Source organism: Pinus tabuliformis, chromosome 3_1, assembly GCF_031772625.1.
Source record: "Pinus tabuliformis cultivar Carrire ecotype Pingquan chromosome 3_1, CPIR1, whole genome shotgun sequence".
NCBI classification, from domain to species: Eukaryota; Viridiplantae; Streptophyta; class Pinopsida; order Pinales; family Pinaceae; genus Pinus; species Pinus tabuliformis.
In genome coordinates this window covers 78464915-78537003 of record NC_142301.1, presented here as the reverse complement: position 1 = coordinate 78537003, position 72089 = coordinate 78464915, and positions in this window count along the sequence as shown.

The following is a 72089-nucleotide window of genomic DNA, read 5'->3' as shown; positions in this document are numbered from 1 at the left end:
AATGAAATAATCAAGTGTCGTGTAGTCACTACAACTTTGGAGTTTTGATATTTTTAATGAGTCCCATAGAAGTAAGTTTGTGTGCCCCGTGCATTCTGACCATTGGAGCGTGTGTCGTAATCAAAGATATTTCATCCCAATCCTCAGGCTGGTTTGTAGCAGACTGCATTGGCAGAACAGGCTTAGTAGACTATGATGTAGTAGCAAGTTGCTCGATTGTGGTGCTGCGTTTGAAACTATTCTCAAGCTTCACTAGCTTATCCCACTTAGCAGTAGGTAACCAAGGCACGTTTTTGTACTTTGGGATCACTAATACTAATTGTGATCTTATTTGATACCTGGAGGTGGGCAGGTTTTGTATGATCTTTCTTATCCCAGCTAGGTTAGTATAGTCTCGGCAAAGATAGTTGATGACTATAGAAGGACCAACTGCTTCTTCTGCTAGTATGTTCAAGCAGCCCAAGTCATGTTTTGTTGATTTTAGCTGATCCAATAAATTTTTCCAGGATATTATCCAATTTTCTTTATTCCAGAATGAAGGAACTCCGAATATCCCTAGATAATTCCACTTGTTTTTGAAGTCATTTATTTCATTGATGACCTTATCAAATTCATCTCGCATAACCTGAATAGTGATCCGTTTTTCTCTTAACATGCGCAAGGAATAGATGTAATCATCCCTGCTAGATAATGTCAGCTGATCTAAGGTAGTGTCTTCCAAGGTGTTGACCATATAAATGATGGAATCAAGGTCTTTCTGTCTTTTATCTAGAGCTTCACTTGTATATTTATCCTCCAATCTAGCGCTTTGTATTAGATATTTTTCGTAATCCCCTAGAATCTTCACATATGCTTCAACCATAGTGATGTTCTGCCAAATTTCTCTCGAGATCTCTTCTTTGGCTCATATTAGTACAATTTCTCCTGTTAGAGCGACATAAAGGGCTTCCTCGTAAGATTTGATCTCATTATTTTTGTCTTGGAGAGTAGACTAAATCTGTTTGATTTCAATATTCTTTGACCTCATTGCAACTTCGGCCCTATGGTCCATTTGTGCCTTTTATTCTACGAGTGTTCACAGCTCCTAATCTAATTGAGTGACCTTGACTTGCAATATCTTTGGATCCATAGACTTGGCAATTGGGGCCGAAGCAAGGGATTCATTTACTCCAACTTTATACTCTGTTAAGAGCTTTATATGTCACTCCTCTTTTTTCCGATATTCTGTCCTGAGCATCTCCAATTGTTTGAAAGCTTCATGTCACTATCCTTCCTTAACTTGCAAATCAAACTCCATGTCATGGAGGTGAGTTTCAACCTCTTCTTTTCTCTTAAAATCGTGTATTAAGACTGTTATCACTCAGGTTGTTCCCAAAAGTTGTAAGAAAGGGAATACGGCCGAGGTAACCACAGACCAATCTTTCAGACACAGATTCTAGCCAATCTGCATCCAGAGAGGGCTCTCTCTTTATGATTTAACTTTGTTTTGAAAGGTATTAGGCTAGTTATGAAATTCAGGGGTTTTGTTTGATTTTTGGATGGTGAGATTCAATAGAGCAGAGGTGTAAGTCTGAGTATTTCAGTCCATTGGGCTAATGGAGTCAACGAGGATGGATTTCTGGATTTGGTTTCTTAACAAAGGATGGTTTCACAGAGCAAGGTAGTCAAACAGGGAGCAAACAAAGATTTATATCGGATGGAATGGACTCAAATTGGGTGAAGGGCAGTTAAGAATCCTTCAACATATTCAAGGAAGGAAAGTGGATGATTACTACTAAGAAGCAGTTAAGAATTTCTTAGCAAATAATCAATATGAGAGAATTAGGAAACAGGAGCAATTAAGAGTTACACTGCTTATTCTAATTCTGAAGAAAACACATAGAATGATAATGAATGAAACACAGAGTGCAGTTAAGCATATTCTGAATTAATCTTTATCATTATCATTTAGATTGTGAAACACAGGTGATATATTGAAACTAGAAAGATTACAAAACAGAAGATAAAGGGGACTTATTGGTCCGCTGGTTGATTCAAGAATTCTGTGACAAGTCCTCTGCTTCAATTCTACATCCAGTAAGTCTGACAACAGTTCATTCCAACAGCATCTTTATTCCAAAATTTCAGTATTACAACAAAGTCTAAGAATGGCTCACCAACCCCAAATACTTCGAATGGGGGGGTATTTATACAAAATATCTTACAAAATATCTCAAAGAGATAATATCTAGTGATGACTCATCGTTTTTTACAAAATATAGAGACAAATAGTCTCGATAACAGGGAAAACATAACTGATGTTGTGCTGGCTGCTCCGTTTTTGTCAGATGTGCTGGCGGTAGGCTCTGTGAGTCGGTCTACAGCTGTGTTCCACTGATAGTCTGTGTTGTCTGCTCTCTCTCGGTCGGATATTTCAACTCTGATCTGATACGCTTTTATCCGTCTGACCCTCATTCATCTTTGTTTACCACATTATGGTAAATGGTACAAAACTTTCATTTTACCAAAGATACCAAAGATACCAAAGATAAGTTTATAAAATTTCTAGCATATCCTCCCACCATTTCTGTTCTGGTAACTTATGTCTTTGCAGCTTTCTTAAAGTTTCGTCAGTCTCTGTGTACCTAAAGAAATTAGGCTGGACGGTGAATAGATGTTTCACTTCATGCTCAATATAAAATAAATTTTCTAAGTTGTCGTAGAGGGCTTGGCCGGATGGAAGTGCTTTCACACCTGAAGCACTTGTTGATGAAGTAATTTGATCAGCAGCATATTTATTCAATTTGTGTGCATAATCTACATGTTTCATCAGCCGATAATTACTTGTTAACGGACTGGGCAGACCCTTTTCCTGCAAAACTGTGAACTTCTCTGTGAAAGAATTAACCTCCACCTGCATGTCCTGGCATCTCCTTTCCAAGTTTTGCATTAGAGTTCTCTTGGTTAGAACTCTCTTGATTTCCAAAATGGTGCCTGTCCTGTCTGTGATTTCCAGTGCTTCTAGTTCTTCGCTGGTCTTGGTGTTCAAAAAATGTATTAGCCGGTTAGCTTGTTCAGGCATCTGTCCCAATAAAGCTCTTGTCTTTTGAATCTCTACTTGGGCCGCTCCTATTAAGTCAATCTGCTCATGAATGACCTGGATAGATTTCCACACATTACTAAGGGATTGATTGATGTTGGCCCACAAAATTCCTTTGATTTCTGCCAGAGGTTTATCCAGAGAGAGATCCTTTTCTAATGCTTTCACTTTGTTCTCTAATGTTCTAATTTCCCTTATTTTCTCTGCCACACTCATCTTGGATTTGTCATAACTTTTTTCTACCTTTGCCAATTGTTCCTTGACCTGTTTCAATTCTGACACTTGGAGTTTCAATTCTTCCATGGCTCTTATCAATTGCTCTGTGGTCATATCAGTACTGCTGCCTGGTGCTGTCGCTGTTGTACCTGTGATTATCTCTACTGTAGTTGCTGGGACATTGGGAGCCAATGCTGCTCCAAGTGTGGAGGGGGCTGCAGTTGAGACTGTAGGGGTGACCTCAGGAGGCTGGGAGGTTGACTCTCCCTGCTTTTCTTTTATTGTTTTCTCCAATGCCTGCTCTGTATCAATTAATCTTTCATTGAGATTCATGAGCAAGTCCATCATGTCTTCTTCTGACTTCTGTTGTACAATTTCTGTTGTCTGTGGATGCATGGAAGGAGGCAGTTTCAGCTGTTTTCTTAAGGCAGCAATTTCCTCTTCTTTCTTCTTCATTAATGCCTTTATGCCTTTAGCATCTTTGGGATCATGTCCTAGTTCAATGATAATATCCTCCAAAGATTTTATCTTGTTGTCCTTGGCTAGAGAAGAGGCTTTCTCCAAATCTAGTTGAGCAGAGGTATTGTCCAAGGAGTTTTGTAATTTATGAGCTAACATTGCTTTATCAGCTAGTGTGGAGTAGACCATCTCTCCAGTCTATTTATGAAGCTCAATCTGGTCCATGGGATGAATATCCTTGGCTATGACCTCCAGATTTGTCCTGATGTAATCAACTGCTGATTGTGGTTGTTGCACCTTGGGCTTAAAATAACTCATGATCATTTTTCCCTCTTTAATGTCATAGGCTGACATTAGTCTTTGCTGGTTTGCGGGGGCCATCTTAAGATACTGGTTGTAAATTTGAAGCCTTAGTGGGTCATTCCTTGCCTTTATCTCTGTGAATGTCCTTTTGATGTCTGAGGCCTGTTTGCTTTGTGGCTTAGTGGATGAGACTTCCACACTGTGCTGCCTTTCTAGCTCCTGCCTATGTGAGCTAGTTGATGTTTCTATCACCGGGGAAGTCTACTGGCTGACTACCCTTTCACCTCTTAGACTGTCTATGGTTTCCTCAATAATTTCATCTTCTGATAGAGGATTCAGTCTTTGCCTTTTTGCCCCAGGTTGCTCTGCAGGTCCGCTGATAGGTGTGGCGTCTTCCCTGTCCCTCTTCTTGCTTTTTTCCTCATTTAGAGGAGTCTGTAATGCAGGAATATCTGCTGCTTTAGTTTTGGCTGGAGGAATTTTCCCTTGACTCTATTCTTTTGACGTTGCTGGCTAGACAAAAATGGTCTAAATCTGCCTTTATGAGCTGTCTGAAGTATTCTAATGCAAATAATCTCATGGGCACATACTTGGGCAGCTTGAAAGGGCAAAGCTCACAGCCATATATTCTGATTTCTGTATGATTTTGGTAGAGGTACCAGTCACCTATCCTGTACTGTTTGGAAAGCTGTAAAATTTTCCTCATGTCAGCAGATATCCTAGGAGGAGGAGCTCCTATCAACAGGGTGGAGGCTGGATGTACAAATAAGTCTATGAACTCATTATAAGTATAAGGGGATTCACAGGTATTATGGAAGACTGAGCTCCAAAAGATTACAGACCTCCGATTTCCCTTTGAATCCAATTTCCTGATGTGAAATGGAAAGTTGTCTGGATGATGATATAGCAGAAGGTGGTATATGAAAGAGGTGTACTTGAAGACTCCTTCTCTATCCAGATTTATGAATTGCTCATTGATTTTGTTGGCAATGAAAGTGGCATAGTCATATTTGACAGCAGGGGGTTGTCCTGGAGTGAACATTGACAACAGAACTAATGTGATCTCATCAACAAATTCACTGGTCTTAAATCCCAAGATGAAGGATATCATATCAATTATGAGTCTTCCTGTTTCAGTGAACCAGGTATGCAAATAGGGAGGTGGGCCTTGGGGCTGGCAATCTGGTTTCATGAATAATTGAGCAATACAGGTTATCTCTGAATTGGGCAATTGAGAAGCTTGCTCAAGCAAAAATCCCATGGAAAGGGGAGCAAGTGGCTGAGTGGGATGGAACTGTAACATCTCATTTATAGACTCAGCAGTTATGTGAAAAAGGACAGTTTGGGAAGGAGATATAACTGCTTTACTGACAGGGTCATAGTTAGCACAACATTGGTGAATAATGTCTGGGAAAACATGGACAGAGGGAAGGAAATACATGGGAAGGTTAGACTCCCATATTCCAAAAATATCAGATTTGTTTGAATGACTGTCCCTGACTTGGCAGAAGGCTTGGAGATGGTTCATGTCACCAGATAACTCTTTTATCTGAAAATCTTTGTCAGCCAAGGGCAAGTAATTCAGGTCCTTATGGGGTGTGTTGAGGGCTGCGATGCTTAGGGCTACGGGAGCTTCCATGTTTGGTTCTTGTGTTTTCAAACTGGGGTTTGGGCTTCTGTGGAGAAAATGGGCAAAAGAGCAGTTCTGGGTGTATTTGTATGAGAGCAACAGGCTGATTTTACTTGAATTTGGCTCTTTTGGGTAAAATTCACAGAGGAAAAAATGAAATTATCGGTTCGGGAAGTGAATTGGAGTAAATACCTGTTTTTAGAGGCGAACAGTGCAATTTCAGGTTGAAATGACTGACAGTAGAGCATGTTGCTGTGGTTTCTCTGGCCGGGTGGCAGACTGTACGCTTGAGCAATCAACTGGACGTATTTTGCATGAAAACAGTTCGCAGAGAAAATGGGTGAAAATGACATTTTATCGTGGTTTTAACGAAATTTTGGCTTTGGCGGGGCTTTTGGCATTTATTGCATGGATGACGTCAGCTTGATGGGACGTCCTGTCACTTAGCAGAGGGTGGTAAGCGGTTTCCCCCGCACCGCTCTTGGGGTCGAGTGGTTTTGGGCAGGGAGGTAGCGATCACAGTGGGAGCGCGACGCGTGGCAAGGGTACGAGAGTAATACCACCAATTCCCCGTGAGTTAAAGGTCAAATGGAAGGGGGGGCGCGATATGAGCGTGGAACGTTGGATGAGCGGGCCCAAATCTGACAACTGATGGGCATTGGAGATGGCGGAGGGTTAAGGAGCAGGCCGGAGTTTAATAAACATTAAATTAATTGCCTCGGGCACGATTTCATTGGTCGGGGTTATGCTTATTAGTTATCCGGGGTTTAACTAATCATGTGGTTTTGGCGCACCACGGAAAGGCTATTAATATATTCCGAATGAATGTATTAATCCCCAGTTTTAACTTTAATAATGGTTTATATACCATCGGGACGGGAAATATATAATACTTGGGGTTATGATGTTTTTATATATTACGGGAAAAGGGAGAAATGCTTTATAAGGGAGCTAAATAATAAAAAATAGAAATTAATATGAAAAACGAATTGGAGAATAAGCGCTAAGTTAAAGCAATTGGAATATATTCCAACTTAGGCTAAAGACAAAAAAAAAAAAGAAAAAAAAAAGGGTTTTTTCAGTGACATGGTGCATCTTTTTCAAGTAAAAATAGAGTTTCACTTGGAAGAAGTTTATGAAATGAAATGAATGGTCTATGAGTGATATTAAGAACAGATTCTTAACAATTTGGGGAAATTAGCAAATGATTTAGGGGAAAATAAGAAGGGGAGTTAATCATGTGATCCTGATCTTGAGCTGTTTTCAGTATAATGCCTGCTTTACACTTGTGATGTCATTTCTGCAACACCCTCTACCTACCCTGCCTATATTACCTAGCATTCTTTCACCTTTCTTTGGCTACACTTGAACTGGAAATCCCTCATCATCTTCTTTTTCTTTTCATGGGAATCCTACCTAATTCAACACTTGTAACATCCAAGGACTCAGATTTAACTGTTGAGCTCCTTTGCTTCTCTACCTATCTATTTATCTGCCAAGATTGAACAGTTTGGATAGATTTTATTCTCTATCTCTAAAACAAGTAAATTCAGACATGAACTAGCCAAGATTGAGCTGTTTGGCCATTCATCAATGGTGGCATAAGTCAACAAGCTGCACACCATCAGATTATTGCAAAAATAGAATAGTAGTGGCATTTTGGACTTGCACACTTTCTTGGTCTATTTGATTTGGGGTTCATTTCTTTCACTTTTTGACCATTTTATTCTTTTTGCCCTTTGATTTTTCTTTTAGGGCATACCCTCTTTACATTTTTATTTTTTTCTTATTTTTTGACAATATGGAAAACCTTTGCAACCAGAAAAAGGTGTGAACATATTAGAGAACTCATCAATGTCAATCATGAAATATGACACCTATTGATATAGGAGCATAACAAAGACATGAGGATCATGGTCGGCGATATTGAGGATCATTTGTAATGTTTTGATCTCCTTGTCCCTTTCATCCAATAATTTCTTTATAGGAGTTGTATCTTGTGGATGTCCTAATTGACGCACAATGATCTCTTCTAATTATCTTATTTAATTGGTCTTAGAACGCAGGGCTACTCGACCTATATGCAATTTCTTAGAGACCTTTTCAAGCATGGCCTACATTTTCTTGTTTCCTGCTCAGGAATCAAAAAATCTTCGTGCCACAATTTCACCCACTTGTCGATGTAAATTTATCATCTCGATATCTCATACCTTACCGAGGTTTATAGTTAGGGTAGAAGTCCTGGCTCCAACTGTTTGTTGGTTCTCCCCTATCTCAGGATGAACCACTGTAAGATTCAAGACATTTGCCTCGAAGTAGGTAGTTGAGACAAAACGGGGCCCGCTACCTAGCAGGACCTCTTTAAGTGTTGCGGTGTTTGTGGATGGAGATTTTTCAGGGAATTCAGTCAATTCTTCTCCAGAAACCATCATTTGGCTCTGCTCTGTGAACGAGTGTTGGATGTCCAAGGCTTGTGCCTCTGAGTCTTTTGGCTCAACAACTCTCAAACTTTGTTTAATTTCTGCATCCAACTGCTCGATCCGTTGGTCAAAGACATCTGCATCCATGTCACTTTTCTTGGGCTTTACCCTCCGAATCATATCAAGCTGATTCATTCCCTCCGGTTTCCATTTTATGGAAGAAGAGGCAAAAAATGACGTGGCAGATTCAATTTCTTCAGCACCTATTTGAATTTGAGGCTAACTTGAATCAATTTTCACAATTGCCCTTGTCATACATGTAGACGATGCTAATTGCAAATTCTCTTTAAGTCAGTACTAGAAAGTTCGTCAACTTCTCCAACTCGAGCTTGCTTTCGTGAACATATTTTGATAACCAACCCTACTTCTTATGTCATAAAATGACACCCAAGGGATCATAGCGCTAGAAATCATCCTGCACGAATCCAAAAGAAGCGATTTATTTTTCCAAAGTATCAATAGCACTTTTATTCTTAGCAATTAGAGGAGAGATATCATAAGGATAACTAAATAGTGCTCCTTTCTTTTTAGAAACAAAAATAACATTCATTTACTGCAAGTTTCTTCCTTAAAACCTCATATGAAAACAATAAAGGAGTTACATACTTAGGTAGCCGTAAAGTGGCTTGTCGAAGCCATACAAATGTATTACTGTATAATCAGGAAATAAGAACCAACTCCCATTACTTTCCTATTTAGTTAGTGTAATGAATTTGGTATGCTCCTTAGAAATTATACCTACATTCATTTCTGTTATTTTAGCCCTCATGAGGTAAGCAAAACAATCGATATACTGAGAATAAGACAAAGGAATGCGTTGAGGGTAGATGGCATTAGTCCAGCAGAATACCTCCTTCTCTTTACCATCGAAGTCAGTTGTGGTAAGGAGGAGTTTAAGACTCATAAAATATGCAAGGTAATTGTAAAGAACCAAGTGTATTAGGTAAGAACAATGGCGAGAGAAACTAGATGGAAGGGCAGTAGAAAAATCTTTTTTTAGTGCACGGGCCAAATACTTCAGAAAATCTATATTCTGTTGGTTTGGTTGAAGGGTGATAAGGTGAATTTCTAAGAACACTCTCTCGTCCACATGGGACTCCTTGGCAAGTCTAAAAATGATGGAAAAGAGGGAAGTGAGGGTTTGAAAGAAAGGTTTAAGTGACCAAGTGGATATGGGAAATGATCATTTTAGCTCAGGATTCGAGGTCTCAAAGAGGGTCTTCAGGAATTCAAGCTTATCCTCTTCAGCCCAAGTGATAAATTCCTTGTCTAATCCTTTCTCTGTTAAATCAACACCTTGGGTTGGGATACCTAGCATCTTGGTGAGTATATGCTCATCTAATTTGAGGAACATTGGCCTAATATTTTTAAAATAAATCACTTGCTTCTCTGACTCGAAGTGCTCAACCAACAAGAGAACCAAGTCAGGGTCGAAATGGACAAGAGGGAGGGCTACATGAAAAATCATGGTCCTGAGCAAGAACAAGTCATCAATCATTACGGCTGTTGAAGAAGAAGATTTCTTTTCAACATAAGGATATCGGTCAAGCACACCTTATTGTCCTCAATGCCAATTAGTTCATTTACTAAGGCTTCCTTGCTTGTTGGATTAGCCATCGATACACAGTAAGCTAAATTGTAGGTGCAAAATAAATAAACAACAGAGTAGACTTATTGGCCAATAATGGCAAGTTTGTCGGCTAGATAATTTCCCTGCAACTTCAAAACAACAAAGGTTGTGCTCTGCAGAAGAGCATGCAGGAAGGTAAGCTAATAGGGAGAATGACAAAAGATGGCTTCCAGGAGGTTTAAAAGGGAAATTATTAGTTAATTAATGTAATGTACAAGTGCTTGATTTTCATTGGTCGAGCCACCAACCACAAGAGGTGGGGCTCGCTCATCGGATGAGAGTTGATGTCTAAACATCATGAAAGTTAGAATGCAACAACCATTGATCTGGAATCGATCGATGATTATCACATTGTCAGTTCTCTGAGAGAGCGTTAATGAGTGAGAATTTTGAAATGTGATGGGTTTGAATAACCGTCAGATCATGTAGGATCGAACGACTAAAAATGATCGGGTAGTATGACCATGTTTAAGATGTGTGCTACTCCTATTGTGAGCATGCTCATGAGCTATAGGATCTAATCCTCTTCGATGATTGGTAGGGAAAATAAAATAGTATTAAGCACATTGGGGGTCTTTGGGAGGACAAAAAATTGTCTTATTCAGGATGCGATGGGCAATTGTTGGTCATTGATATTCATTCGGTTGAGATCCGTTCCACACACCTAATAGCTCTTTATGAAGGGCCTTTTATCTCTCTATTTAAATCCGAGAAAAGGAAATACTTAGGAAAAAAAATAAAAGAGGGGGGTTGGGAATTTATCCCAACATAATCATTTTTATTCTCTTCTCAGAATCCCTCCTTTTGACCTGCCATAACCTAGAAATTGAGCCACATGCCCTCTTCTTCATCATATTTTTGGCTATACCCCAGGAGGACTCCACCACTTTATCACTTGTGATTGCCACTTTTTAGCAGCCTATTTTTGCAGTTTTAGCCTTGGTTTCTTTCTTCCATCGTTATCATCTTCTTGGCCTACCATCCAGTTTCAGTTGGTGTTTTACCCTTTCTTGGAGGAATGATTACGATGAGTGGTCCTATTAGCCAACATCTTGTCCTCATTACATCATGAGCAGTTCCAACACTAGTAGAACCAGTTGCTACCCTCTATACCACTCATTCCTCCAAGAGGAGTTTTCTTTAAGCTCTTTTCAGACTCCTTAATTTACAAAAGATTGTCGAGTGAACTTGTCTACTTCATGCTCGTTAAAGTACTTGAAGTGTCGTCTACCCAGTATAAGTTTAACCCTTTTCTGGACTGGGATAGACTAGTTATGAAAAAGGAATACCCTATTTTACTCTGGCTAGGAGGTTCCACCTTGTAAACTTTTATCTCGATTTAGGGCTTGGGGGACAACTTTATGAAAGAGAAACTTATAAAAAGAGAAGGGAGGGAACATTTATTTCCATTATTCATCAAATGGAAACATCCTTTATCTCACCCTTGAACCTGAAACATTTATGTTTCATTGTCTTACATTTGGGTTTTAGCTTGCCTAGGAGTTGTACCATCCATATGAGTCATATGGAGCGTGCTTCAATGCCTCCTGCATCGTTGCATGATATCACATGGTACTCATTAGTCATGCTGCCAAGTCACCCTTGTGTCATGCTATTATGTGTTCAAGGGAAGTCTTAGTATGTGTCGACCATCTACAGTAGCCTATTGACCTTTTTGAGTTGGCCATCCCTATCTTAGTTGTACTTCATCACTTCATTACTTCATCCATTCATCACATCATCCTAGTTGGTTTCATGTCGATTGATGGGGGATACATTAAGGCCCTCCTTCGACAGATCTTCTGCAGTCAACTTCAACTCGTTATCCAGGAGATTGATCTAGGAACTGGTAGTACCTTGGAGCTTGCAGACCTTAATGGCAGGCTTCCTCGCAATCAACAATGGGTTTACATCATTGGCTCCTGATTGATCGAGTTCACTAGTGTTTGACATCAGCTCATCTATTCACACTTAGTGGACTGTACTTGGTAACTTCGGCTTCATTTTCCTCATTGGTGGATTCCCTTGTGTCTGTTATTGGTTTACCTCATTGGCTGGTAATCAGGTGGTTTCTACCATGTTTAACTTCAACTCATATATTCGCATGATGTAGATTTGTACCATCGGGGTTATGTCGAAGACCCTAGGTTAGGGACATCTCAATATTATATGGCATCCTTCCCAGGCTACGTGGGAGTTATGTATCATTTATATACTCTGAGGACTATCTTCAGACACTTCTTTGTCTCTCATGTGTCCATATTCCTATCGATGTATACTGTGACATAGATCCACATCGTATTTGTTGGTGGCTATGCTTTATCTATTGAGCTACATGGGTCCATGGTGTATGTCTTTGTGGCCATGTTCTAGAATTCCATATCATGGATCCACTGTGTATTTTATGGCATCCATGTTCAACATATTCTTATGATCGAACATGGGTATGCTCACCTCGGGGATGTTATCAACATAATTGAGACGTCAGCACTTGAGTTCCTACGATCCAACTTCGTAGTCTTGGTTCCTTCCTCCCATTTTGAGCATTGAGTATTATTGTAATGCATTTCAGCCATCATTTTCTCTTCTGACCTCATGCATTAGGGTCCATATTTTATAACCCTTTTTTCCATTCCATTATAGTGAGAGAAACCCAACATCAATTTACCTTAGTTGTTTGGCTAAAATGCATCCCTTTTCACCTTTTATTTTACTTATGTAGGATTTATCCCATGTTAAAAGCGTGAAATTACATAATTGAGAAATTTCTCATAATTATTTTCCAAAATATTATAATTATGAGATAATATTTATTTCATAATTGGGATAATTGAGAAAAAAATCGTAATTGTGAAAAATGTTTCTATAGTTTTCCATTCCCAAGGAGATCAACTTGACCCATTTGTGTATGAGTTGGCTAGGGGTCCATTATTGTAGAATTTTCCTAACTTCTCAATCCCTTAGGTGTCTAGATACATTCTCGTAGAGGATAGAATGAGCCTATATAATCTCACCAAGAGGAAAGGGAGCAAAGAGGAAGTATCCAAACTATAAAGCGAGAGCTCTACTGTATTGGGAGAGGAAACCATACTACAAGCTTGAGGAGAGGACCTCCTTTGTTATAAGGTATAAATTTTATGTACTTTCATTTATATGGTTAATACAAATCTATGTTTTTTCCCCTTATATCAATTTTGCACTAATTTATATGTCTGATTTCTAGATGTTTTGAGCTGATGATATTTTGCGGAAGATCACTTGTTGTCTCTGTTTGGTTGTGTTTGTTTATATGATTTGGATTGGGAGTGGATGAAAGATATCACTTGATTGGAGCACAAAGATTTTTCATCAGGCCTAAAACCCTTCACCAACCTACAAGGAGGCAAGATACTTCCTCATACTTTCTAGCATCATAAATTGCATCGAAACTGCATGCATGGTCATCTGGATTAGGGATCATTATTAGATTGTATTAGCCACTCTATTTTGTTGTCTGGTGATCTCAATCAGGCATGAGATCGCGGAGAAATAGATCCTTACACAATTGAATGCAACAAAATGACATTATAAGGAAGCATAACTTGGCATTAATTAGAAAGTTATTTTCGATGCCATACCATAAGAAAAATAGGAAGCATAATTGGGAGAAAAACTAGAAGTACAAATGGATGAAAAATGGAAGCAAGAATGGAAGAAATAGTTTATTACATTGTTCCTGGTGCAATTCCTAGTACTAATAATGATGCCTAGGTGAAGATTTCAGTTTGCACTGGATTTCTTGACACCGATTGAAGCCAATTCCCCGCTCAAAAACACTAGACTATGATGTTTTTTCCGGTGCTAATGGCCTAATTTTTTTTGTGTGATGATCTTGAATGACTTTTATCTTAACCCTTCACAACAAAACACTTAGGCTAAGACATAAAAATACCTTTCAAATCCCCATTTAAGAAATATGCCTTAATATGGACGAGATGGTTTGTCGTTCTGTGGTGGAAGTGAAAGTTTCCTCATAGTCAACGCCTTCTTTTTGTGAAAATCCTTTTTCCAAGAGCCTTGCTTTGTGCTTATCAGGTGAGTCATCTACATTTTACTTGTTTTTGAAGACCCACTTGCAACCAATTTTTTTGGTTGCATAAGGAAGGTCCATGCTCCTCCAAGGGTGTGGTGACATCAATTTTCAATATCCCAACTATGCTTATAACATCATCCATATTTGATTGTGTATGGAACATCTTCATGTGGAGGAGTTGGTTTCATAGAGGGAGATTCTAAACGTTGACCTAGAATTGGGGTCCGCTGTTGGTGGGAAATATTTCTGAGAGCTAAGGTTGAAAGCCCCAATAGAGCGGAATATGAAAACAATAACGAACACTCATGCAAGACAATCAAACATTCGAAATGGAAAAATTTGGATAAGAGATGTACTCGAGGTTCCTACGTTTGAAGTAGATCTCGTAGGGTCCAAACCCTCTGCTTTCTCCGAGATGTGCAAACCTATAAGTCAATTACATAAGCATAGATAGATAAAATAATTCAACCTACATGAATATAGATATGTTATATCATCATAAATGACACCATAAGTTAACATTGATAACATTACAACATATTTCAGGAACAAGACATGAGCCTCTTTATTAGTGAAAAGAACCAAGTACAGGAAAGCTACAACCTGATACAAGCCAAAGGTATTGATGAAACCTTCCTCTAGATCCATGAAACCTAAGCCAACATAGAATTCCCCTCTAAAAGGTGCAATGAGATGCTAAATAAGGGAATTGAACATATCTGCAACGAAACAAGGGTTTCTTATAGACTAGGAGTGTAGGAGGCATAGTAAAATGGAAACTTGATTTGGGGGAATTTGGTTATAGTACCAATATCTCTCATATGATATCCACTAGGCCTACCCAAGTGTTCACATAAAAATGATAGCAAGGTTAAGACCCTAGGTTTGAGCACAAGGGGCCAACAAGGCTCCATTATAGTCTAGCACAACGCTAACATTTTCACCTTACCTGGGAAGGGTAAGGATTCTCACCCGAGGCGTGCTGCAACTGAAGTTAGATGAGGATTGGAATCATATATCAAGGTAATCACATAAATCAAAAGGGAACAACAGAATGTAGCTTAACATGCAAAATAGCCAGATCGCAACAATTTATTCATGCTACAACAGAAGACTACCTAAGTATATGCATATATAAAATTTTTGAATAGCCAACCTAATACACAATGAACATAGTGTAACTCTAGAACAATACTCTCCATTACCATAACATAAAAATTGTACATACAGTTTGTGGCTTGTTCCTCAACAATAGAATTTATACAACCAGAATACAAACTCATGCAAATATAAGCATGGAGCTGCTCTCAGAGCTCCACAACACAAGAGGAGTGCAAAACACTACAAGCATTATGTGACTCACCAACCCTTCCTCCACTCTCCCTTCTTCTTTTTATCTTCTTCTGTTAACCCGAGCTTCCAGTTCCTTTTCCCTTTTCTCGGTTGTCCTCATCCTCGATTTCTTCTTCTCTTTCCTCACTTGGCTATCAGTGCTTCTTCCCGCCACTCCTATGTGACTTCCAGTCTTCCTTTAGTATCTTGTCTTCCCTCGGCTGTCAAATTCGCAACCTTCCAACGACCACTTCTGCCATTTTTCATTAGCCCATTTCTCCAAAAAATAGAAAAAATGAAGGCTCGAACAGGCCCTCGCCACATTTCATTGACTCATCCCCAAGTCAATCTTCCCTTGGTGTCGATGGTGTTGTTGATGCTTCTACTGCTTCTTTTGGTGCTTCTTCCAATACTGTTGTTCATGCTTCCCTTGGTGTTGTTTCTTCTTCTTAGTCGTCTTATTTATAAAAAGGCCCCAACTCTGGCAAAAATGCAATATTAACTTGGCGGAATTAATCGTAGTTGTCCAATGCTTCTTGCCAGGGTCCTGTGATTGCAGCAACTTTCTTGAGGAACTCGGTCGTGGTGTTGGATGTTGGTTGAGCTGGCAGTGTCATTAGTAAGGAAGCCCATTGTTCTTCCATATCCTCACTGAGTTCTGGAAGGGTATCCACATGAATTTGGACCGGGGGCTGAAGATCGCGAAGTATTTGCTTTGTCTTGGCCGACTCATCTTCAATTTGTTAGACGCGACTTTCTAGAGTGGCGACTTCTGTGTGGAACTTCTTCCTCTTCTCCTTGTCCTTAGTCATGTTAATAGCTGTGAGGAGCTAATTTATTCATTTTCAGAGTGGATAGACGCACTAATTTTTCTTTACCAGGCTATCGGACCAGTCATGAACCTCTTGCAGTAGGGTGTACCCATCATTCAAGGCCTTGAATATGGAGTCCTTTAGAGTAGTTGCAACAACAACCTTTTGCTCAATCTCACTGGCATACATTGTGGAAGGGTCTAGCAGTGCACTTGTCGTAGCCTCAAGGTTTTGCTTGAGCTCTCAACTGGTCAAGATTAGACCATTGCACGCAGTCTGGATATGGCCGCAGCATTCGATCAGGGTGCAGGTGGAGAAATCTTCTGGTGCGTTGGTTATTACATCAGAAATGGCAGGCCATAATGCCTGGAATCGTGAGGTGATCTAGTTGACTTTCTCCTAGAGTTGTTTCTTGTCTTGGCGTAGATGGTCCCACTCAGATGTGAGTGAATCAATATGTTTCTCATGCTTCTCATGATCAACAGTGAGGTCATTGTGTAGTTGTGCGTCCCTCTATGTGGCTTGCTGAATAAAACTCAGAAACTGGGTCGAGGAACAACTTTGAAGATCATTCTATTGCATGCTGGATGGATAGGGGAATCAGCTCTGCAAGGGCTTCCCACTAGCGACGAACTTGTCTGAGTGCCTGTGAGGTGAGGTAGCTTGTTGTGATGGATTTTCAAATTAGGGGGTTGACGGGATGGAAATGGGATTTGATGTAATGGGTGGATTTAAACGAAATGGGAATGTGAAGGGCTTGACAGTGGTAATAAGCGATTGTGGGGTGATGGGTCATGCATTTAGTAGAGGGCCCGACTCTATTAACAATGACATCATGGAGGAGGTTACAACTCCTCCGACGAGAGGCTACTATGATATGATTCAACCTCCTAGGTAACCTTAAGGAAATGGAATCGACAGAAACACAAAACACAAACCTCCCTCAGGTGCTTCAGGACCCCCAAGAGCTAATCCACCATTCTAGGTGCCCAACCTTGAGTTAACCTAGAATTTCAATGAATTAGACCCAAAGAGCCCATGACAAGTCATGAGTGCGACGTAAACCTATAGTCACTCCCATAGTGCCTGCAAGGGAGAGACTGCAGTCTCTATCAACCAGTTCTATGCCAGAGACTGAGAGATTTAAGCCACTTTTTTAGGGCTAACCTCCAAACCAATGCCTAGAACTTGATGAGACTCTCAAAGACATTAAATGACACCAAGTAAAATCCTCTAACACAAAACTTGATCAAGGTATTAACCTAACCAAGCCTAACCATGACAGACATTTTGTCAAACACTTAGTAAATATGCAACCTATAGGTGTAAATAATAGATCTGAGCATAGGGGTCTCATACTTATATGAGATTCACTATGAATCATTTTCTCCTTATTACATTAGCTTCCATTTCATCCATTAATTAATAGATACATTTATCATTCAATAATAAGTAATAACATGATGAGAGCCATACATAACTTTTGTCATTAAATATATACATAATTAGCATAGTAGGGACAGAAATACCACTAAAATCACACCCATATAAAACACATATAATCCATCATAATTCTCATAGAGATAAAAAGAGAAATAACCTTTCATTATTGATGCAAAATCCAAACCCGAGATGGGACTTCCACATTCCACCAGACCATAGAATGGCTGAGCCAAATATTTCTTCAACCATTCACCCTTATGCCATGTTCTTAGCATTAATGTGGGATCTGATAGAACACATCAATCAAAACTCATCTAGGGCTTCCAGAGGCCATACACATCAACTCATCAAACAATGATTCCACCTCATGGTCAGACATCACAAAACCATCATCAGATTGGTCTTTATCCAAGCCTTCCAGGGCTCCAGAGCATTTGTTCCAACCTGACTCCCAGGACTAGTAACTCAACCCACAGTTGTCGTCGGGCTCTAGAGTGTTTTTCTAGCCAAGGCTTCAGGACTAGTAACTCAACCCATAACTTTTATTGGGCTCTAGAGAATTTTTCCAACCAAGGCTCTAGAACTAGTAAATCAACCCACCAAGGGCTCCAGAGCGTTTTTCCAACCAAGGCTCCAAAACTAGTAAATCAACCCACTAAGGGCTTTAGAGCATTTGTCCAACCAAGACTCCAGGACAAGTAACTCAACCCAAGTTGTTCCAAGTGTTGGCTTGAGGGGGCCTGACCCAGGTTCAGTGTTAGTTAGCCAAAAAAATCCCTACAATACTGGCCCTTTCAACATCAGCCCGCGGAGTGCAGACTAAACTCTCACCCGAAGCAGTATGGGGGGATGCTGCATCCAAGTTTCTGCACCCTTCAGATGGTTGTGATGTCGGTTTATTCCAACTATACCTACCTTCGTGTAGGTTTCTTATCCCTCTACTCTATCCTTTAGTACCTTTGTGAAATGTTACAATCGGCTTCCGCACAGCCCTAACCAGGGGCCGAAGTCCTTTCGCGCTGCTAGGGCAGCGAACTGCGATATCTCCCAAACTGGGCTAAGTATCTTACTTATCTTATTAGCAGATCTTAGTTAGCTTTTTCTAAATAGATGTTCTTACTTGCATTCACTTAACCAACACATTTACATATATTCGCGCATCATATAAGCATTAGAAGTGAAATTCATACCCAATATAATAGATGCATAAACAGGAAATAAAGACACAAAAATTTTAGAATACTTCTCTTTATTGATAATTCCAGGTGATTATAGACTTGACTCGCCCTGCGCACTCGGCTGTAGGGGTCCACGCACTCAGCTGCGAACTTCTAGGCCTCTGCACACTTAGCTGCAGAGCCTCTACCTACACTATGACCCAAACTTAGACTTCTACTTCAGAGTTATCTCTCATACATGTTCGATCATTGATTCTATTCTAATTGCCTTTAACTACTTAGAGCTTAGCTCTATTTATACAATCCATGGTCCACGGACCATGGGTAGATCTTCTACAGCTGACATTACATTTTCAAAATAAGGGCGGACAACCCTATGACTCTTTAACAACTACGCACTCGGCAACCACAAAATGCGGAGTCTTTACACTTGGATTACAAAATTGGACCAAAATATGGACTATAAGCCCCAAAACTACCCGTGGGGGATCCCGTGCCCAACAGGCCCCCAACACAAACATTGTGACTCACCCTCGAGTCACTCTGCAGGTGTGTAGATCTTAGCGCGAAGACCTCCCAGCTCTGTTTGGATCACCGCAACTTTGGCAGCGCACTGAGCGGTCACCTACTGGACTTCTTCCATGCGTTGTTCAGTAACTACTGCTGCTATGAATATTCTGTTGAGTTGCCTATAGTTTTGTGAGCTTTCCTTCAATGGAGGTTGTGATTGCGTAAGCCTCGTCTATCCATGGTTGTAGGCATGCTTTTAGGACCGCTTCTTTATGCCAAGCAACATCCACCTGTTCCTTGAGCACCTTTTCCTCCTACATCCGTGCAAGCCTCTCTGTAAGGTAAACCATCTGCGTGGTCCCTTTTACCTCATCATACCTCCATTGGAGCTCGCGCACCTCTATCTCTAGGCGCTCTACATTCAGGTCCTCCTACAAGGTGGTTAGGACCTCGAATGACTGTTCGAAAAGATGCATGCAGTCTGCCACTGCACTATCAACCGCCGCTATTGCTATTGTAATAGTGGTGGTATGTTGTTCCCTGATCTCCGACGGAGTTGAAGGTTGAGTCTTCAACTGCAGTTCTACAATCTGCAAGTTCAACTCGAACTGAACCCCGGCCATCTCTGTTCGAGCGTCGTGCACCCCTGTAACCAACTTGTGGACACGTGCCTCCACCGGTTCTTCTGCCTGAATGTCCAACTCCAGGACCATCCGACAGGCTTCCACTACCACCTGCATAATCTGCTTATTCTGCTCCACTGCCTCATTGTGCTGCAGGTCCAACTGCTTGATTTTGATGCGCTTCTTGCTCATCACTTGTAGAGCGTGACTTTCCCTGGCCCAAAGTTCCGTGGTGACTCCATCCTACAAGAGGTAGAGCATCTCCCAAGGGAGCACGGCCATATTTAATCCTACCCCTTTGAGACTCTTGACTGCAGGCCTGTCGGCCTCATTCTCTATATTGAGTGCTCCATATAGTAGCACTATCGTGTTGGTCACCCTTGTGCACAACATCTCCTCGGCAGCTGAAGTGTCGATCGCGAGGCTGGTGGACACTGTGCCAGCCTGTGGAGTGTGAACCTACAACTCTTGTAGTTCTTTTCGAAGAGCCCCGAATACGAGCTATTGTTGTTCTTCAAATTGTTGGAGGGCCTCCGCAGTGACATCCCTCGCCGTTTCTCTGATGTCATGCAAATCCCCATCAGTGAGGGTGATTGGGTCGAAGGACATTTTGGATGCCTTGGTTTTCTTTCATGGCACTACCTTCTCTAGCGGCCGCAGATGCTTGATTTGGGTGGACATCGCTTGCGGGTCCGCACCACCTTGTTCTTTCTCTGTCTCTGGTTCAGTCCCGGGCGAAGGTGACTTCTGTCCTTTGCGCTCTTCTTCTCCTATTTTCTACTATTTTTCGGCTAATTTCGTAGTCATTCGTTGCCTGGGCCTTAGCCTCTTCTTCCTCTTTCCTGTGCTTTTCCGCCAGCTATGCCATTTGAAGCTTTTTCTCTTCCTTCTTGCGCTACGCGGTGAACTTGTCTGTTTCCACCGCGGAGCTAGCTGGAGCCCGCCACTCTGACAGCCAAGACTCAAGGACTGCGAAAATTACATCATCAGTTGCTAGGTATGGTAGGTTATGCCATGTCTTTGTAGGGTCCTTCCATGCCCTGATAAAAGCATGGTGGAAATCCGCTTTGAACTCTGCAAAGATCTGTAGACTGACATATACTGTGGGCGACAACCACAGCTTGCGATTGATCCCCATCTGGATATTCATCTCCATTAATACCCAAAAAGGCTTGCTTTCTTTTATTCGCTACGCATCCTTGGTCACCCACATCAAAGCATACTTCGCTGCCTCTGGAAGGTCCGACGCGACCAAAGTGAATTGGCTATCTTCGGGCAGCTCCCATGCCACCAGTACTATCGAAAACAGGAGCCACGCATAGTGAAACGTTTTGCCCTGCTCCTGTGCCTTGCGACAGTTCACAAGGAACTCACCGCATAGATAGTTCACCCAGTTGAACTAGACTCCTTTCGCACATTGGGCCGCTAGTGCAACCATGGGCACCTCATCCACACAACACTTCTCTCTCACTGCAACCTAGCTTTCTCTACACCTCTGAGCCATGTCCGCGGCTCCAATTGAATTGTTCCATCAGTCGCGTAAATCCTCTGGCGCATTAGCTTCTCAGTCGCTAAATACGGGATCTTCTCATGGTCTGTGAGGTCCCAATCTTCAAAATTCAATGTAGGAACCTACCCCAAGTGTGGTCCCTCAAAAAAAATATCGTCTGGGAGCAGCGGAGTTTGCAAAGAGCTCTTGCTCTCATCTATGTCCTTCGGCACCCTGGATTTACCCTTGCACAGAGGAACATATTCAGGTAACCGGGTAATAGGGTCTGCACCCTGGGTTTCAACTTCCATCTCTACGTCCTCCTCATCCACCAGGATTTCTTCAAATTCTTCCTCTTCAGTCTCCAGATTAATGGCCTTCCCCTTTTCCTACAAGGTGAGTTTAGTCTTCTATGGGTTTCTGGGCGAGATGCACACCGGGATCATAGCCTACTTATCCTTCTTAGGTCTCAGTGTTCTGGGTGATTTAGGGACCTCAACTATTATTCCGGCGCCCTCTGGGGCTTCTACTACCACAATTTCCTGCGTGGCTTCCTCAGCTGTCACTACTCCTGTGTCCATGGCTTTTCCGGGTGTTAACATAGCACTATTCCATAATTCTTGTAGTTTCTCTGGTAGTTGCTCAAATAATGAATTCACTTTCAGAGTCTCGAATAGGTCTCGGTTCATGTATACTTGAGGGTGCACAACCACTTGTGATTTATAGGGCCTTTTGAATTCAAATTTGACTATTCCCCCCACATTCGGTCCATTAATGCTAGAATCACGGTAGATTTTCAAGAATCTAACCCATAAATATCGCCTTAAATGCCTTCCACCCGCTCCATTTGGCCTCAAACCGACCATCAAATAGTGAATAGTGACTTTAACAGTCACTTTCTAACGGACTTGTGCGCTAGCGAAGTTGTCTTCACGTTGTTGCGGACCCTGTGACACTTCACTGCTTCGTGCAGTCCTAAAATCGAGCAGCTCTCCAACCCTGGTAGTGTAGTTTATAGTCCCGCGCCTCCTTTCAGCTACCTGGAGTGCTAAGACTATGCTTCTGTCAACTAGTTAGATGGTTGGGCCACCTAAATATGGCTTCAAACGACTGCCATTCACTTTTCTTCGGAAGGGATCTCCATTTAACTTAACCAGCTGGATTGTGCCACCGTCGGTAATCTCCTTAATAACATATGGCCCCAGCCAATGCATTCTAAGTTTCCCTAGAAATTTATCAAACATACTGTCATACAACAACACCAAGTTATTCACCTTAAAGGTGTGTAGCTTAATATGTCAATTATGCCATGCCTTTTCATGCTGCTTTTGAACCTGCTGGTTAAATCCAGCCAAAAATCTCTCTTCTTCCAGCTCATCCAACTGCGCGAGCCTCTCTTCCACGGCTCCACAATCCATCATACCTATGATCGTTGCTATGCACAGACTAGGCACGATGTATTCCATAGGCATCACAGCTTCAACCCCATATACCAGCCTAAAGGGTGTCTATCCCATTAACTTCTTGCACATTTCCTAATAAGCCCACAATACTGTAGGTATGCATAGGTCCCAATCACTTCGTTGAGCATTGCAAACCTTGGTCAGCATGGTTTCGAGCACTTTGTTGAATGCCTCCACTATCCCATTAGCCTATGGGTGATAAGGTGTGCTCTTCTAGTGATACACCTGAAATTCCTCCGTTAGTGCGCTGATTGTCTCATTCAGGAAGTGCGTACCACGATCACTCATCAAGATCTTTGGATAGCCAAATCGTGTCAGTACATGCTCAAATAGAAACTTCGTGACAGTTGCGCCCATGCAATCCTTCACCGGATGCACTTCTTCTCAACGAGTCAAATACTCCTTCACAGTGATAATGTACCTCGCACCTATCTTCCCTTGAGGCTGAATAGGTCCTACAAAATCTATTACCCACTTTTCGAAAGGTTGTGACGTCATTTATGGATTCAAAGGCATTTCATCCCTCCGTGATGGCTTTCCTGTTCTTTGATGTATGTCACATGCCTTGCAATATGATTTTGAACACTGATGAAGGGTTGGCCACCACAACCTTGTGCGTAGAATCTTCTGCGCGGTTGCTCTCCCTGCATAATGTCCTCCCGTGGCACTCCCATGAACGTCCATGAGGATGCTCCTCCGTTCAAACTCAGGTACATATCTTCACAGTATCTTATGATTCCCCATCTTTTATAGATGCCCAGCAATGACAGAGAATTCTGCAGCATGCACCACTATTTCCTTCTTTTGCTAGACAGAGTATCCTTCCGGCGCAGTTCTAGTTGTGAGAAAGTGTATTATATCCTCGAAATTTCCATCTGTGATGTGCACAGCAAAGAGATATGCATCAGGTAATATTTCCTCCAAACTAGTAGGTTCCTCCCCTGTCTCGATGCACGACAGGTGATCTAGTCCCACGTTTAATCATCCAGGCTTCACAACAACTTCAAAATCATACTCCTGGAACAGTAAGAGCCACCTGCAAATTCCTCCCCCCAACACAGGCTTATTGACCAGGTACTTTAGCGTAGAGTGATCTATATACATCTTAAAGTGGCCTCCTAGAATGTAGTGTCGATACTTCTGGAGCGCATATACCATAGCTAGCCCCTAGTGCTCAGTGGTGGAATAGTTTTTCTCCACTTTGGCAAATTGCGCGTGCGGATCATTCTGCCCATCATACTTGTCTATCAGTCACATCTTAGGCTTCCCAAATCATGCTCGCATCATTCTCCTACATTCACACCAATCATCAAAGCTTCCTTTGTGCGTACCCCACCATCTTGCGAGCGTAGCGCACAGTACCAAGTCCAAGGCCTAGAAGCATTGCTTTTCTGACACCTCCCTTCCAAATGCATCCAAGAAGGTATCTATATCAGTTAGACCATCATAAGTAGGTAGATTTCTTACTTCTATCGACATGCAGTGCAATAACCAGGTCATCATATTGCAATTCAACGTAGTTACTTTGTGTAACCGATTCTTCCAACGTTCTATTTCTTCATCGGAATCTGTCGTGCAGGAACTCTTGCACTCCCATGTAATTCACCCATCCGCGATGGGGTTCACCCAGTCTTGGTCTCACGCTGTTATCTTATAGATGCAGTCCAGATCATCATCACTTTCATAGTCACAGACTGGTTCCATATAGCGTGATCCCTCAATAGGATCTTGGGGTATTATTACACGTAGTGACTTCTTCTCAAAGATCATCTTTCGCTTCTTCAGATTAATTACCCCATTCATATCAGTAGCCCAGTCAATTCCTAGGAGTGCAGGGTAGGGATTGTTGTCATCAACAATCTCTATTACTTCAAAATCTGCTAGCATGCTCACTCCCTCAATATCCACGGTCACTCCCTGCAGTCGCCCCATGGGTATGATTTTCTGCAGATTCGCCATCCTTAGCTGAATCGAAGACCATTGCAGCACAGGTCACCTCATTCGCTCCCAAGTTTGCTTTGGTAGTACATTCACATCTGATCCCAAATCCATAATGACTTGATCCATTTCGTATTCTCTGATCTGTGTGGTGAGTCTCATTTCACGCCCCATCCTTGTTTTATGTTTTCCAATCTTTTGGACTACACGCAGTTCTCCTAGCACGGTCACAACACATCTATTGATAAGTTCTTGTAACCCTTTCACAGCCTTACTGTCGTGCAGTAACTTCATACAGGTTTCCAGGAAAGTAGTGAGCATAGAGGGGTCCATCTCTGGCTCTGGTTTATCTTTGCTTCCTGAAGTGGAGGCCTCGGTGAAGCTCTTCTTAGCTTCTATGCAAGTTTCTCGAGCACACTCCAAATCAAACTCAGCTTCTTTCATCGGGGCTTGGTGAACCCAGGTACTGTCTTTACATTTGAATATTACTTGCGCAGCTCAGACCTCATCATCTGTAGGTTCTGAGTCGGGGGAGGTGATATCGCCCCTTTGTCACGTATCCTAGCTATTAGCGTAGGACAATCTTCTATTTCATGATCAAAGAGTGTGCAATACTTGCATGATGGACACGTTGGATTAATGCAATCACGGACATAGTGTCCTGGTCCTCTGCAATTGTAGCAAGTCAACTGTCCTCAACCTCTACCGGGTCCTCCTCCACCTCGGCCTCGTCCACGCCCCTGAAATCATGTCTGCACCATCCCTGCATTCTGGTCAAGGGGCCGCGTTTTGGCCTGAACACTATAGGTGGGCGTTCTATCCATCATCAATTCATATCTCCTACAAGTACACTCATCATGTCCCACCGGCCTACAAAAGTTGCATAACAACTATTGCAGAGTTTGCGTATACTTCTGTAACAAGTGGCAGTTATCTGTGGCATGTTTTCTGACTATTTGATAGATAGCGCACCACAAAGCAAGCACCGCTCTAGGCTGTGCTTGAGCTTCTGGCCTTAAAGGCATCGGTTCTCCTCCTACAAGGTAATTTGTAAAGACCGGGTAGTGGTCTTTGTCATGACCCTGACTCTTGCATTTCACGCACCATACCTCTTTGAGTACCTTTGGTCGAATCGTCCTGTCCTATTTCAGACTTTGCATCTCAAGGCATAGATTCTTTAGTTGTGCATGGATCTGTTGGACTCCTAGATTAGGATCTTGCATCAGAGTCTCATGTAGTCTCATGGAAATCTCCAGGGCCTTTGCCTAAGTTGTTATCTTTTGCTACGACATCGCACTCGTTAAGTGTGGTAGTAGTGAAGCCACAAACCACTCGCAATGTTGTCCATCTGTCAAATTCATATTGGCTTCGCAGATCATACATTTCAACCTCTGATCTAGTTCCCAAGGCATCTCGCCTGGTAGCATCGTGATCTCTTTGAATCCCACAATCGACTGCGCTTTAGATTTAGGCCTGCTAAATTCCCTATTCAATGCTGCATGGATGTCCACTACCCTAGCATTCGGGTTATCACTGGAGTACTTAATATACCAGGTTAGCGCGCAATCTTGTAGAGCACTAAACAGTGTCGCTTTCTTTATATGGTCATCTGTAACACCTTGAGCTTCCCATACAGCCCTCACAATGAACCAGAATTGGTCTAGGTCCTCATTTCCCAAGCCTTTGAAGAAAGGAAACTTCACTATATTTGCCATACTGAATCACGGTGGAGGTGGAGGTGGTACGAGTGAAGTTGGAGGTGATGGCGGTGAAGCCGGTGGTGGTGTGGGTGGAGGTGGTATTCGCAGAAATCCTTGTTTTATCAACTGAATAGCACTTCGCGAAGAGACCTTCACGATCCCTTCTTCATCTCTTCGTGGAGGTGAAATCAAGGGGCTATACTCTAGACCCTTATTTCCTTCATTTCTGTAACTTTTTCCACTTTGCGTAGTCCCAAACATCAAGGTAACTGCATAACCCAGTTTTCACACAACATCATTTTAATCCAAGTATTCATATATTTTACGTACTTACCTCATGATCCTTTGAAAAAGCGTTGCTCTGTCTCGCTATAGTTGGTTGAGGTGTCAACTGTGAACTCAGTAACAAATCCTCCTATAATGCGATCAAGTCAATGTTCGATGGCGTGCGCAATCTTATCCTCCAATGCTTCCAACCTTCGCACTAGCTTTGGGGTCCACACAATAGGACTGTTAAGTTTCCACCTTCCTTGGCTATCTGCTAGCTTCGCGATCCACTGGTATAGCTCAGTAGGAAAAGAGGCAAAAAATATTTCGTGGATCTCCGTATACAGGTATTGGTCCAACCACTGTTCTTTTGATAGTCGCGGGTTTTTGTTCTCCTACGTTGCGAACTCGTGAATCCTTCTGTCCAACCAGCTTTCGATTTCTTTCTTAGTTGGATTCCAGTGATACAACATCACACATCCCTCATGTAGATTCTGGTCCCGAAAACGGAACCATTTGTTGGCTTGAGGGGGCTTGACCTAGGTTTAGCGTTAGTTAGCCAAATAAATCCCTACACTACTAGCCCTTTCGGCATCAGCCCGAAGAGCCGGAATGAAGTCTCCCCCGAAGCAGTATGGGGGGATGCTGGAACCAAGTTTCCACACCCTTGAGATGGTTGTGATGTCAGTTTATTCCAACTATACCTGCCTTCATGCAGGTTGCTTATCCCTCCACTCTATCCTTTAGTACCTTCGCGAAATGTTACAATCGGCTTCCGCACAGCCCTAACCAGGGGCCGAAGTCCTTTCGCGCTGCTAGGGTAGCGAACTACGATATCTCCCAAACTGGGCTAAGTATCTTACTTATCTTATTAACATATCTTAGTTATCTTTGCGTAAACAGATGTTCTTACTTGTGTTCACTTAACCAACACATTTACATATATTCGTGCATCATATAAGCATTAGAAGTGAAATTCATACCCAATATAATAGATGCATAAACAGGAAATAAAGACGCAGAAATTATAGAATACTTCTCTTTATTGATAATTCCAGGTGATTACAGAATCGACTCACCCTGCACACTCAACTACAGGGGTTCGCGCACTCAGTTGCGGACTTCTAGGCCTCTACGCACTCAGCTGCAGAGCCTTTACCTACACTATGACCCAAACTTAGACTTCTACTTCAGAGTTATCTCTCATACATTTTCGATCATTAGTTCCATTCTAATTGCCTTTAACTACTTAGATCTTAGCTCTATTTATAAAATTCGTGGTCCACGGACCATGGGTAGATCTTCTACAACTGACATTACATTTTCAAAATAAGGGCGGACAACCCGATGACTCTTTAACAACTACGCACTCTACGACCACAAAATGCGGAGTCTTTACACTTGGATTACAAAATTAGACCAAAATATGGGCTTTAAGCCCCAAAACTACCCTTGGGGGATCCCGCACCCAACACCAAGGCTCTAGAGCATTTTTCCAACCAAGGTTACGGGACTAGTAACTCAACCCAAGTCGTTACAGGGCTCCAGAGAGTTTGTCCAACCAAGGCTTCCAAGAACTAATAGCTCAACCCAAGCTAAGGAAACATGAGAACCAACTAGAAAACAAAGAAAATAAACCCACAACACCATGGCTATCCAGAAAATGGCAAGGCTAGGAAAATCCACTACCAATCCAGGCAATCCTTTATGCCAGTGATAGATCATGACCAAGAAACCACATGCATCCCAAAACTAGTGAATAAATCATACATGCAACTCGATACTCACAAGAAAATCTAATGTAGCTTTTGATCCCAATGCCCTCTTGCTCTTTCCTTCTCTTCCTTTTCCTACTTGCTCCAAGAATCCAAGTATGCCACACCCTCTAAGAGTGCTCCAAGAAAAATCTATGTATCCAAGAGTATAAGAGAGAGAGAGACAATAGTGAGAGAGAGCTCCAACTCTGAACTAACCAAGTCTTGCCCACTGATACTCAGAAGCCTTTTTGTTAATGAGGCCTTTATTTTCTTCATTTTCTGTTATTTTCCTTCAATTTCCTCCTCACATGCAACCCGTGACCTTTCACCTTCCTTTTCTCCTAATTTCCATTATTTTCATAAATAAATGTGTCAAAACACTTTTTTTTCCTCTTTAATGCCTTAGCCATTGCCTTTGCCAATTCCTTAGCCATAAACAACCATATGAACACCCACTAGGATGTCCTTCCCACCATTCAACTTGAAATACATGTCCCATCATCCATGGTATTTATATATTTTTAAATGGAATTTTCACTAGGACTGTTACATCAAGTGCCTGTAGTCAATGCATAATCTGAGAGTTACATATTTCTTCTTCACAAACAATATCGGTGCACCCCAAGGTGATACACTCAGCCTAATGTACCCCTTGTCCAACATTTCCTTCAGCTGTAACTTTAACTTAACCAACTCAGGTGTGCTCATCCTGTAAGGTGCTTTCGATGTTGGAGTTTCCCCTGGCGCTAACTCAATAGAAAATTCTATCTCCCTGTGATGTGGAAACTCTAAAATATCCTCAGGAAATACATCTTGAAACTACTACAAAAATGGGTACCTTCTCAACACATCTGCATGCTCAACCTCCTTACCCTTATCACTAGAAATGTGCACTGCAAATAACATACACCCTTTCCTATGACTATGATTTGTTTGCATAGCTGTCACCATCCTAACTGATGTGGCCTTCTTCTTTCCCTACAAGACTCTTGGTTCCCCATTGTCATCAACACACTCAATTTATTTTTCATAACATTCTACCTTGGTTCTATGAAAATACAACCAATACATGCCCAACAACATATTGCATGATCCCAATGGTAATACATTCAGATGTACAGCGATAGGCATACCATTTAAATCAAACGCACAAGCTCTTACCCAATGACGAACTTGCTTCTTTGTACCTATAGCAAACTACACTAACCAAGACTTTGCATGCAATTCCTTAATCAAACCACACTTATCTGCCAATTCAAGACTAACATAGCTATAATTAGATCCAGGGTCAATCAAAATATAAATAAGTTGATCACAAATATTACTGTCCATCTCTATGAGAGATGCCTAATGTTATGCATGTCTGTTGTCCACGGCTGCATAAATACAAGGAATTCTCTACCCTACATCCCCAAGATTTTGTGCCTCCTGTGCACTATATATCTTAGGCCTACCATCCTGATGTTGCGGACAATCTCTCCTATGGTGCTCCTTTCCACATGTCCAACACTCCAACCGACCAGTGCCCTCACCTCTAAGCTGCTGCTACGACCCATGTCCTTGTCTAGCTACATTGATCTTCTTTTTCAATGCCATATTTTCTTTCTCATCTACATTCTGAGGCCCTTTTCTCTTAGGCTTCCATTTACCTTTACCTTTGTCTTTCTCTTTCCATCATTGCTGAGATTCATTCTTACGCTTTGAATATTCATATAAATGCTTCAATTTCCCAGTGACTTCCTCAAGTGACTGAGGCTCATCATACTCAATCTAATCTCTAAATTCTAATGGAAAACCACTAAAAAATCTTTGAACTTTAGCCTTCTTATCTGTAAGATACAGTACATACCTCAATAACTCCATAAACTTGGTTGTGTACTCTTCATCTATCACTGACCCCATCTTTATCTCATAGAATTATTTGGCCTTACTGACATAGTGCCTCTATGACAAGTACTTCTCCTGAAAAGCCTCTTGAACTCCAAAGAAATCAAGTCATCCTTCATGATGTCTCTGACCCGCTAAACATCTTCCCACCAAATGTTTGTTTTACTTTTCAAGCTGAAGATAACGATTTTGGCCTTCATGTTATCTGTGTACTCATGCAACTCAATGAATTTGTTCATCCCAAGTATCCAAACCTGTTCATCTTTCGACTTCTTCACATCTCCATCAAAATTAGGTGGCTTTTCTTTCTTAATCTCATCTGGAAATTATCCCTTATCATTCCTCCTATAAGGGTGATAACAATGACGATCACGATGTTCGTCAGAACCAGAACTAGAATAGTACATGTACTCATCGCCCTTCCTATCCCGAGTATCCAACAACCTGCCATCTCTCATCGTATCAGATCTATCTGACACGTGTCTACTAGGAGACCTACTTCCATATGCTACATTAGTTATGTCCTCCTGTCCATGGCTGATTCAAAGTGGCCCTTGTCGCTGCAATTCTGACAAACTCTGAAGAAGTATAGCATTAACCTCTACTTGCTTCTCTTATGCCTATATGATCCTATCATTATCCGCCTTACAACTCCTTATTTCTTCCTTTAAGCTTCTCATTGTAACTTTCAAATCAAAAGAGTTCCCAACAACATACCACTCTTCGGATTCTTAGGGAGAGTCTTTGTAGTCAACCATCTTGCTAGCCATTTGATATTTCTTTCCTATAATGCATAATATGTCAGATAAACCAATTCACAATAAATCAACATACCTTAGTACAATTTGGAGAGGATACCTTGTCCACAAGATCAACAAATCAACATGATAAATGTATAACATAAACATAACATGATACAGACATATGCAAATAAATGCATCAACACATAAATATCTTTCTAGTTAGGGTCCAGTTATAATGCAAGGCCATATCAACCATGCATGTTATGACCTCATGCATGACAACAACCTTTACTCCATTGTACACATTGCCACATGTAGCCATCAACATGTGTAAGCAATGCCTAATCAACTACACATACGCATAAGTGCATGTAGTCGAGCATAAGTGATCAATTCTTGTAACCAAACCTACAAGACTGATACCTGTAATCAAACATACAAGAATTCAAACTAACATACAAATATGTAATCAAGAGAAATATAACAACATATAACAATATGTAACTAGTCATATACTCATTACGATGCATTCCACGAAATCAATCGTGAAGTTCCTCATGAAAACCTTACTACAACCATGATCAACATTATGTAATGCAACAAGCACATGGAATGCAAGTGTAAGAGACACACATGCAATTGACATGCATGCATGACCAACACATAGCCCATCTAGTCCAAGGGGTGAACCATGCTCTGATACCACTCTGTAATATGCTCCTACCACATCTACCCAATTAACCAACCAACCGAGGTAAACATGTGATGAGGGGCTACTATGATTGGATTCAACCTCCTATGTGACCTTAAGGAAGTGGAATCGACGGAAACATAACACACAAACATTCAAAATCAACTTAAAGACCCTCAGGAACCAATCCAACACTTTAGACAACTTTCCCTTAGATCCTACTGAAGTTTTGACCATCTTTAGCCTCATTCGCTTTCATGCTATAGGCATGACAGTGTTCAAAAACCCAGAGTCGCTCTCACAGGCTTGCCTGCTAGTGTCCAAAGACTCATTTTGTCAGTGGTGTGCCATCATCCCCAGGATTTGAGCCACTTTTTTAGGCCCAGAGCCTAGGTCATTGCCCAAAATGGAATGATAACTTAAGACTAGTAAAAGAATAGGGAAACAATGATGCAAAACAAATAAATTAAACAAGACCTTAACCAGACCCCACTAGCCATGATAGGCATTTCGTCAAACATATCATCAGCATGTAACATATAGGTGTAAACAACAGAATTAAGTGTAGGGATCTCATACTTATCTGAGAATCACTATGAATCATTGTTCCCTCATGTCATTTGCTGCATTATCATCTATTAGGTCATAGATACATTAGCCATTCATTTACAAGTAAAAACATGTTGAGATCCATACATACTTGTTGTCATAAAACATACATATAACCAACATAATAGGGACACAAATATCAATGAAATCATAGCCATAAAATCCACATATACATCAGTACATTTACACATGAAAACCAAAGGAATGAATTTCTCATTAGTGAATGCATAAAACAACCAGAGATGGGACTACCACGTTCCACCCAACCATATATTGTCTGAGCCAAGTCTCTCTTCAACCAATCACCCCCATGCCATATTCCAAGCATGAATGTGGGACTCACAGAACACACCAAAAACACCAACAAGCACGGATGCCACCGGAGTTCTCCACCTACACCATGAGGAATTTGAGTGCATCCTAGTCTCTAAAGATTTACCGTAATCCATAGTCTGATCCAGGGATCACTAGGCACTATATCAAGACACACTCTCTAGGCTTTACTATACATCCCATCCCGGGACTATTATGCCTAATGGAGAGAAATCTACCTCTTGGCTTTATGGTATATCCTGCCATTCACCGGCAAGGATTCCTAGGCCCACTGAGGCACACAATCTTGGCTTTACTTGATTTGGATCTTTGGGGGAGGCCCCCAAAATCTAAAAATTTTAAATGGATCTTAGGGGAGAGGCCCCCAATATCGGAAAAACTAAAATGCCAGAAGAAAATAAGAGAATACACAATAACAAAACCACAAAGTAACTTTTTTTATGAAAACAAATAATAATTGTAAAGGCTACATTGTGGCGGACAATATGTCCTTTTACAAAATGTGAATTGTTACTTATAGCCTTTTTTGGTCACAATACCACATGTAAATTTCCTAGGTGGGTAAATACCATGGGTGAATGAATACCACGGGTGGATGCCACTTACAATACCATGGTTAAATTCCTTGACTAGATAAATACCATGGGAGGATGAATACCAAGGGTCAATGCCACTTAAATACCATGGGAAAATACCATGGGTGGATGCCACTTACAATATCACAGATAAATTCCATCGGTGGATAAATACCATGGGGGGATGAACACCATGGGTGGATGCCACTTACAATACCATGGGTAAATTACATGGGTGGATGAATACCATGGGTGGATGCCATTTTTCATTTGAATCATTCCTCCATCCTTAAGAATCGATGGTCATCATTGCATGAAGTTCGCTCCTGAGAAGCCTTTGTTGAATATGAAGAACCACTAAAGAGAAGGGTTTTGTGTGGTTAAGCCATAACCGTAATGAACGAATATCCAAGGGTAGAGATACCCTGTAATTCTTGTGACCAAATTTGATACTGACTGTCTGCAGCCTAGCAAATGGAATTCGATAAAGTGTGGGTTTGTGGATGACCCATAACCATGACAAACGAAGGTCTGAGGATAGATATACCCTGTAATGCTTGTGACCAACAGTGATACTAACAGTGTGTGGCCTAGCAAATGGACTTCGATGAAGTGTGGCTTTGTGGATGACCCAAACCATGAAAAATGAAGATCTGAGGATAGAGATGCCCTATAATGCTTGTGACCAACTGTGATACTAATAGTGTGCGGCCTAGCAATTGGACTTCGATGACAAGGATTTTGTGCGGTTGACCCATAACGTGATGCTGAATGTTGATGAAGTAGTAGGTGCCTACATAGCTTGGAGTTGGAGGGAATGTATCGAAAGAACCCAAGCCAGATGTTGTTATGATGAAACTAATGAATGTGAAGCAGGTTCCTACTAAAGCGGGGTGGGAGGGCACATCTCCAAAGGGAACCTGCTCTAAATGTTGCTACAGATTTAAAATGGGCATAACTCGACCAATACAAATCAGGATATTTGTTATAACCTATTTTTAGAAATAGAATGATCATTCTGCATCTTCCAATGTGTTAGAAATCCCTACCTGGACACCCTGGAAACTCAGATTTGCACTGCAACTATCCTGTCGTCACAAAAGTTCTGAAAAAAATAGTTGATTTTAAATCAGTGATATCTCCCTCTTCAAAACTCTGATTCGACCAATTTCTTTTTTGAAATTGGGTGATTTTTCGAGAGGAGCTCATATCTATAATCAGTTTTTTGAAATCCTACACAAAAACTGCAAAACATGATAGGAGAGCTGTCGTCCACGAATTTCCGTCTGAAAAATTTCTGCAAAATAACTGATTTTAAATCAACGATATCTCCCTCATCCGGACTCCAATTCGGACGATTTTTTTTTGAATTTAGGTATTGTTTTGCAATGAATCTAGATATGTTATTTATGTTTATAAATTTTGCACCAAAAGCTTCATATATGATTTGTAAATGTGTCGCCCAAGAAAATTCCTGCATAAAAAAAATAAATAAATAATAATAATAATAATTCCCACTTGCCCAAGAAAATGCTCTGTGGAGGTCATAGAATTTTCCTGAAGTTGGTTGAATATTGATGAAAAAATTAGAAACTGGAATATGCATCAAACCCTCATTCCCATGGAATCGTATCCTAAATCTAATACCACTGATCTGGATCCTAGGGGGAGGCCCCCAAGATCTAAAAATTGAAATGGATCTTGGGGGGAGAGGCCCCCAAGATCTGAAAAACTGAAATGCCAGAAGAAAAGAAGAGAATACACAATAACAAAACCACAAAGAAACATTTTTTTATGAAAATAAATAATAACAGTAAAGGCTACATTGTGGCATCAATATGTCCTTTCACAAAATGTGACTTGTTACTTATAGCCTTTTTTAATGACAATACCACATGTAAATTCCCTGGGTGGGTAACTACTATGGGTGAATGAATACCATGGGTGGATGTCACTTACAATACCATGGGTAAATTCTGTTACTAGATAAATACCATGGGAGGATGAATATCAAGGGTCTATGCCACTTAAATACCATGGGAAAATACCATGGGTTAATGAATACCATGGGTGGATGCCACTTACAATACCATAGGTGAATGAATACTATGGGTAGATGAATACCATGGGTGGATACCATTTTCCATTTGTATCATTACTACAAGCCACAGTATGGCTCAAGGGTTACTAGGCCAGTGGCTTTACCGTGTTCCACAGTCCGGTACAGGGACCACTAGGCCATGTGTTTTTCATTTCGGAGATCCACCCCACTTAGCTTCGAATCCATCTGACCATCCCACATTAACCGAAGTTTGAGAACCCATCTCATCAAAGCTATCAGGAAATGGCAAGGCTAGGCTGAAGAATACAATCACACCTAGAAAACCCATGCCATGATAGAAAAGAACCACATGCAATACGATGCATGCTAAAGCTAGGAATGAAAATACACATGAAAGTTGATACCTGCAATGAAGCCTATTGTAGCTGCTTGATCCTTCCTTTCCCTACTTGATCTTTGCTTCCTCTTGCCTTCCTTGCCTTTCTTTTTCCAATGCCAAAGCACTCCAAGAAACTTTGTGTCCAAGAGTGAGAGAGAGAGAGAGAATAATGAGAGAGCTCCAAAACTGAACTGACAAATGGTTACCAACTGATCCTCATAAGCCTTTTTATGAATGAGGCCTCTATTTTCTTCATTTTCCATTATTTTCACCTCCTTTTCCTCCTAATTTCCATTATTTTCATAAATAAATGTGTCAAAAATTCCATTTTGCCTTTCCAAATCCTTAAACATTTCCTTTGCCAATTTTATCAGCCATAAACAACCAAATGAACACCCCCTAGGATGTCTTGCCCAACATTCATCTTGGAATAAGTGTCCCGTCAAATGTGGTTATTATTTTTAACTTTTATTACATGGAATTTTCACCAGGGTTGTTACAAGGACATGTTGAGGATGTACACTATGCATCAATAATAGAAATGGGAAGAGTATCTTCCACTGGTTGAGTTTGCATACAATAATGGGTTTTAGGAGTCGTTCAACATTATTCTATTTGAGGCACTTTATGGGCATATTTGTAATACTCCCATCAGCTGGAATGATCCCGTGAACAAGATATTGATTGGATCATACATGTTGGCTGAGATGGAACAGGAAATGCAGGTTATCAAGAGGAATTTGAAGGCAGCACAAGATAGAAGAGTTATGCATATCAACACCGGGTAGTTAAGGAGTTTTACGTTGGGGAACGTGTGTACTTGTGCATGAAGCCCAGGAAGAGTTCCTTGAGGATTGGATCATGTGCTAAGTTAGCACCTCGGTAATATGAGCCATTCGAGATTATTGAGAGGATTGGACTAGTGGCCTACCAACTTTCACTACCTCTAACAATGAAATTCCATGATCTTTTCCATGTTTCATTACTTAAAAGATATGTGAAGGATGTTGATCATGTGATTGAATAATTTGTATTGCAGGTGGAGCCAAAAGGAGAATTCCATCTAGAACCACAATGCATATTGCAACGAAAACAACTCATGCTCCAGAATCGAGCAATCGAGTAGGTTAAAGTGCATTGGAAGCACTTTGGGCTCGATGAAGCTACATGGGAGATGGTTGATCAAATGCGGGCTATGTATCCTTCTCTATTCACCAGTTGAGTGAATGTATTCTGGTATGTGTTTGATGTTGTGTTGGTTATATGTATATGCATATGTGTGTCATAAATACGACATCGAGTTGTGTTATAAATCTCCAATAAGTAGTATGGTGTTCATGTTATGATGGTCATGGTCTTAGTAGTATGATATGATGTAAATGTTGCATCGAGCTAGGATATAAAGCTTCATGGGAAACATGTGTTTTTCTAGTTTATAAGTGTCATGGAACACCAAGGATGGTGTTCCCCCAAGGGGGAGGGGTTTGCAACAACCCCTAATTGATTTTTCATGTAAATAAAATAAGACCAAGGTCATGGGACACGTATTCCAAGATGAATGTTGGGCACATAGTGATGAGTATCACTTGTGATTAATTTATAGCTATGGAAATTGGCGAAGGAAAAGTGGCAATAATTGGTATTTTATTTATGAAAATAAAGAAAAATAAGATAAAAGGGAGATGAAGGGTCACAAATTTGCATTAGAGGAAAATTTAGGGAAAATGGAGAAAATAGAGGCCTCAATGATAAAAAGGCTTATGAGGATCAGTTCACAACCTTTTTCCAGTTCATTTTTGGAGATCTCTTCTATTCTATAATTATCTTATACTCTTGCACACTTAGAGCGTTCTGGGAGCATGCTTGGAGCACTCTAGTATTCTCTTGGATTTGGAAAAATAAGGCAAAGGAAAGAAGGAAGGTGTAAGAGAACAATTGGATCAATAGCTACAATTGGGTTGCTTTGTAGGTAACATGTTGCATGTGTGATGCATGGTATATTTATGTGATTATCTGGTTATGTGTTTTCATTGGCATAGAGATTTTCTTCGATTGACAATGGTTTTATCCTTGACTTTCCATTTCCTAGATAGCTATGGTGTTGTGGGTTTTCCACTTGATTATTTTCTGATTGGTGCTCATAATTCCTTATGGTTGTGGGTTAGAACAAACCCTCTGGAATCCCTGTAACAAATTGGGTTGAGCTACTAGTCCTAAAGCCTAGGTTGGGACAAACACTTTGGATCCCTTGGTTTTTTGAGTTACTATTCCATGGAGTCGGGTTGGACAAACACTCTAGAAGCCCTAGAAGGTTGTGGGTTGAGTTCATTGTTCTGAGATCCCTAGACAACTTGGGTAGAGAATGATAAGGTTGGTGTTAAAGATGTCTAACCGTGAGGTGGAATCCCTGGTTGTGGGTTGAGGTGGTTTGGCCTTTGGAAGCCCTAGTTTGGTTTGTCTTAGTTTATTCCATGATATCCCACATTCATGCTTGGAATATGGCATGGGGGTGATTGGCTGAAGGAAAGATTTTGTTCAACCAAATCTATGGTCGAGTGGTACGCAGAAGTCCTTAACTTGGTTGACAATTTCCTATGATGATCTATGAGTTTATGTATTGATTATGACGATAATCTTATGCCTATTCTGCCATGGTTTATATGTTGGTTATTTTCTGGTTATAAGTTGGTTTATGATGTGTAACATTTATGTCTCTTGTCATGAATTGTTTAGATATTGCTCGATTGATGAATATATGGACTAATAAATGTTATTACAACTATTTGGAGAGGACATAGGGCCTTCTCGGTGATTCTCAGATGAATCCTAGACTTTTATGATCAGATATGCATTCATGACCTGTAGCTTACATGTTTGCCATGTGTTTGACGAAATTCCTAGTATGTTCTGGTTAGTCTAAGTCACATTTTTTATTTGAGATGAATTTTTAGCATTGTTGTCATGTAATTAATGATTCCGAGAAGTCTCAAGAAGTTTTGGACAGTGGTTTGGAGGTTGACCTAGAATTATGGCTCAGATTTCGTGACTGCACCCTTTGAACTAGACAATTTGGGTCACAACTGCACTTAGGAAGTGTTGTGAATGTGTTCGGAGGCCTATAACCATATGGATTCCTTGTCATGCATGTGGTTGGGGGTTAAATTGTGAGAAATGTAGCCCCAGCTCAAGGCTTGGTCAGCTGGGGTGGTCCTTTGGCTCCTGAGTTTCTTGTATCGCTAAGGGATGTTGTGAGTTGTCAGTTTGGGGTTAATATATAGGTCCCACTTCCTTAACTTGAGCTAGGATGTCAGGCCATGTCATAGTAACTCTTTGTCTCATGTTTACCCTCGCGAGCTTGTTATACGAAATCTACAACTGTAGACATAAGTATATTCCCTAGGCCTGGTGGACTAACCTAGAACAACATAAATACAAAGGAACTAATTTTTTCCTTAAAGTAAATAGATAACGGGATGAATCCTACCTAGAATTTGTCGTATGCTTCTCTCCTTCCTTGGCTTGTATGGTCCAATCCTAGCTCTGATTGCTATAATGAGAACCTACACAGTTAGACAATGCCAACCAATGATCTACAAAATCTATGTAGCATCATCTAATCACTTTGTTCAATAGATTAACATAGTATTGAAATACATGAAACCATAACATCATGTATAGGAAAACAAGGAACTCTTTGCATTAATAGAAATGGAGTGAGTTATAACCAAAAATAGGTGTTGATCTTGTACAATAACTCATCCAAGTTGACTTCTCCTTTCCTTCCACAAAGTGCACCTCTAAGAACCCTAATGCATGGAATGCTATCTCTCACATCAGCTTCATAAGTGTAGAATCACTCTCCAAAAGCCAACCACTTTCTTATGGATGGCAGTAAATATATAGGCAAAGGAGGTAGTTCATGAATTCTTATCCTCTTACCAATATGGGCTTGAGATCCACTCTTGATGGGAGGATGAGCTCAAGGGATAAGGGATGAAAACTCCAAGGTAGGATAGGATAGGATTCAAGACTTTTATATGAGGTAAATGGTTACAACAAATCTTGGAATCTTCTCGAAGAGGAAATTTCAAGATTCTTTTTTGTTTTCCTGAATTTTTAGAATCAATGCACCCCCAACACTCAGAAACTTGTTGGTGATCATCGTAGGTGCAGAGTAGGGAAACCTGGTAGTCAACACTAGCTTGTAAGGGGCCAGGGTGCGTTGGCCCTAAAAATGATTGAAACAAGGTGCTTTCAGGCAGAAACTCAGGGATTGGGAAGAGTTATACTTAGGGCTTTGTGCAAGGATGTTGAAAATGGGTGAAAGGATGTTGATTGATCTAGTTGAAGGTCTATTGACCATATGTGACAAAATGGCCTATAACCGGGCTTATGAAATTGGGTAAAAGTGGGAGGAGGCAGTTACAAAGGACCCCTTGGTTTTCAGCTAATATCTTTTGCATAGAGATGCCAACAATCCTGGTTTTCATATCTATGCTTTTACTTTTTTTAAAGAAAATAAATTATAATTCTTTTAGTTATAAGGAAGAAGAATCTTCCCTTTTCACTAACTTCATATCATAATTTTCTTGAAAATATTTGACAAATTCTTCTCTTGTCAAGCGATTATGATATAACTTTAACCTATGACCATTAACAAGGAAAGTAATATTTTCTTCATTAATAGTCTTGATTCTAACTGCTCCATTATAAATATATATATATATATATATTTCATAGGGACCAAGCCAATGTGTTTAAAATTTTCCTTGAAAATCCTTAAACTTAGAATTAAAATAAAATCTAAGTCACCTGGCTTGAATTTCTTGACTTTGATGAAATTTTTATGCAATTTGGGTCTTTATTGCTGGAGTATGTTTGTTCTTTGTATGGCATCATGACGGATCTCATATAGGACATTCAATTGTGCCAGTCTTTCTTTTTGAGCTTCAGATATATCAAACCCCAATTTTGTTGTCGTTCTAAAGGTCTCCACTTGGAATCCAATTTGAAGAAAAACTTGCTTCCCATAGGCAAGCTCATAGGGAGTATGTCCAGTAGTATTTCTCCATGTGGTACGATATGCCTAAAGTGCCTCTGGAATCCTGATCTCTTTTGTGCAAGTGTAAAATCTTGGTTAGGATTGCTTCAAGTAATTTATTGATGGATTCCACTTGCCCATTGGCTTGTGGATGATATGGAGTAAATTTTTGATGTTTGATCTTGTATTGCTCCATAATGTTTTGCACCAACTTGGATGTGAATTGAGCACCTTGATTTGTCACAATTTCCCTTGGGACACCAAAATGAGTGAAAATATCTTCAAAAATAAATGTAACTACAAAATTTTCAGTAGCAGAAGGAAGTGGCTTATCTTCTACCCATTTTGTAAAATAATTTGTGCAAACAAGAATATACCTTTTTGTTTAGATGGAGGGTTGATTAGACCAACAAAATCTAGAGCCCATTTTTCAAAAGGATTTATAAGTACGTGAGGATGTAGAGGCATTTCATCTAATTGAATAGGCTTTCCCATTCTTTGGAAACTATCACATCTTTTAACATATTCCTTGGCATCTTTGAAAAGAGAAGGCTATTAGTATCCCAAAATAAGTGCTTTGTATGTAGTTCTTCTATTAGTGAAGTGTCCTCCACATGGTTCATCATGGAAAGATTTTAATATCTCTAATACTTCATCTTCTCGAACACATCCTTAGATAATCAGATCAGGTTTGGTTCAATACAATTCTCCCTCTATTCGTTAGTAGGGTGCATTAGTCTTAATAACTTTCTGTCTTTCTTTGGCTGATAACTATGGAGGAAACTTTCCTAAGCCAAATGGTTAGCAATATTTACAAACTAAGGAATTTTAGTAGATACTACAAAGAGATATTCATCAGGAAAATTATCCTTCACATGGGTATTAATATTATCATTATGCGTCCTCAAAAAGAAATCAACGACAGTGTTTTCCTTTCCTGACCTATCTAGAATGGTAATATTGAATTCTTGTAGCAATAACAACCATCTAGTAATCCTGCCATTAGGAAGGGGTTGGGTGTTAACGAGATGAGTTAGGCGCAAATAAAGAGACTATGCCCCATGGTGGACCAAGATGAGAGACGAGTGCACCAAAATTTGGATTTGGCCACATCGCACAATACTGCATGATAGGACTACATGATTGAGATGCACATAATCGAGAGAAATGGTCGAGACAAGTTAGCCAAGACTAGGAGCGAGAGGGCATGGTGCAGTGAGACCACATGGCAACATGGTAAATGGAATGATGCAACAACTAAGAGGTTAGCTCGAGGATCTAGAGGGTTGTGACCCTTTGCATTACACCATGGGCCACATATATATAGCCAAGAGGTGAATGAGCAGAGAACACAATTGAACAATCAAAGAACCAAATGGGGGATCAAACCAAGAAGACAAGAATGAATAGAGTTGAAGAAACAAAGGGGCAAGGGATTCGCATGGCTGAAGTCAAGAATCAAATGCGTATGGGGGTCGAGTCATTCCTACCCACCTAGGGTAAGATGATGGGCATAACTTTGCCAAGAGACATGGGTTCATTGACAAGGAAAGCGAAGAGTGTTGCATGTTCGAGGAAAGGCTTAGGAGTAGGTCCACGGTGCATGTATGAGTTGCAGGTCTTAGGCGCGTGTTTTTGAGTCTATCCTGCCACTTGATGGGTGGATAGGTCGAGTAGGACTCACCTTGGAGATGAATTGAGTTCAATTTTGAAGTTATTTTTGTATTGTTTCTTGGTGAGGTAGAGTATGGGAGTGACTCTAGCCTTGTGCCATGTTGTATCAAAGAGCATTGTATATTGAGTTTATAATTAAAGGATTATAAAAGCATTCAAAGGTTACAACCCTCCATCCCATATATATTGTGTGTATTTGTTGTTACATGATTATATGGTTGATATATATGATGTGAATTGTATGACTAGATGATAATTTTTCATGTGGTACTTGTGATTTGGTTACTTTTATTTCTGCTACAAGAATTAACTAAACACATAATAAGTATAAAGAAGAGGTGGTCATGTCATCGTAGGGAAACATGTTGGTGTTGTACTCTTAGAGGGCATGATGCATCTTGACTCATGGGAACACTCTAGGGGTATGATAAGGGAGGATACCAATCATTCCTCCCAAAAACCCAAAATAAGATGAATTGACATTTCTCACTTCAATACATACATAGGTATGCATTTATTTATTTTTACTTAAATAATTTTCAAAATCTATTTTTATTTCTATTTTTTAAGAAGATAAATTGAATTAGAAAGCATTGGTTTCCCCTTGAACTTTGAATAAACAAGACAAACTTTAAGCAATAATGCTAAATACCTATTTTTTCTTAAAATTAAGAAAAGTGTAGCACTTTAATTATAATTAATAGATAAAAAGATTACATGAAAAAGCATCCTCTATTATAATTAAATAACAGTTTGTTTTATTTTGTTTTTTGTTTAAGTTAATAGTGAAATTTGAGAAGAACATGATAAACAACAAAAATGACATGATAATTTTGAAAACTATCCATAACCATTAGTGGTGAAAATTGTTTCTAACTCCAACCATAACACAAATAAAACTGGTATCAAAATTCTAATTCTTAATTAATAATTGAAAATATAATTAAAAAAAAAATGTTATAAAATATTATTACATTCAAATTCAAAGCAAAATTACCACAGAATAAAAACTTTTTATATATATATAAAATAAAAAAATTTAATAAAAAAACATTTTTTTTAATTTATTTAAATATTATATTAAATTAATTTTATTATATTACTGATATAAGTGTCATTCTCAATAATTTGATATATATAAATTTTTTATACACATTTTTATCCTAAGCATATTTATATTATTTTTAATATATATATGAAAACAGTGTTTAAAGTTCGAAGTCCGAAGTCACTTGATACGATTAATGTGTTTCGGGAACACGATCCAACAGTATTTGATTCTGAAGATTTTTCCAAATCTCCGTGAAAAGTGTGGTGAGAAAAGAACCACTTATATTAAATTAATTTAAGTGTTTTACATCTCCATTAGGTATATATTTCAGATTTTTTTTTATCAAATTTCAGTAACATAGACATTAAATGGATCACATCTCAAATAAAAACTGGGGAAAGCCATAAAACTGTAGAAAGCCATGACATAGTAGAAAAAACAACATCGAGAGAGAAAAAGTCTAAATCAGATTGTCAAAAAAGGAAATAGAGCCAATACTTTCTCCTTTGAAAATGTCCAGAAGTCTAAATCAGATTGTCAAAAAGAAAAAGAAAAAGAAATAAAGCCAATACTTTCTCCATTGGAAATTTCCTCACGTAAATGTGTCCAGGTTCAACTCCAATTCTTTTTTAGAGAGTGTAATTTCCATTCTGGTAAGGATCACCATACCACCCACCATGGCATAGCTCTGTACCAGTGAATTGATACATCGTGACTAAGTTTCCATAAAGTTACGTACAATTCCATATCGTATTCTTCATTTTTAGATGTGATTGAAGACCACCGATAATGATTCTTTCAAACCTTGTCCTTCTGGGGAAGACCATCACCCACGATTCCCGTAATTCACAAGAAAAGAGAAGGAACGCAATTGCAATTGCAAAGACTTTGAGAGTTGAGTGGGGCAGAGGGGCGTTGTTTGTTTGCATAAAGTCTAACACCCTGTCAAGCCTGTGAGCTGTTCACCACCACCCAGGGCATAACTCTGTACCAGCAGATTTGTTACATTCCTTCTCTTTTCTCATGTGTATTACGAGAATGGTGGGTGGTGGTCTTGCACGAGATGGGAAAATTTTGGAAGAATCTTTATGGGTGGCCTTCAATCACATCTAAATATGACGAGATTAAGTCCTTAGAATTGGACGAGTGAGTGGGTGGGGCACAGAGATGAGAAGAAGGCGTGGGGAGTTATCCCATGGTGGGCGGTGGTCTTTTACCACAGAAAATATTTCCCATGTTAGTCTCACAGAGTTATCCCATGGTGGGTGGTGGTCTTTACCACAAAGAAAAATTTGCCATGTCAGTCTCACAGACTCTGAGCACGGACTCAATTCTCAAAGTCCTTGTTGTTAATCGCTCCCTCTTTCGTTTTCCCCCATCTATTTTCTCAATCCAACTCACAGCGTTTGGCCGACAGTTGGTCTTCCTCCATGTAAGTATGCTGGTTTCTTCTTGTACGTTTTCTTTCGTGGTATGTACGCAACACACTTTTCATCGAGAGCAAAAGGAAAAAAGTGTATAAAGATAGAGATTAGTGTATAAAGATAAAGAATGGTGGATGGTGGTCTTCTTCTTGTACGTTTTCTTTCGTGGTATGTACGCAACACACTTTTCATCGAGAGCAAAAGGAAAAGATAAAGATTAGTGATATCACCGTATAAAGATAAAGAATGGTGGATGGTGGTCTCGTCTTCCACGAAATGGAAAAAAGTTTGAAAGCATCTTTATGGGTGGTCTGGTCTTCAATCACGTCTAAAAAAAGAAGAATACGTCAGTACAAGGGGTGGGGCACAGAGAAATTATTAACTTTATTAAAATTCAATCGCGAGGTATCAATTTACTCGTACATAGTCATCTCATTGTGAATGGTCATCTTTACCAGGAAAAAAAATGATGTGCGTAGACAGCTCAGAGGGTTGAGAGGATGTTAGATTCTATGAACGGAGACAATGTGTATTCTCATTATTTACAAACTAGTATAGATTTATTTTAAATATGGATCAAATAAATATTTAGTATAGTTACACATCATATTGATGAGTCTTTTTACTCCATCATAGTCTTATTTATTCAAACTTAAAATAGATGGTATTTTTTTGGAAAGCTAAATAATTTTATTGAAATTGTGTCTTTAGTAAAAAAATTTGGAAGCTTTTCTGGTGGGTTTTTCCCATAATTACCAAGTTCGAATTCGAATTGAATATAATAAAAATTTGGATTAAAATTTTTCAATTCGAACAAAATTTGAAAATATACATCTTAAACATTTAAATATATATACATTTTTCATATAACAATAATGACTTGTCATTTTCTTCCCATTCATTTTGAAATTTAAATCATTTTTAATAATTTTAAACAATATAAACAATTTAAAAACCAAAACTACAACCACACTTATTTATTATCTACAAAATCTCTTAACTTTTCAAAACTCAAAACTTCCTTCCCTACTTTCAAATTTTATCTAAAATCCTTTTGTATTTAATATTTATTTAAAAATTAAATATTCAAAACTCAAAACTACATCCCTCCTTACTTTCAAATTTTATGTAAAAGACATTTTGTAATTAATCCTTCAAGATTGTTATTGTATATTGTATAATATGTAATTAGTTTTACATTCTGTTTTTACAGTTAATAAGTTACTGAGACACAACTGTCTCGTACTTAGATTTCACATGTATAAATAAGTAATTTTATCATTAATATGACGCTCTTTCATTGTGGAGTTTATTTGTCTCGTACTTAGATTTCACATGTATAAATAAGTAATTTTATCATTAATATGACGCTCTTTCATTGTGGAGTTTATTTGGACTTGTACAGTGGTATCAGAGCCCTAGTTGGGTTGTTCCTAAACTCAGTGCAGCAGAAGGTTAATCCATTGGAGCAATGCAGTGGGATGCCCAAACTATTGACTCTCTGTAAGTTTCATATCTTTCAGTCATAATGAAAGATGATTGGAGAAATTGAGTGGCATAAACCTAGCTCTTTGCTAGGCTATTTTTGAAACTTACCACTAAACCACAAAGCAAACTTTGTTAAAATAAGAGGAGAAACAAATTTATATCTTGAAGAATATTTGGCTACATAACAATTATGACTTCAATAGTTTCCATAGTTGGAGTTGTTCTTAATGGAAAGGAAAATTATCAAGAGTGGTTTAGAAAGCTTAAAAGTGCCCTTGATCTGAAATTATCATATGTTAAAACTGATGTAGAATTGATTAACCATTAATGAACAAAATGTTAACTGAAAGTGCTGAAACCGTGAGAACTGCTCAAGAAGAAGACTTCATGACAGATGAGAAAACATAAATAAGATGCAAAACAGTAATGAAAATAGCAAATACACAACGATACCAAACAACAAGATTGATTACAGAGTTCGTCCTTGATGGACTACGTCTCCGGGTCCGCTTTTAAGATGGGCGACCACTTTATTAGGATTGAAACCAAGGAGGTCGATTACACAGAAATTTGACCAAACTGAATGTGCATGCAGGCACTTCTAGTCACTGTTAAAGGATAGCTCTCTGAACCAGATTTCCAACACCTATCATGGTTCCCAATTCCGACTCCAAATGCTCCTGTTACACTGAAAACAAAATCAACTATAACCTCTAGAACCTACACATGAAACTCAAAACCACTCGTCCATAGAAAATTTTAGGGGCGAATGTTCGCCCTTTGGCGAAATTAAGGGGTTTTAAACTTTTAGTGGGCGAATATCTTGTATCATAGTACATTTTTACGAATCACCTCAAATAGCCCACCTTATTTTAAGGGAGAGGGTAAAAAAGGTAAATTTAGCCCTTGAAATTAGAAGTTACAACCTTCGATTCGCCCATTTTCAAGAATACGTTTTATTTAAGTGAATCCATTCGCCCATTTTCAAGAATAGGTTTTATTTAAGTGAATCCTATGGGCCAAAGGCCCAAATACCATATTTATAAAAGAGGTATGGTAAATTAATAAAAATATAAATAAATGAGAGGTATGGTAAATAAATAAAACATTTTTTATATTTACTCCATAAGTCACCTTATATACATGCAAGGGTGTAAACAAATAAAAATATAAGTAAAGTGGAGGTATGATAAATAAATAAAACGTCTTTTTATACTTACTCAAAATGTATGGTAAATAAATAAAAATATAAATAAACTAGACGCATGGTAAATAAATAAAACCTCTTTTTATATTTAGTCCATAACCCTCGTTCTATTTATGAAGGCTCAAGAAAGAGGTTTTATTTAAGTGAATCCTATGGGCCAAATACCATATTTGTAAAAGAGGTATGATAAATTAATAAAAATATAAATAAATGAGAGGTATGGTAAACAAATAAAACATTTTGTTACATTTACTCCATAAGTCACCTTATATTTACGAACACTCAAAAAATGTGTTATATTTAGGTGAAACCTATGGGCAAAATACTATGGGACAAATACCATGGACTAGATTGTTATTAATACCATGCAAAAAAATATTATTAACTCTAATATTAGTACTAATAAAAATAAAAATGGCACATGGTATTGACCCATGGTATTCACCAAAATGGCACATGGTATTGACCCATGGTATTCACCTGGAATGTAGCCTATTTAAATGGGGGAATTAAACCAGCATATATCCATCTTTACTCTGGATCTACTAACCCTCGAGAGGTATCAAATATCGTGATATGCAAACTAGCATAGAGTGAAAAAATATTTGATCCGATCAAGAGTAAAAATGGATGTTGTAATTTAATGTATGTTAAACATTTTAGCTTGGTTAAAATAAAAAATAAAATAAAAATCAACTATTAATTTTATTAATTTTTATAAATTACTAATAATAATTTTTAAGCTCCATGTTTATGATAACCCATGGTAATACCATGGTATTCATGTGAGCATAGACTATTTAAAGGGGAAATTCTATCATCTTAGATCCATCTTAATTCTGGGTCTACCAAGTGCTCAGAGGGATAAATAGATTTCATCCCCCTAAGAGTGGTAGATGTGGAGTTAAGATGGATATAGGTTGGTTTTTATGATAATGAAGATATTAAATAGACTTAGGAAATTATATTGTAAAAACATCTTAAGGTGAATGGTTAAAGCATAGACATTGGACAAATATACTTGTATACTTCTGTTTTAAACTGAAACAAATCCACGGCTAAAAGGAATGGATTGATTGCAATAGTCATCCTTCTATAACTTTCCAACATATGCTGGAGTAAACAGATTGTAATTTGGGTAACAGATTGTAATTTGGGTAATTTTTCTAATTGCAAACAAGAACATACTTGTGTATTGGTAGGGTGGTTACGAGGTCCCTAGAAGTGATGAATTTGAATTTTTATTGGTTTTATATATAGTATTAGATTTTTTCTCATGCTTTCTGTGAATGGCACAGGTGAATTTTATCCTACACCCACTAGGTTATCGATATGTAATTTCAGTAGTTTTGATTTCAAAAGATATTTTAAAGAAATGCAATGATTTCATTTGTGTATTCAATAAACACAAGATTTTATAATTGAGTAAAATATTTGCCGTGCCTGGTGAGAGATTCGCCAAAAAATTATATATACATATCATATTATTGATAAAATCACCTTCCATTTTTCCTATATACCATGGAGATTCACCCATTTATTATACATGTAAATTTAGGGGGGGTTCTTAAAATTTTCCTTTCACTCGTCCCTTCTTTCAATGAACAAACTGCCTCTTAAAACCCACCAGGTGCATTCAAACTCCCTCCACTGAGTTTAAGAATGCATTTGTTCCAATTTGGGTTACAAAAAGTCTCAATCTAGTCATAATTTTCCACCTAGGGATAAGGTACATGGTGGTTGAATTAGTTTTAAATGTCAAACTTAACAAAACCCACAAATAGACTTTGTATTAAAGCCAAAACCGTTGGCGGTTTTGTTGACCGGGCAGAGGGGAGACAATGCATGTGAACACTGTTAATATCCCATGGTTACAGCCTGGCGGTTCCATTCTGCCGTTTGAAAACCCGACGGTTAACATCTCTGTTCACATGTTACGGTTGTGACTTCTCCGTTGTGGTTTAGTTCTGGTGTAGTTTAGAAACCCTGATGGTTAACATCTACTTTGTTCACATGCCAACCAATCTCCACCGCAATTTAGAGATTGTAACCTCTGCCCGACTGTTCACATGGCTGCTGCCATGGTCTCCATACCCGCGCAGTTTAAGGCCCGCGGTTAGGGACTGCGGTTAAGCTCCGACATCCCGCTTGTTCACATGGATAACGGTCCCCGCACGGTTTAGTCCAACGGTCAGGGGACTGTTATGATATTTACAATGTTTTTGTAATGTTTAACATAGGTCGAGGGTTATACAACTTAGGGTTTATGCATTTGATACATGGTTTTGATAGGTGAAGGACTTATGCATGGTGTAGCCTTAGGTTTGATGTATTAGGTGTTAGGTTAATGTGTTAGGTCTTAGGTCTTTAGACATAGGTTCTAGGGTTTATGTTTTAGGATCCAACATTTAGAATAGGTGTATTATAATGTTGTAAAACCAGAAACCATCACCATGTCAGAAGAACCTGAAGAAGTTCATGACGACCATGAAGACCACATCAACCACTTACATCAAATTGTCACAAAGTGACATTTGCGACAAACATCATATGATGATGAACCCATATCAAACCCCTGCAACGGATGACACACCCATGTCGATGATCAACCCTGGCAGAACTGACGATGAACACTTGTCGACAACTAGGTACAACACCATATCAACTGAACACCATGAAAAACCATAAACATCACCTGAACAACCTGATCCATAACCAACACTGTCGAAACTGAATGACACGAATGAATGTTGTCGACGACACTAAACCTGTGTAACTGATCTGACGAGATCCTCCTGGATCAATCCTCTTCACTTGAAAGCTTTTGGACCACAAAAGTTTGACTAAAGAAATAGTCAATGAGGGTAGAGCTCCCTCACTTTCCACCTTGCCCTAATGATGTACCAATACATTCGATCAACCACCTGATAGTGATGACCATGATGATGCCGACCATGGCACATTTTGAATTGGTGACCTGTTCCATCCATCTGCAGTATGTACAACTTGCGACGATGGTCAAACAACCTGTTATGAACATGGAAATTGATTTCTTTCCATGAAATACCATGAGTTAGTGATTCATAATCATCTTTGAAAATAGTCTCTACAGGATATTGTTCAATACCATGGACATGTATTAACAATCTATATTGCAAAATAACAGAGACAATCAAAGATATTCTTGACATCAAACCAGCTACTTGACTTGATATGCTGTCCTGATTCTTGATTACTAAGTGAACTTGCTGCAAGGAACCCATCAAACTGTAATTTGAAAACTGCTGCAACTTAGTTTGTCTTTGAAAGTATTGAATTAGCTATTGATTTGTTTGAATCACTGTTTCTTCATTTATTAAATGATGTTTCCATTGATTAGCACTTTCCCCTAATGCATAAGTTTCCCTTAAATGCTTTGACATTGTTTTAGGAAAGGCTTTGATATGAAAACAAATAGATTTCCTCTCCACTTGAAGAGAGTCTTCCAAACTGTTTGAAACATGAATTGGTGAAACAATACAAGAAAATTTTAACATTGACTTTCCCCAATACTGACCTGCATCCTTGTAACTGTTAATTTCCAAACTTGGACTGAATTGATTCATTCTGACATTAGGAAGAGGAGCTTTAGGCATCAATTGTAATTCATGTTGTATTCCTTGCTTATGAGTAAGATGTTTGATTTCTTTAAATAGAACTGGAAAAGTTTCTACCTCTTTGATCAAACTATCTTTAAGCAGAGACTCATAACTTGAAAAAACATCATGTTGATTCTTATGTTGTTCCTTTACACACATGATTATAAATATTTTATTTGAACTTATTAATCACTTCATCTGATTAGAAACAACTAAATTCAAATGATTTTTACTTTTATGTGCCCTGACAATAAATTTAACCCCACCTTTCTTAAGGTGATATTTATGCTCTCTTCTGTAAAATACTGCATTACGATCATAAAGATAAGGACTTCCTAAGACAACTCCACATATGTCTACTAGAACCACATCTAATTCCACTTCATCAATGTAATTAGAGTTAATGGCAAATCTTAATCAACACTGTTTTGTGACTTTTATTTGAGTTGATTTATTTAGCCATCTTAATGGGTAAGGTCTTGGATGATTCTGTGTTTCCAAACCCAAAATCTTAACTAAATATTCAGATATTAAATTGGCCTATGATCCACTGTCAAACATTGTATCTATCTTTGTATGCTTAGAAGTTATCCTTATGTTAAACAATTCAACTCTTTTATCCTCATTTGAAGGATTTATGTTTGATGAATATGCAATAGTATTCGAACTTGAACTAGTGTCAGAAGTTTTACCTGTCGTAACCATAGCAGTTATCCTCCTTTCATCACCTGAATCTAAACCTAGATCTTGCTGGACTGCTGCAATTGCCTTCTTTTCATCCTTCTCCTTAAGGAACTTTTTGGGCTTAAGTTCTGGATGAAGTTTCCAACACTTAGATTCATCATGACCGATTCTCTGGAAATGAGAACAAGTAGGTCTTTCCTTCTGAGCTATCGCTGATTTCTTTCTCTTTGAACTGTTCTTCCCCTTACTATCATTGGAATCTTTGATTTCCATCTCTTTTGATGATTGTGATGAAAACTTGAATCATTTGCCACCTGATTCAATATGTATGACCTGAACACACACTTCATCAAAATCATCAAGATTAAACATCAATAATGTATTCTGCAAATATGAATGTAAATTGCCGATGTATTTTAATAAAGTTTCACGTGTATCCAATGAAATATTCTGAACTCCTGAGTAAACTCTTGAACACTCTATCCTTTACCTTGCCTCAGATGCTGCCAATTAATAACAGCTTGCTGCATGTATCCTAAAGGATAGAATTTTTTCCTAAGAGCTTTTAAAAACTTAGACCATGAAGAGATGACTTTCCCTTTTCGCTTTACATCTATCTGAGTTTTACTTTCCCACGAGATTAAAGTTGTTCCCCCCATTCTAAGTGTAGCTAACTGAATTCTCGTTTTATCATCAGAGATGTTCTGAATACGACAATACATTTCTAACCTCTTAATCTAGTTATCTAACTTTTCAGGATTCATTTCACCATCATAAATAGGTAACTCAAATTTTACATCAACTTTCAAAAGAGATGTTTTCTTAGGTTTCTTTTTTGTTTCAGATTCTGCACTGGAAGAAGAAGAAGAAGAATATGGTGATGGAGATGATGGAGGTGAAGGTGGTTTATCAGCCTTGCCTTTACCTTTGTCCTTCTTTGATGTCTTTGAAGAAGAAGTTGCATCTCTCACCTTCTTGTCTTTGTAGATTTCTCCCAACATCTGATGCATAGTCAAGAATGCTTGTTGAAACTATTCATCACTCATCTTAGTTTTCAGTATTTTCACCTGCATTAGATCCTATCATGGTCGAATTATGAACGACTCGTCGCTTTCCAATCTCTGGATCAATCTGCTCAAGGATTCCTTCTCCACGTTGCGACTTTGACCTGGTTAACATTCAATGGCAAATTCTACAAATGCAACCTGCTCTGATACAAAATGATATGATATGAAATTATCATATGATAAAACTAATGTAAAATTGATTAACCATTAATGAACAGAATGTTAACTGAAAGTGTCGATACCGTGAGAACTGCTCGAGAAGAAGACTTTACGACAGATGAGAAAACATAAATAAGATGCAAAACAGTAATGAAAACAAAAAATACACAGCGATACCAGACAACAAGATTGATTACGGAGTTCATCCCTAATGGACTACGTCTCCGGGTCTGTTTTCAAGATGGGCAACCGCTTTATTAGGATTGAAACCAAGGAGGTCGATTACACAGAAATTTGACTAGACTGAATGTGCACGTAGGCACTTCTGGACACTATCAAAGGACAACTCTCTGAACCAAATTTCCAAACCCATGTCACGGTTCCCAATTCCGACTCCGGATGCTCTTGTTACACTGAAAACAAAATCGACTATAACCTCCAGAACCTACACATGAAACTCAAAACCACTCATCCCTTCCTTCAATGAACAAACTACCTCTTAAAACCCACCAGGTGCATTTGAACTCCCTCCACCAAGTTTAGGAATGCATTTGTTCCAATTTGGGTCACAAAAAGTCTCAGTCTAGTCATAATTTTCCACCTAGGGATAAGGTACATGGTGGTTGAATTAGTTTTAAATTTCAAACTTAACAAAACCCACAAATAGACTTTGTATTAAAGCCAAAACCATTGGGGGTTTCGCTGACCGAGCGAAGGGGATGCAACACATGTGAATGCTGCTAATATCCCATGGTTATAGCCTGGCGGTTCCAGTCTTTCATTCGAAAACCTGACGGTTAAAATCTCTATTCACATGTTACAGCTGTGACTTCTCTGTTGCGGTTTAGTTCTAGTGCAGTTTAGAAACCCTGATGGTTAACATCTGCTCTATTCACATGCCAACCAATCTCCACCACGGTTTAGAGACTGTAACCTCCGCCTGACTATTCACATGGCCACTGCCATGGTCTCCATACCCACGCGGTTTAAGGCCCATAGTTAGGGACTGCATTTAGGCTCTGATATCCCACTTGTTCACATCGATAACAGTCTCCGCACAGTTTAGTCCAGTGGTCAGGGGACTGTTATGATATTTAGAATGTTTTTGTAATGTTTAACATAGGTCGAGGGTTATACAACTTAGGGTTTATGCATTTGATACATGGTTTTGATAGGTGAAGGACTTATGTGTGGTGTAGCCTTAGGTTTGATGTATTAGGTGTTAGGTTAATGTGTTAGGTCTTAGGTCTTTAGACATAGGTTCTAGGGTTTATGTTTTAGGATCCAACATTTAGAATAGGTGTATTATAATGTTGTAAAACCAGAAACCATCACCATGTCAGAAGAACCTGAAGAAGGTTGTGATGACCATGAAGACCACATCAACCACTTACATCAAATTGTCACAAAGTGACATTTGTGACAAACATCATATGATGATGAACCCATATCAAACCCCTACAACGGACGACACACCCATGTCGATGATCAACCCTAGCAGAACTGACGATGAACACTTGTCGACAACCAGGTACAACACCATATCAACTGAACACCATGAAAAACCATAAACATCACCTGAACAACCTGATCCATAACCAACACTATCGAAACTGAACGACACTAGACTGAATGTTGTCGACGACACTGAACCTGTGTAACTGATCTGATGAGATCCTCCTGGATCAACCCTTGTTTTTAATGATTTGTGGTAAGTTTTTCAAGGCAAGAAGGATAGTGATGGAAAATAAATTACACTAGAGCCGCTTGATAATGAGAAGCAGCATGCAATTTGGGAGACAAAAGACAACAAGGCATATGCATTAATAACTACATCGATGACAGAAGAGGTAAGCAGATATATCATTTCTTGTGGTACTACATTCGAAGCACTAAAGAAGTTGAAATAATTGTATGATTCAGACTCAGAACTCGAAATTATTCAGTTATTGTTAAAGTTGTTTAATTTGGAGATGAAGGATAATGATCCTTTGAAGAGTGCCTCTGAAATAAAAGCCATTTTTCATGATATAGAAGCCACTGGAATTAAAGTAGATTTACAACTTACAAATTTTATAAAAGTCCTTCACCCTGTCTATTCAAACTATTTGGAATCTCTCCAAGCTAGTGGGCAGCTAAAAGACATTACATTTGATAAACTAGTAAGAAAAATATGTTGGGTGTGGAGCCTGATTATCTTCTTTATTTAGAGGTATCACCACATTGGACCCCAGTTCGTAATGTGGCAGAAACGTCGCCCATAAAATATACGTTGCAGGAGGGTTCCGGGGGGGGCACCTGCGACCTTTAGGAGCCCCCCCCTGGCGGGGGATTCAGGGGCAGCACCCCCGAAGCTAAAAATAGATGTAAAATTGCCTTGTAAAATGTTGTAATTTCGTAGTCAATTTGAGTTGTTCATTAGGCGGAGATATAACGGTAGAAGTCATGTTTAATTTAGGGTTTTTTTTGCCCTAGAAGGCAACCCCTCGCTATATATGAGGGAATTGTATTGCATCTATGGATATCTGTATTTTGAGTGAGGAAGAGAGAGGAGATTGAGCGAGAGAGAAGAGGGAATTACAACGGATTTGTTGTAGGTTATATCTCTTCAGTTTGCTGGATAATATAAAAGGAAGGACTTGATGTTTCTCCATGGATGTAGCCCAAATTGGGTGAACCACATATATCTGTGTCTCTCTTGTTTTATGTGTTTTCTGTGTTTGTATTTCTGAAATATATTTTATGTGTTCCATTGCTCTGTAATATATAATTTTCTAACAAAATAGCTGAGAGAGAAAAAGAGAGAGAAAAAGCCTTTGGGAAGAAAGAGGCTCCACCTAACTCTAATGTAGAAACTTTGTGCCTTGCACAAAAGAATCAGAAGTTTCATGCTGAAACTTCTAGAGGTGATAAAAGTAGTAGAGGTCGTGGTAGGAGAAATTATAGAGGAAGGGGGGGAATATAATCAGGGAGACAGAAAACAAAATGATAAACAACAAAGGAATTTTAATGATAGACCAACTATCAAATATTTTAGATGTGGTAAAATTGGTCATACTTCTACTAACTGTAAAATTCCTTGGGAGAAAGTCAGTGAAAGGAGAGAACAATTAAATGAAAAGAAAGATCAACCACCTCCAAATAAGGGAAAATCATCAGAGTCTACACATTACATTGTTTCTCACTGTAATTTTAATATCAATGATGTTTTCAACACTACATTTTCTTCATGGCAAGATACTTGGATTTTAGATTCAGGAGCCACTTGTCACATGACATTTAAGCGAGATTTTTTTGAAACTTTTAGTGACGATATTGATGGTGTTATTTACTTTGCTGACAAGTCTCAAATTAAACCATCTGGCATTGGGTCTATTCATTTGAAGATACCGAATTTTGAAGATTATGTTCTACAGGATGTACTTTATATTCCATAGTTTTAGCGAAATTTGATGTCTCTTATCCATATTCGGCAGCAGGGGAATTCTATTCATATATTTGATGGCATCATCGAGATAAGAAGAGCATCTGATCATGTGGTTGTTATGACCGGTGTGGAAGAAGGTACGCTTTTAAAATTAAATGGTACTTCATCTACTAATTCTCATGAAAATTCTGTTCTTTTGGCACAACAAAGTGATATCCTATCTCCCAGCTTGTTGTGGCATGCTTGATTTTGTCACATCAATTATGGCAACATCAAAATTATGAAAAAGAAAGGTATTAAAGGTCTTCCGATAGTTCCAAGAAATATTATACCTTGTGATGCTTGTATTATAGGAAAGAATTGTAAACAACCTTTCATAGTTCTTCTTTCATATCTTCACAAAAATTAGGTCTCATACATTCAGATTTATGTGGACCTATGCCTGTTGCAACTGCAAATGGAAATAAATATGTGCTGACATTTATTGATGATTACTCGAGAATGTGTTGGGTGTATTTGTTGAAGAATAAGTGTTTTTAAAAATTTTCATCTGATTATTAAAAATGAAACTCAACAGAATATAGGCATTCTCAGAATTGATAATGGTGGCGAGTACACTTCTCATGTTTTTGAACAATATTTGAAGCACAATGGAATCAAACATCAGACTACCATACCTTATAATCCACAACAGAATGGCGTCGCAAAACGTATGAATAGAACTTTGCTTAATATGGTTAGATCTATGATGTTCTTTATGAATGTTAAGTTGATGTTTTGGGGAGAAGCAGTGCTTTGTGCAGCTTATATTCGTAATCATTGTCCTTCTTCTATCATCAATAATAAATCTCCTTATGAAATGTGGTATAATCATCTTCTTATTGTTCAACATTTTAGAGTCTTTGGTTCTCTATGCTATGCATTAATTGCTAAACATCAGCTCCTTATGAAATATGGTATAATCATCTTCTTGTTGTTCAACATTTTAGAGTCTTTGGTTCTCTATGCTATGCATTAATTGCTAAACATTAGCGCAACAAGTTGGGTGCTAGGAATCACAAATGTATTTTCTTGGGATATTCTACTACTTCCAAAGCTTATAGATTATATGATGAGGAGAATAAGAAGTTCATTCTTTCCAGAGATGTTATTTTCCTTGAATCAGATAAAAGTAATTCCACTGTTGATAAGCAACTGGATCATTTGGAGAAATTTGCATCTAAGAAGTTCTATTTTGAATCTGATAATGTTGTTCCACACACTGAAGGGGGGGTTCCCATTCTGGATAATTTTGTGGTTCTTCCATCTTTGACTCATGAGAATTTTATTGCTAAAGAAAATTTTGATGATAGTAATGTTTCTGCAGGACCAGAAATTTCTCTTGAAGAGCCTATTCTTGAGCCTGTTTTTCAATATGAGCAACCATCACAACCACTTCAGCAACCTTTACGAAGATCTATACATGCTCGAAAATTTCCAAGCAAGTATGACGATTTCTAAAGGTGATTCAGGTAATGTTTCTCATGACTGTGAATTCAATCATTGTACAATTAGCGAACCTAATTGTTTTAAAGAAGCTGCAAATTATGATGAATGGAAGGATGCAATGCAAAAGGAATATGATGCACTTATTAAGAATGGAACTTGGAGGTTAGTGGATCCTCCTGCAGGTGTCAAACCCATTGGTTGCAAATGGGTCTATAAGATCAAATATAAAGCAGATGGTTCACTTGATAAATGCAAGGAAATACTTGTAGCAAAAGGCTACGCTCAGAAGGAAGGCATTGACTACACAGAGACATTTGCTCCTATAGCAAAATGGGGCACAATTGGAACTCTGTTTTCTCTTGCAGCTCAGAATAGTTGGAAGATACACCACATGGATGTTAAAACAACTTTTTTGATGGCAATTTGGAGGATGTTTATATGTTTCAGCCTGAAGGTTTTGTTGTTAAAGGCAAAGAGAAAAAGGTATGCAAATTGGTTGAGGCTTTGTATGGACTGGAACAAGCATCTCATGCATGGTATGAAAAGTTAATTGAACACCTACTCAAGTTGAATTATAAGTTATTTGATCTGGATGATGCAACTCTTTTTGTTAAGAAAATTGGAAAGTCAGTTGTATACTTGGTTGTGTATGTAGATGATTTGATGATCACAGGAAACAATGATGACTATATAACGTCCATTAAAAGAGAATTCTTGAAAGTTTTTGACATGATATATTTGGGTTTATTACATTATTATTTAGGGATTGAAGTTGACCAGAAACCCAAATATATTTTCATTTCTCAAAAAAAGTATATTGGACAACTATTGGATAGATTTGGGATGCAGGATTGTAATCCTGTCGCTACTCCTATGGGACAAAATTTGAAGCTTACTTCCACTGAAGGAAGTATGTTTGAAGATCCAACAAAGTATACGAAACTTGTTGGAAGTTTAAATTTTCTAACTACTACTCGACTTGACATAGATTTTGTTGTAGGGATACTTTCCAGGTTCATGCATAAGCCATGTGAAGGTCATTGGAATGCAACAAAGAGAGTGCTCAAGTATTTGAAAGGAACTCAAACATATGGCATCAAATATTCCAAAGTTGTAGATTTCCATCTCACCAGCTATTCAGATTCTGATTTTGATGGAGATAAGGAGAATGGAGTCTCTACTTCTGGTTATTTGATGAGTCTTGGATCAACAACCATTAGTTGGAGATCATGCAAGAAATTTGTTCCTATTGATTCTACCACTGAAGCCGAATATGTTGCACCAGATCAAGCTACAAAAGAAATCATTTGGCTTCGCAAAATACTTGAAGACTTGTAGGAGAAACAAAATGCTTCAACTTCACTACTCACTGACAACTCTTCTGCAATTAAGTTGGCCAAGAATCCCAAGTTTCATGATTGAAGCAAGCATATTAACACCAAATATCACTTGATTCGACATTATGTAGAGGCTAAAGTTATTCATCTGACACATTGTCCTACTTCATAGCAGATCGCAGACATATTTACAAAGCCACTGGGACATGAAAAGTTTGAAAAATTCAAAATGTTACTCGGCATGTCAGATGTCCCTTCGGATTAAGGGGGGAATGTTAACTAATCCTTCGGGATTGTTATTGTATATTGTATAATATGTAATTAGTTTTACATTCTGTTTTTACGGTTAATAAGTTACTGAGACACAATTGTCTCGTACCTAGATTTCACATGTATAAATAAGTAATTTTATCATTAATATGATGCTCTTCCCTTGTGCTCTTTCATTGTGTTATTTCATTGTGGAGTTTATTTGGGCTTGTACAATTAATACATATTTAAAAAATAAATATTCAAAACTTATTTTTATAAAATTCCTCTTAATATAAATATATTTAAAAAATCCATTACTTTTTATAAAAAAATTACTAACTTGAAGATTCATGCTCAAATTTTTATCGCTAACTATTTAAAAAATCAACTTCAAAATTGGTACTAAAATTCTTTCTTTCCTTGTTATCTCAGCTTTTTAAACCTTCTTAAACAAAACTGAAATTGAAAACTTGGAAATTTTCTCCACTCACAATTAGTTTCCATTTCCAAATTGCAATCCCACCAAGTTTCCATTTTCTACCTAAGTTATCCCAACCATCTATTATGTGTTTAGGGGTTGTTGCATTTACCATTTTAGTCGCACAAATTAACCAATCCATATAATTAATTATAAAGCATAAATTTTGGATAAAATTAACAAATCCATTTAATTAATTATAAAGCATAAATTTTGGGTCTTCTGGGCAAAACTACCATGAACCGAATTTAATTTTATCGAATTATTTGTTGTACAAATCGAATTCCTGAATTATCATATTTTTTTGGCCGGTATGGACCTATTTGGTAACTATGGTTTTTCCTGTTTAATTTCTCTAAAATCCAGAGGAAATTTATTGAAATCACAAGTTTGATGGGTAATCCCTACACAATTGAAGTGCCCTAAGGTTTGTCACAGTGTTGAATCCATATATACAATAAAAAAAACCAATTTAAATAACACAAGTGGCAATGGCCGTGGAAATGAAGTCTCACTGAACCGGAGATCTTGGGTTTGATTCTTGTGCTACCCTCCCTGGAAATGGGGTGAATAACAGACATGTAAAAACTTGAAAATGAGAAGGTCCTACCTAAGCTTACCAAAAAAAAAAAATCACCTCAACTTTATCCAGTAAATTCGGCACCAAAAAGTCTAAAAAATCACACTAAAAACAACTCCATCAGTTAACTGATACAAAAGCATGGTGAGTGATAGTCTTTACCAAAAAAACAAGTAATTGGAATGTTAAATATGGACAACTCACAAGATTGGCACAATGTTAGAAACATGAATGACGCTTCTATGTCCCCGCTCAACTCTCAAAGTCTTTGTTTACCAACTTCATTGCTCCAAAGACATCTATTTTTCTCAATCCAACTATCCACGTTTCACGGACAATGGAATTGAACAAAACGGTCATTGGTTTCTTATTCAACATTTTCTTTCGTGGCATGTACGCAACACTTTTGATGAATGGAAAAAAAAAATAACAATAAAAAAATAGCAAAGATGAGTGATATCACAATCACATTTTCTAGAAAATCTTGCCAATATCTTGTTTGAGAAACATATTATTCGTATTAAGAGACTTTGTACATAAACACTATTTTTCTATAAAATATTATTCATATATTTTGAGACTTTAGATTATAAAAATTTATTACAACTCAGTTGTCAAACTAACAATGGAATAATTATTATTGGTTGTTATCTGCAAATGCAAGTGTTAAAAAAAATAAAAAAAAATATAATAAAAATAAAATAAAAATAAAAATAAGTAATGATTAAAAACCCACAACACCAAAAATTATGAAAAAATCTCAATAATATACTCAGAAAAACAACAGGAAAAATATCAACAACTCTATTATTACTAGGAATATTAACTCTTTTATTACTAGGAATAATAACTCTATTATTACTAGGAATAATAACTCTTTTATTACTAGGAATAATAATAATAGGTGCAAGGGGTGTATCAACTAGCTTGGCATCCTTCATATTGAACAAGTCTAACACCTTTTCAATATAATTTTCTTGTCGTAGCCACAACTTTTTTGTTCTTTCTGTCACATATGATTATCACTTCTAATATTTATTGTACTGGACCCAAATATTTCATTGCAAATTTGCTTCCCAAATCCTTCTTCAACTTGTTCATCATGTTCTTATCATGTCCAACAATTAACATGTCATCCACATACAATAATAATATAATGTACACTTCCTATCTCTTGATGTGAACACAATGACGAGCCTCTAATATTTTAAAACCATTTTCCGACATAAATGAATCGATTTCATACACCAACATAAATGAACATAATTTTTTTAATTGCTTATTATCTTTAGGTATTGAAATATTTAATCATGGTTAGTTTTAAAATATGGCCGATATTAAAATTATATTTTATTATGGTGAGCATTTTTTTAATACTTTCTCTCTTTATATATACATACATATAAAATTAATATTGAAATATTTTAGTTGACACATATATTCAAATAGTTTATTTAAGTTCTATATCGAAATACATTTTTTTTATTTTACTTTTAATTATTTTCTCTCTTTAAAAGTTGATATAAAATTATGTTACTTAACATGGACATCGAAATATTTTATTTATGACTCCTAATGAGTGAAATATTCTTACCATAACTCTTTCATACTGGATTGTAATATCAAACACTAACCAAAAAATCATACTGAGAGCGGGCTCCATCATACTCAACTATAGAATGTGCCTCCTGACACAACAATCTCTCCTCTTCTCGCAACCTATCCTTTCTTATAATACTCCATCTTAGCAGTGATAGTTTGCATCAAGTCTGCGTCCAAGCTCGTGACTATTTGGTGCATCCAACCTAACTCCCTCCACAACACACCCTACATGTCTATAGGAGCACCCAACTCTTATCCACAATGCACCCTATCTATCTATAGGAGTGCCCAAATATCTAAAGCATGTCTTTTCTATTCACAAGTGTACCCAAGTCTCCATACTACACTATGTATTCACAAGAGTACTAAAGTCTCAATAGTCTACCTTGTGTATCCATAGAAGTACCTAATTTTTTCCATGATCCATCTTGCCAATGGGCACAAATGTTTGAATAAATTCTCCCTTGCTAAGGAAACCCAAAAATGCACCTTGTCGATGGGCCAAGGTGGTTATCCATGGCACATCTTACTAATAGGCCAAGACATCTCCAATAAAATTTCTATTAAATATGGTCATATGCATCAATGTGATGAAGGTTCCCAACACAACTCTAAGAAATGTTATTATATCCATGATGGTATTACACCTCATCCACTAAAAAACATTAACATCTTCAACAACGTCCCAAGAAACTCCTATCTTCGAGTCCATAAGAATCCATGCATTTTTTTCCAACCAAAGACTAGTGGAAACCTTGAATTTCATGCTAATGGAAACCACAAATTTTTAATATCCTACTATATCACAAAAAATACGATTACTCCACATCATGACAATATTTCCATGCAACTGCACTCTATCCACTTCAATGACAGTGCCTCCTACCCAATTCTACAAAAAATGCCTCTAGTCATTGTTGCCTTCTATTACAGTGATTGCACTCTAATCCACCAATGATACTACTATCTCCTATAAAGGAAATCCAACCTTCATTGAGAATATCATGAAAAACATCCAAGTGTCACAACTCTAATAATTTTGTGTTGTAGACATATTGGTTAGGTATCTAAGCAAAATATCACATCCAATCTATGAGAATGCATGTCCTTGTGCCCAAAAATAATATTTTGCTTATGTAATTTGGTCCCTCTGCACAACTCTTCCTCAATTGTTAAGTTATTTCATGTAACCCAACATTATGTCATCTCTATTCACCCAAGACACCTTCTTCAAAGGCACACTAGGCTCCTTCTTGAAAAGTTTCTTCCAATCTAGAAATGAGATATATTGTTGTACCTCAGTGAGAAGTACATGGAAATTGGTTGTCAAGAGCATTTCCAATGTCCATAATTCATCCCATTTCTAATTCATGTGAAGAGGTTGGAAGGTCATTGTACTTTTTCATCAAACACACATAGAGTTGCATCCAATCCAATTCTTCCCTTGCATTCTGCTATCACTTAGAGAAAACCCTGACTGTGGGAAAAAATCTAAGGTGACCACTAACCAATCTCCTGAATTGAAAACTAACCCTTTCAATCCGAAGGGGGGTCCCTTCTATAACTCAGTAAAAAATGACTGGTTATGTATTCAGCAAATCAATTAGATTTAATTGGATTTAAGCAATGTTGGTATGGAAAGGACAAGAAAAACCATTGGGCATGGAATCTGTTTGACAACAAATTATTGCTAACAGGTTATATGAACAAAATACAAAGGCAAGATAGCAACAAATTTCTTAGACAACTTATCATTTAGTTGTGATAGAAGCAAACAGAGATAAATACCAAAAAACGAAGCAATTAATGAATTATGTTAAAGATATTTAAGTCAAAAACATATAACAATTTGGAAATAGTAAATTTGAGCTAACAAACAGAGTTCAACTTTACAAACTTCACTTCAAAAATGTAGAAGACATATGGAAAATATAATGAAACAAAAGAGATGAAAAACACTAGAAGACAGACAACAAACCCATCACACAAAAATCACTGTAACTATAGAAATTCCTTGTAGATTCAAATTGCTAATTGTAATTTGCTAAAACAATAGACTTGAATCTACTCTACTCATCAGTGGAAACAATTAAATGATTGCGAAATCACGAAGCATATAAGAGAAATAATTTAATCAACACATTACAAAATGGTTTCCTCGAGAAAGCCATAGCTAAAAACCCCTGTTATCTGTATATTACATTAGTCAAAAAATATGAAAGGACTACAATTCTTTGCTCAAGCCCGAGATGTTAATCTAGGTTGTCATTGATGTCAATATGGCAGTGTTTGTGATGGCAAATTCCTGTGATTATAATGTTGCCCATGAAGGATCCAAGGATTGGTTACAGACGTAGAAACAGTGGAACCAAGTAGGAAAGATATCGGAAGCCATCAAAAGAGAAAGCCAAAGAGTAAGAGGAAGAAATTCATCAGAAGGAGCAAAGAGGAACACATCATCGAAAAGAATAGCTATCGGAAGAGCGGAAGAGTGAAGAGAAGTCACAGGAACGAGAACCCAAGAGTAAGAGCCATATCGAAGGAAGGAATAAACCGTGTGCATCAGAGAAATCAATATTAGCAATATTCATCGACTGATCTGTTATGTGCCACTACCCAAAACCCCTGATGCAATATGTACTGCGAACCCGAAACAGGTTATAGTAACAACTCTATACAATATCGCATTCGGAGTAATATCACAAGTCTTAAGGGATGTCATGATGGAAAACCACCGATTGCGATTGAATTGTGGACACCACGGAATCATTAAAAACTGTTTAATATCATATGGCATTTGCTTTGGCGGGGAATCAGCTATTTTATGTGTAAACCTTTGAAAGTTGCGATTGCAATTAAAGCTATGATGTGGCGTGTGGGGACCTCCATTAATGTGGTTTTTTCGTAAATAAACAAATCGATGAATAATTAGATGAATAATATACAAGTCGGCCTCCATGCAATAAATGTGTCTCTCAGTCATTGGAAGGATACCAATCATTCCTCCCAAATATCCAAAATAAAATGAATTGACATTTCTCACTTCAATACATACATAAGTATACATTTATTTATTTTCACTTAAATAATTTTAAAAAATCTATTTTTATTTCTATTTTTTTTTTAATTTAAAAAGAATATATATAACTAACCACATTGAAGAAATAAAATCAAATTAAGAGGACTAGAAATCTTTTGTAGGTCGACCAATTTTCCAAAACTAAGACTATACCTAGCTAAATTAAATTAGAAAGCATTGGTTGTCCCTTAAACTTTGAATAAATGAGGCAAATTTTAAGCAATGATGCTAAATACCTTTTTTTAGGAAAAAAGTGTAGCATTTTGATTATAATTAATAGATAAAAAGATTACATGAAAAGACATCCTCTCTTATGATTACATCAGAGTTTGTTTTGTTTTTTTATTTTTTTATTTTTTATGTTAATAGTAAAAATTGACAAGAACATATAAACAATAAGGATAGCATGATACTTTTTGAATATTATACATAACCATTAGTAGTGAAAATTGTTTCTAACTCCAACCATAACCATTAATGGTTCAAGTAAAGATGGTATCAAAATGTTATTTCTTAATTAAACCAACATAGATTCATCTTAAATGCGGATTTAACATGAGCCGAGAGGGATCCAATTTCTTAAAGTGCAATTTTTTTTATGTGCAAACATTATTCAAATGCTTTGTATAGTTATTTTTTTCTTAGATTTTTTCAAATTTTTATTTTGGCCGAGCAAAATTTCAAATTTGACAAGGGATGCGCAGGCTTACACATCATACTCGCTTTAGAATAAGCCTCTAAGCTCAATAATTAAAAAATGTAAAAAATACCATCTTGTAAGATACCAATAATATTAAAAATATTATTATTACATTAAAATTTAAAAAAAATACAGCAAAATAAAAACTTAAAAATAAAAAGAAATTAAAATATTAATAAGATAATAAACTATAATATATATATATATATATATATATATATATATATATATATAATTATTATTTTATTTCAATATTATATTAAATTAATTTTATACTCTTAGTCATTAATTCTAACGAAATAAATGTCCTTCATCAATAATCTGATATATAGATATTTTATACGCATTTTTATCCTAAACATATATATTTTATAGAAAAAGAGGGTTTAAAGTATAGAAAAAGAGTGTTTAGAGTTTGAATTCACTTTATATCATTAATGTGTTTTGGGAACAAGGATTTAACTGTATTTGATTCCAAAGAATTTTCTTAATGATGTGGTTGTGAATCAATTTACATCAATTTCGATGTAAAATAGGATAGTGGAAAAGACTTATAGAAGTTTGGGAAGAATAGGTGTGTAAATTTTGCAAGCATTGGAATCTGAAAATCATTTTATTTTGGAATGTGATGTACTCAAAGACACTAGAGAAAATTATGGGAATATGTTAGCATCGGTTTCTTGGCATTGTCTTTTCAGCGAGCAGATTGTTGGAAGATTGGGCCAACTCATCATCAATTTGAATAAGAAAAAGATTGAATAGCAAAAAGCTAAAAACAGAGAACTAATGGTCGAACCAACTATTTTTTAGTTAAGTAAGTCTTATAATATCATTTCATTTTATCACTAATATGTGTTTTTCTTTTGCTCTCAGTGAAAAGTGTGGTGAGAAAAGAACTAAACCACTTATATTATATTAATCTAAGTGTTTCACATTTCCTATATATAAAATGTCAAATTTTAGCAATAGTTGATATCAAATGGATCTCATCCCACATAAAAAAATTAAAAAACAACAAAAACAACCAGAGCAGAAGCCTAAATCAGATTGTTAAAAAGGAAAAAAATGAAGTCAACGCGTTTTCCATTGAACATCTCCTCCACGAGATTAAGTCCTTAGAATTGGACGAGTGAGTGGGTGGGGCGCAAAGATGAGAAGAAGGCGTGGGGAAATTGTTGAACAACTTTATGGGAACTTAGTCGCGATGTATTAATTTATTCGTACAGAGTTATCCCATGGTGGGTGCTGGCGCTAGTCCTTGTGATTACAAGAAAGGAAAATTTTGCGTAGACAGCTCACAGAGTTGACGGGATGTTAGAGTGTGTGAACGCAGGTAAATAAGTTTATTGAAATTGTTAAATAACTTTATTGGAACTTAGGCGGGAGGTATCAATTAACTGGTGCAGATTCATCGAATGGTGGGTGGTGGTCTTTAAATATTTGGAATGTTAAATACAGACAGCTCACAAGATTGACACAATGTTAGAAACACGGTCGACTCAACTCTCAAAGTCTTTGTTTACCAACTTCATTGCTCCAAAGACATCTATTTTTTCTCAATCCAACTCTCCGTGTTTCGTCGGACAATCGAATTGAACAAAACGGCCACTGGTTTCTTATTCAACGTTTTCTTTCGTGGGATGTACGCAACACTTTTCATGAAGGTCCGTGATTTCACAATCACATTTTCTACAAAAATCTTTCGAATCATATACACTTGATCTTGTTCGAGAAACACTATTTTTCTATAAAATACCATTAATATATTATTTTTCTATAAAATACTATTAATATATTATTTTTCTATAAAATACTATTTATATATTTTGAGACTCTAGATTATAACAATTTTTTTGTTTTTTTCTCAAACAAGCAGTGGGACTATTATTATTGGTTCTTATCTGTAAATGCAAGTGTTAAGAAAATATAATATTTTTGATAAACAAAATATAAATAAGTAAACTCACACCACCAAATATTTACGAAAAAAGTACTTGGAAAAATAACTGGGAAAATATTAACAACTTTTTTATTACTAACCATAATAATTACAAGCACTTTAGCTTGTGAGCTCAACTCTCAATTTCTCAATGTCGAATACTAAATGAACTCAATTTACGAAAAAATGGGAAAATATTAACAACTTTTTTATTACTAACCATAATAATTACAATCACTTTCGCTTGTGAGCTCAACTCTCAATTGCTCAATGTTGAATACTAAATGAACTCAATCTTATATAATAGAAGAATTCCCCGTTATATTTGAGGAGAAATTTTTGTTACAAATGAAATCAATCTTATATACCAGAAGAATTCCCCGTTGAGGAGAATCCTTTGTTACAATCGAGGATTTCATTACATAGTAGAAGTCTCACTCACATTGAGACGAGACGAATATTTGAGAGAAAAATACAACACTAAAATATTTCCACTCACATTTAAATATTTTCATTCATTCTGAGTTATAGTTGGAATCATACTTAATAATCTTTCACTCACACTTAAATATTTGCATTTATTTTTTAACTATATTCGGACTCACACTTAACAATCTCAACCAAATTTCTCATCACCTTTGTATCACACTTGTTCAGTGTATTTTCCCCAACTCTACCCGCCCATTTATTTTTTAACTATATTCAGACTCACACTTAACAATCTCAACCAAATTTCTCATCACCTTTGTATCACACTTGTTCAGTGTATTTTCCCCAACTCTACCCGCCCATGATCTAGTACTTGGAAAATAAAATGATATCAAAAATCAATATGCATTATTTTAGAATGATATGCTAGGTTTTTTGCTAAGTGAATAGCGCTTTGACTACCACAATGCAACACATATTTGTCTTGTTTTATTTTCAACTCTTCTAGAAAGTGTTGCATTCATTTGCATCTATTTACAAGTTGTTGTTGTAGTTATATATTCTACCTCTATTGTGGAGGGAGCTACTATCTTCTGCAATTTGGACACCCAAGACATTGTTACACTTGCAAAAGTATATAAATAAGTAGTGGTGAACTTTATACTATCGACATCTCCAGCCATATTTGCATCTGCATAACCTTCAAGTTTGGAATTATTGTTACCAAAACATAAACAATAATTACTAGTACCCTTGAGATACCTTAAAATCCACTTCACTTGTTGGGAATGTTGTTTTTCTGTATTTACAAGAAACTTGCCTACAATTCCTAATGAATTTGCAATATCTGATCAGGTACATGCCATGGCATACATTAGGCTACCAATTGTTGAAGCATAAGGAGTCCTTCTCGTTTACTCTTTCTCCTTATCATAACAAGGACATAACTCAACATTGAGTTTGGTGTTACATGCAAGGGGTTTATCAACTAGCTTGGCATCCTTCATATTGAACATGTCTAATACCTTTTCGATATATTTTTCTTGTGATTGACACAATTTTTTTTTCTTTCCATCACATATGATTCCCATGTCTAGTATTTATTGTAGTGGACCCAAATCTTTCATTGCAAATTTGCTGCCCAAATCCTTCTTCAACTTGTTGATCATGTTCTTATCATATCCAACAATTAACATGTCATCAATATACACTAATAATAAATGTACACTTCATATCTCTTGATGTAAACACAATGATCAACCTCTAATATTTTAAAACCATGTTCCAACATAAATGAATCAAACTCTTACAACATTGACGCGGTGCATGTTTTAGTCCATAGAGGCTCTTTTTCAAAACTAATTCTCTTTACCTTTTTCTTTGAATCCGTTTGGTTTCTCTTGTCGAAAAGTGTAACTAGGTTCAATCCTCATAATGACATGTGCAAATGTGATTTTATGTAATTGATGTAAAGAATAAAAATAAAATTATTTTTGTAATGCTTGTCCCATGGGTTTCATGAGCAAGGAATTTTATTTTTAGTAATGCCTCCTGTTGAGAGCTGTTATGATTGGTCATAAAGTAAAAAAGAGTCTATGTCATGTATGAAAGACCCTTTTTGGGCATGTTACATTTTTGTATGAGTTATTAAATGTATAGAAAATCCCTCCAAGACCAGGCAAAGTCACGTCCTTCAAATTGGCTTCAAGAAGAATAATATTATCTTCACCAAAGGACACATCAACTCATCTACATGTGAAGTCAACTTATTATCATGGCAAAAAACTATAAATATGCTACTCGGCCTCATTTCAAAGCAAGGATTTTCAGTCAAGGTCTAAAGTTAATAAGTGGTGCAAAGGTCAGCCAAAGGGAGCCTTATAGTCAGTCAAAAGAAGGGAAGGAAGAGCGAAGTCCCTAGAATTGTTTTTAGTTTTTTTTTAGGGTTGAAGTTATCCACATGTGCGAGGAATATTTGTTGTTCAAACTACAGAAAGAAATCAAAGTATCATAGTTAGATTTGAGGAAAACTCAAGGAGAAATTAAAGGTGATACTCAAGCCAGTTCAAGGGGAAGAAGTTTTCTTCTAGGCAAAGGGAAAACAAGGGTCTATGTTGGTCCATCTACATGAGCCAGGGTTTTTGATCCAGTACCAAAAGTTGCAAGTATGTCCCTAGGAACTGAGACTTAGAGAGATAGCCGAGAAGGAGGAAGAATCGTGAAGTGTGTCTATTTTTGACACACGGAAGAAGGAAATCATCAAAGAAACTTTGTGTCTTGGTCTTGGAGAGGAAAATAGGTCAAGGTTCTTGGTCTTGGTATTCCTCTCAAGTGGGAGAGGTTTTGACCCTAGTTGATAGCCTATATTCTGTGCCTCTTATCTCTTGTCTCTTTATGGTTCATGCATTAGTAGTTGTTTGATGAAGAATAACACTATAATAAGATATGTAAACGAATATCTTAATCTAAGAAGTAGAAAACATTCACAAGCAGTTATCAATATAAGAAAAATTACCTAATTTCTATGCCCTAGATTTCTCAACATGGTATCAAAGCTAAGGTGACTAAATCAAGAAAGGACATCTTATCAAGGGACACTAAAGAATCAAATCTTAAGGAATTAATCAAAGTCAATATCATCTTAATGTCAATATCTATAAAAAAAAAGCATCATAATCCTAGATCAAAGAAGTCTACAAATAAGTATTAGGATCATCATCAAGAAAAGAAGGCCAAAACCATACATATGCTCAAGTTGAATAGATCTATGAATCAAGGTAAGCTTGAAGTTTATTCATCCAAGAAAATCACTTAAAGATCAATATCATATTATCATCAATCAAAGAAGAATTCTTGGCATCTACTCTCAATCACTTTGAACTTGAAATGTTTTGAAGACTATTCATCCAAAGAAATCTATATCAATAGGCGGTGTCATCAAGACTCTAAGGTGATCTATCTCTCATTGAAACAAGATTCCTACCATTGAAGACATCATCAAGAAGTCATCATTGATCTTCAGCAACAAGACTTCACCATCAAAGGATCCTAATGGATCTCCCTCTCTGTGAGATCAAGAATCATTGTTGAAGAAAACAATCTTCATCAAGGAGAAGTTTTCTATTCTCTATATCATCATCAACAACAAGGAAGCAACAAGGATAAGGATAATTCTATCAAGTAAGTATATTTATGTCCACATCTGAATCTGTCAAAATGTCTTTTTGTAAGTAAATCAACAAATTGTTTAGGGCTTCAAAATATCTTGCATGGAAGAAAATAAGAAATTTGGATCTCATTGAAAATGAGGTGATGGAACATGTCAAAGGGTCTATCACAAAATCAAGAAAGGAAGATGCTCAAGCTCTTGAAAATTATATGAAAGGGGAAGTTAGGTCTCAAAGGATTCTTATAGAATCCATCAAGTATCCCCTCATCCCATATGCATCAAAACTTGAAACTTAAAATGAAATCTATGACAAATTGGTAGAGTTGTATTCTGTAAGCATTACTGGAGAAGTCATCTCATTAATGCAAGAAATATACATGCTAAAGATTTCAAGGGAAGATGGAATAGCCTCATATTTCATGAGGATATCTGAAATCTGGTATCAACTACAAGATCTAGGAGAAGTCATGTCTGATAGAGAAATGACTACAGTTGTACTAAATACACTACTGGAGG